The 72,089-nt window shown below is 40.6% G+C and overlaps 1 long non-coding RNA gene across 1 annotated transcript; it reads left to right on the top strand.

Annotated features, from left to right (window-relative positions):
- The first annotated feature begins 12,135 nt into the window (after positions 1-12,135).
- On the top strand, positions 12,136-69,849 carry LOC150065372 (uncharacterized). The gene is made up of 3 exons (XR_016534952.1): positions 12,136-12,242; positions 44,129-44,191; positions 69,284-69,849. It is a non-coding gene; the product is annotated as an uncharacterized LOC150065372 (long non-coding RNA).
- Positions 69,850-72,089: the final 2,240 nt, after the last annotated feature.

The raw sequence follows: 72,089 nt of genomic DNA, 5'->3' as shown, positions 1-72,089 counted from the left end.
TAACTGTATGTTTAAAGTCATATGTTCATAAGCTTAAATCTGGATATCAGAACTTAAACAATTATTAAAATGTATGAATGTCTCCTTAATATACTGAAAAAAAAGAAAATACTTTGTTACTTCCACTGTTGTGTTTCTATGTCACACCCCATACATTGACTCAAACCTTTCTTTTGATGCACAAACAACAGAGCATAGCTTCAAATTCCATGATGTACAGTAAGAAATTCTGCCGTCTGTTGTAATGGCAGGTCATTTCTTGAGAACCAGGTAAGGAAGCACAGTAAGAGGAATTGCAAATGCCACAGTCTTGTAAATGTTTCACAACATTAAAGTGATACATGTTTTCTAGCCAAATCTTTTCAAAAGAATGAATCAGACTTGCTTGTTAAATAACATTGTGGGATCTCTTAACTTTTCTGAGTGTGTGTGTGTGTGTGTGTGTGTGTCCTATAGTATCTGAGGAGGTGCATTTAGATTTCCTCAAAGATGTTGAACAGAAAATAAATGAGCTTTTGAAAAGTTAAGTCATGCTGGGCACTGGTGACTCATGTCTGTAATCCAAGCTTTGAGGGAGGCTCAGATCTTAGGAGCCCAGAAGCCAGTCTGGGCAAGAAAGTCTATGAGTCAATTAATCAGAGAAAAAGCTAGACGTGGTGCTACACCTTGAGTGCTATCCTTGAGCAAAAGTAGATTAGAGATAGTGCCTAGTCTCAGAATTCAAGGCCCAGGACCAGCAGAAAAATAAAATAAAATGTAAGTCACATGACACCATAGAAAACTTTACAGTCTTCCATTGGAAATGATGGCTAGTATTCACAAATTTCTTAAGTTTTATTATTTTTTTAAATCTTTTTTTCCAGTCCTGAACTTTGGCTCAGGGCCTGAGCACTGTCCTTGGGGTTTCTCAAGGCTAGAGCTCTACCACTTCAGCCACAGCACCACTTCTGGCTTTTTTCCCCTATGTATGTGGTACTGAGGAATCCAACCCGGGTCTTTGTGCATGCTAGGCAAGCACTCTACCACTAGGCCAAACTCCCAGCCCCAATGGTTTATTTTGGCCTATGAATTTTCTGAATGATTTTACTTATACAACTTAATTTATCTACATTCCATAAAATAATAGACTGTATTAAGTTAGGGAATTCAAAACAGTTTGCTGATTTTCTTTGCAACATTCAAAGCATACAGCAAGATATTGCTGTAGAACTCCTTCTCTTGAATTCCCTTATAAATTTTTATGAACTAAGCAAGCAGTTGAAACATTTTAAAAGTTAGTATTTTGCTATTTGACTTATTTTGCTAAAGAAACTAGCTCAATGGCCTTAGTGATAACTCAGGGAGTACAGACACAGAGTCAGCACTTTTAATTGGCTGAAAAAAGAGGAAAATTGTAATTGTCCAGTTCTTGATTCTAATATAGATAGGTTCTTAGAAGACCATCAGTGTTGAAGTTTATGGTATTAAAGTCTCAGAAAGATTTTTATCTCTTTTCACTCTTGATTTCATACTTCTCTATTCACAGATGCGGTCCTAGAAAAGTAGATTAAAAAGTCCTTTAAAAAAAAAAAAAGAAAAGATTGAAGAGATAGTATAAGTCTCACAATACTTTCCTGTCTGTTGGACTGTCCTGGCTTTCAAATTATGGAGATCTGGGATTCAATTCTGAAAGAGAAAAAAGTGGAAATTTTGATACTTTACCTTACTTTCCTTTTGTATATATGAATGTGCTTCATTTTGGGTTTTGATTTGTATAGCAATTTATCCTGAAGTCACATGACAACACACAGTATTGAGAATTTTCAGTTCCTCTTGCTACAGAACCACACTTGCAACTTTAGAAACCAGGGTAAAGGAGAACAAGAAGAGATATAAAGGCAAAACCCAAGCTGGAGTTTTGTAAGATGACAGTTTATTTCTCTGATGAATCTCTTTCATAATTCCAAAGTAAAACCCTAGAAAATTTTGACGGAGTGGTTAAGCATTTTGTACTTCTTTTCAAGAGTTATTTTAAATAGACTACTGTTTAACCCAGGCTAGCTCTGGCTTCTATTCCTTCTACTTCAGCCTCTGGAGTATTAAGATTTCAGAGATGCAATGCCACCTTGGGCTTCTGCACTTTCTTATTTTGTTTTAAAATCAACATCACTAACAGCTGTAAATTCCCTTCTGCATTTCAAAGAGCATCACACAGTCCCAGGTTGATACAAGTTGGCGAACTTCTAGGAGTTTTATTCTTATCAGAGATACATTCACCAGACATTCAACTGGACATTCTTATAAAGCAGATCAAATAATCTCCATTTCTGAGATTACGTTGAAGTGCTTATTCATTGGTGTTACATTCCTCTCAACAAAGCCAAGGATCTCATGAGCTGAGGGAGCCTCATTTATTATAACCCAACACTTTCTGTATGTTATTTCCAATTTCAACCTATATGAAAAATTGCATTATTCTATTCATAACACTTCCAATACTTCTAAAATATATGTTTTTCTTTCCACATTAACAACCAGTTTTCCAATTTGTAGATCCTAACTGAGTATCCAACAATTCAGTTTCCTTTTGGCTCTACTTAGTGTCAGACCCCTGACACTAATTCAAGCCTGCTGGGTACTAGTGGCTCACGATAGTAAATCGTGGAGGCTGAGATCTGAGAGTCTAGATTAGAAGCCAAGTGTGACAGAGAAGTCCATGAGCCACATTTATCTCCCCACCCCCAGCCCCTTCAGTTACAGGATTTGACCCCAGCGCCTGGGCTCTACCACTTTGAGTCACAACACTGCTTCCAGTTTTCTGAGGATTAATTAGAGATAAGAGCCTAAGAGGCTCATGAGCCTTCCTGCTTAGGCTGGCTTCAAACAGCAATCCTTAGATCCCAGCCTCCTGAGTAGCTTGGATTGCAGGCTAGAGCCCCCAGCACCTGACTTTCCCTGATAAACTTATCTCCAATTAACTACCAAAAAACTAGAAGTGCAGCTATTTTTCAAGTGGCAGAGTGTTAGCCTAGACCAAGAAAGGTCAGGGACAGTGCCCTAACTCACAGTTCAAGCCCCAGGACCAGAACACATACATACACACACACACACAGAGTTCAATGCCAATGCTAAATTCAGACCTACTTCAGTCTACAGGAGCTCATATGACTCTCTCCTTAGCTTCAAGAGTTTGCTGTAGTGCCTCAGAGAAATCATGGAAACACTCATATTCATTAGACTATTATAAGAATAAGGATTACAGTCTATTATACTAGTCTATTATAAGGCTACTGATGAACAATTAGAAATGCAAATACATAGGGAAGGTCTTAGAGAATCCTAAATATAGGAAGAGCTTCATCGCATTTTGTTGGGGTACATTGTCTTTTTGGCTTGTGAATATATTCATCAACTCAGAGCTTCCTAAATATCATAGTTTAGGGATTTTTTATGAAGACTTCATCATATAGGTATGACCGATTATTAACTGTATATCTAACCCCTCTGTCTTCCTCAGAAGTCAGGAGTTGGCTCAGAAAGTTTCAAGCTTCTGTCTTGGCTTGGTTTTCATTGACCAGTGCTCCATCCTGAAGCTTGCCAGGTGAACATAAAGAGTTGTCTCAGAATGGAAGATATTCTGATATTCTGGAAATACCAGGGTGTTTAGAAGTCTATAAGGAGTCCCTGTTACATCCTTCATTAGGGAATTACAATAATTTTAGGAGCTCTTGTCATGAGCTAAACCCACATACATGCTTCTTATGTCACACAGGTCCTCTAAATGATTAGCAAAATAATTGTTCATTTCTAACGAAGAAATTCATGGCATGGGGCCAGGAGTGTAGCCTAGTGTTAGGGTGCTTGCCTAGCATGCACAAAGCTGTGGGTTCAATTCCTCAGTACCACATACACAGAAAAAGTCAGACGTGATACTTTGGCTCAAGTGGTACAGTGCTAGCCTCAAGAAAGCTCACGGGTAGTGCCCAGGCCCTGAGTTCAAGCCCCAGGACTGGCATTGTCATAGCCACCTCTTCTTTTTCTCTGTATGTTTTCCCCCTGTAGAAGTGTCTTCTTTCAGTAGTCTAATTTTTTTTTTTCTGCACCAGTCCTGGGCTTGACCTCAGGGCTTGGGCACTGTCCTTGGATGTTTTTTGCTCAAGGCTAGCGCTCTATCACTTGAGCCACAGCATCACTAGATTCCCTCCCTCTGCCCCCCCCTCTCCATTTTTCTCTCTGTGTTTCTTTGTCTTCCTCTCTCACTATACTAAGGTTTTGAACTTATTTACACAGATAAATGTGATTAAGAAAAAAATTAAACACTCCAGATTCCAGTGGATCTTTAGTACGTGTAAAGTTGACTGAGGTACTAGCTTTGGCTTTGGTAGGTCACTGAGAACACAGCGCAGGTAGATCTCTAAGACCCATATCAACAAATTTTACTGCAAAGAATTGAAATTCCTCTGGAGGAGGAAGGAATGAAAGAGAAATAACACAATTACCCCCAAACGGTAATGACTGTTAACAGAGTCTGGGACATGTTCATAGAAAACCCTTGAGGCTATATCATCAACTGCTGATATAAAATAATGTTGCAAAAGAAAGAGATGACTAATGAAAAATAGAAAAGCATGTCTGGGTTTTAAAGTCAGATTCTATAATGAGATTACACAACTTAATTCAAATTCATACAAATTTAAATTATATTCAATTGAAGTTGGTTACTCTACTAATGTTTAGGTACTGTTTAGTACTTTCTCTAAAAGTGTGGCTGCAGAGCTGGAAAGGGGAAAATTAGGGAAGAAACATGCAAATATTCGATTGTACACTAGTGTCATCAGAAACTAATTTTTAATAGAATAAAAAAGTTATCATTTACACATTATAAGAGACAGTCTAGAGTTCCATCTCTTATTTCTTTATAGAATATCTTCACTGATTAAGGACTGCTTTAATCAGGTGTATGGATTGCTTGAGTTCAAAAGAAAAAGACAAGGTGGTGGCTCATGCCTGTAATCCTACTTACTCAGAAAGCTGTGATTGAGGGTTGCAGTTCAAAGCCAGCCAGCCAGGAAACTCTTATCTCCAATTAACCACCAAAAAACTGGAAGTGGTGCTGTGGCTCAAGGGGTAGAGCACTAGCCTGGAGCTGAAGAGACCTCAGGGACAGTATCCAGGCCCAGAGTTCAAGTCCCATAGCCCACAGAAAGAGAGAGAGAGAGAGAGCCCAGAGTTCAAGTCCCATAGCCCATAGAAAAAGAGAGAGAGAGAGAGAGAGAGAGAGAGAGAGAGAGAGAGAGAGAGAGAGAGAGAGAGAGAGAGAGAAAGAGAGAGAAAGAGGAGGAAGAAATAATTTGTTATTAATTGGTAGATGGAGACCACAATAGGGAAAAATGGTCAAGTTCCCCTTAGAAGGGAGAAGTTAATAGGAAGGCTGTTAAAACTGGAGATATAAAGCAATATCAGCTAATGTGCTCTATGTGTGATCAATACATCTTTGCCAGCGATAACTTACTGCTCTGTAAAGGTGTAAAGACAGAAACTGAGTATTCAGGAACTTTACAAGAAATTAGATAATAATTTTAGGTCCATTGATTCCAGAGAGAAAAGAAAATTTGTTTCTACTTGAGAACCCTTTGCTTGTTTTTGTTTTTTTGTTTTTATCATTTGGGGTTTTTTTTAATATAATTTTTTTGTTTGGTTTTGCCAGTCCTGGGCTTTGGACTCAGGGCCTGAGCACTGTCCTTGGGCTTTCTCAAGGCTAGAGTTCTGCCATTTGAACTATAGCACCACTTTTGGCTTTTTTCTATGTATGTGGTACCAAGGTACCCAGGTCTTTGTGCATGCTAGGCAAGCACTCTACCACTAGGCCAAACTCCTGACCCTCATGTCATTTCTCTACTAAATTATTGTCATTGTAGTATGAATCTTGACCTGTTACAATAGTGCATAGAATCTCATCATTCAGAAGTCTGAGCAGAAAGATTCAGAGTTTGCAGCCCGCCTATTCCCTACTCCCTCCTCCCCAAAGTGTTGATCTGTAAAGTATTCAAGACTTAAAAACCAAATGCATTTCTCTATCATTATCCATTTGAGAAGCACTGATCAAGATTGTGTTAATATTACTGTTGCTTTCTGTACTGTCACTGTATAACACCAGAGAATGGTATCCTCTGGTCAATAACCCTGATTTCTTTTTTTTTTAATTGAGATATTTTGTTAACACTGATTTTTTGCATCATATTTAAAATGTCGTGTTTAACAAACAAGTATTCAAGAAGGGAATCTTTATACGCAATCACTGACCCTGACTTCTTGACACGAGTAGTATGTCATAAGAGGGCCACAGATAGGCTTTTCTATGTAAAATAATGGTTTGGAATGTACAGAGGATACTTTGTACACTTTAATTACTAGGGCCAGAAGTATAAGTTGATGTGATTTTGAAAGCTCAGATTTGTATCAGCTATCCAGGTAACAAGATTCTCTAGGTTAGGTAGATAGAATCCCTGAATCTATCACCCAGATGGGTTTATCCAGTTTTGTCTCAACCAGGCTGAACCTGTCTTGGGCCATTTCTTCTCTTTCTTAAGTAGGGAAGGATTCTTTGTACCACGGGTACTTTTTGTTGTACCATGAAGTCAGTGCCGCCTGTCATTCAGTCATTTAACTTTGGTTTCAAACAGTAAGCATTTATCCCAATACTTTTCTTCTTAATCATATTTTTTGAGGAATTTTAAAATGCATTTTCTTTTGTAGGATAGCATAAAGGACTCTGGAGTTGAATAAACCTGTGAGGACCCAGGGCTGTCATCTACCTATTTGTTACCTATTTGCAATGTACTCTTAGCTTCCATTTCTTACAGTAAAATAGAGATAGTTCCACCTGTCTTGCCAAGTTGATTTAAGGAGTTGAAGAAACTACCTCATGGGACCAGGAGTTTGGCCTAGTAGTAGAGTGCTTGACTAGGATGCACGAAGACCCAGGTTTGATTCCTTGATATCACATACCTGGAAAAGCTGGAAGTGGTGCTGTAGCTCAAGTGATAGAGCACTACTAGCCTTGAGGAATAAACCCAAGGACAGTGGTCAGGCCCTAAGTTTAGTTCCCAGGACAAGCAAGCAAGCAAGCAAGAAAGAAAGAAACTCATGCTGAACACCACTTAGTAATTAGTAATTAGGATAGCACACTCCTTCACTTCATTCAGACAACAGAGTCCAAGAGGGAGTTTGACAGAAGGCTCATGGCAAAGAAAGGAGGCAAAGGCACACTTTGGATTGATCATCTTAGTCTTTTTAGGTCAGCTTGTTCTGGACATTGTAGCCCAGCATTTGAAGTCACTTGTATATGTAATTCCCAGTTGCCTGATGCTACAGGAATCTGCCCCCAGCTTTGTGAAAACCTTTCAAGGCCCAGAAGTGCTGTGGAGCTAGCCATGCCTCGAGGCCACCAGTTTTCAAGGGGCCACACCTGGAATGAATCTCTTGAGCTCTTCTCCAGGTGTAACTATGACACCATTTTCTGCCTTCTCCCTAAGGATTCTTGGGAATTTCTGAGGAATGCATGCTACCCGTCGCTAGGGACCACCCGTGACCACCACCGGAGGTCATATTGATGAGCCATCTTGTAATTTCCCCAGGGAACAGGAGATCCCATTTAACAGAGATTTTCCTGATGAAGACACAGGATTACTTGAAAGAATTAGCAATGGAGAAAACAAATACATCAAATATCAAACTGGGCCCTCCAAAATGTGCCCTACCTTTTCCTCATAGGAGGAATGTCTTCCCTTTAGCCCTGTCCTTCCTTCTATTATGTGGTAGGAATCACTTTTCCTACAGAAAAGAGTCCATTAAAAAAAGGAAGGAAAGAAAGAGAGAAAGAGATGAAGGAAGGAACGAAGGAAGAAGAAAAGAATCCATTGGACAAGCCTCCCATTCCCAGACCCATGAGGAAATGGCTTACAGGTCTACTCACAGACAGGACAACCTTTTCCCCCAGTCATTGTCTTTTTGTGTGGCGCTTTGTCTCATGAATACAGCAGGAACTCTGAATAAATGAATAAAGTCTCAATTTTCTCATCTCAGATTAAAACCCTGGGTTTATATTCATGTGACTTTTTAAAAAGGGTAGTTTTTTAGATTCTGCCAATTAATCTCAAATGTAAAAGGTAAATTTTCCTTTTATTGTATACTTAATAAAGAGAATTAAAAAGTTTCCCTCCTAGATAAATAATTTGTCAACTTGGAAATAACAACTTTTGTTTAACCTCATGTTTGACCCCAATCTAAATGGATATGCCTTATTACAAAGGATATTTACTGTTAAGAGTTATTTCTCAAAATCCCATAATTTCTATTTTTCCCCCAAACTGGCTGAGCAGACCCTATACAATACAATTTTATTACATAAACTATTTTTTTATTTTTATTTTTTGGTGCCAGTCCTGGGGCTTAACCTCAGGGCATGGGCACTGTCCTTGAACTTCATTTCGTTAACGGCTAGCACTCTACCACTAAGCCCCATTCTCAGTCCTTATTACACCAATTATTATATTAATGTCTAATCATTATATTAAGACCTGGCTACCTGGCTATATACTAACTCTGACAAGTTCTTTTAGTACATTATCTTTAATGCTTTCAGTAATGCTGCTGGATAAGGTGTTTTTTTTTTTAATTTTTGAATATGTTGAAATAAAGCTTGAAATGAGTGACCTGTCCATGATCTTGTAGCTGGCTAGTGGTAGGGTATAATTTAATCCAAACTGCACCTGGACATCTCAAGTCAGGTGGGAAAAGGTAATATTAGATTCAGTTAGGAAGCTTTATGAAATCACTCCACACTCCACACTTACATGACATTTTGATATGTACCTATAATAACTATAAATCTCTGCAAAGGACAGGAGATATTACTACCCAAAGAGTGTGAAATTATTCGGCAATGGTAAAATGTTACAAAATTTTACTTTGAATTGCCGCCTTCTCTCTAGATCCAAAAGAAGGTTCTGAGATTTCCTCTCCCCGTCCCATCAATATACTGTTTAATTTTGTAAATGTTTTCCAGAAAACACAGAACTCCTTAGCAAGAATTCATAGCTCTGGGCTAAAAGGTTTTATTTGACTTCCTTCCTTATGGAGTCATTTTCCGCGGTCTCAGCTTGGTTTCCTCATTGCCCTAACCAGTGTTCTAGTCACTTCCCTCAGGGACTAAAGATGTCAGCACTTTATCAGGATAAGAGCTCTGCTGTGGGCTGCCCCAACTTTACCCCAGTTTTTTTCCCAAGCTGGTCATCTGACAGCTCTCCTTTTTGTGTAAGGTATTCCCTATGTAAAAAGTTCACAGAGGAGACTTTTGTAATGTTAAATCAAAGTTTAAGACTAATATAGGTCTATGAAATAAAGAGGTTTATTGAGATGTTAGAGACGCTAGTAAAAATAAAAAGAAGTCTTGGGACTGTTTCCCTAAGCTACAAGTAGGATGGACAAGTTAACTCTTGGGAAAATATCCACCAGATGGAAGGAGCTGGTATGTTTTATAATAATGAAATTTTAGGGAGAAGAAACAAATTATTTACTGTACAATGATGGGAATGTCCTGAGATAATACAGAAAGAGAACATTTGCTCCTGCTTTTTTTGCCCTTGGGGGCGGGGGGGGGGCAGGAATGACCCCAGGACCTTAAATATGCTAGGTAAGTGGCCTTCCACTAAGTCACATCCCCAACCAGCTTTTTTAAAAAGTACCATCAATTAATTACACAAAGAGGACATGTCCATATATGCATACAGTATAGCTTGATGAGACTCATCCTTCTGATTCCCACCCCTCTCCTCCTTCCCCTCTCCCTAACAAACATCAACAGGCTTCTTTGTTCCATTTTCACATGTGTACATACAATATGTTGATTATGCTCACCTTTCTTTACCCACTCAGTTCCTTCTCCTCTTTCCGATTATTACCAAGATTACAGGCAGGACCTGTACTATCTTCCTGTTATTCATTTCTATAAATGTGTATGTGGTGGGGGAGAAGCAAAAGAAGGGGTGACATTATCTGAAAAAAGAAATGTATTAACACCTTAATATAACAGTAAAATTCGGTTTTAAAAGGTATATGTTAACTTTTAAAGTGTTTTCAGCATAACTATTTCATACATGCATATACTGTATGCTAATCTGACTCCCCCTTTACCCTTACTTTTCCTATCCCTACTAACTCTATTATTTTACAGCACTCAGTGAACTTCATTATGCCCTCTTCACTGTCCTTCTAACAGTCTCTATTCCACTTCTAGTCCTTTCAAACAGTCTCATAGTACAAACATGTTCTGTGTGTGTGTGTGTGTGTGTGTGTGTGTGTGTGTGAAAGAGAGAGGGAGAGATAGATCTGTGGGTAAGTATATGTTTATCTTTTGGGTCTAGCATCCCCATATGAGAGAAAACATGAAACCTTTGTCTTTCTGAACCTGATTTGCTTCACTTAATAGAACAAGAACTCGTTTGCTGCTTCTTGATTGGTCTGGTCTGTAAGCAGAATGGTCTTTATGGTTACTTTAGCATACAAAAAACCAAAAAGGAATATCAATTTTATCTTATTTTCTTCCTTGATTTAGCTTGAAGCACTTTCCTCTTCCCTGCATGCTCTGACTGAAACTTAATTCAGGACATCTCTGAATTATCTGACCAATGACCTTCCTGCAAATCTCTTGGGAACAGGGATGATGTTTGCTGTCTTTTACCCAGGGGGTCTAGTAGGATACATTGCATTGAATGAGTAAATGATGCTGGGAGGAGGGCCTAATTGTAGAGTGCTCACCTAGCATGCACAAAGCCCTGGATTCGATTCATGGGTGGATTTGATTCACGGGTACCACATACACAGAAAAAGCCAGAAGTGGTGCTGTAGCTCAAATGGCAGAGAGCTAGCCTTGAGCAAAAAGTGTCTAAGGACAGTGCTCAGGCTCTGAGTTCAAGCCCAGGACTGGCAAAAAAAAAAAAAAAAAAAAAAGAATGAGTAAATAAAAAATGACAGTAGGTGGTTTTCTCATGGTGGAATTATCCAGAATAGCCCCAGCTCTAGAAGTGGATCTTCAAATCCCAGTGCAATGTTCTGATAGAACTAATCAACATAGACATATCATATTCCCCACCCCCCCAAATTGGAAGAGATTTCTCCCTAGAATTCTTTTGTGGTTTCTTTGTTCATTTGTTAGTGCTGGTACTAGGGCTTGCATCCTAGGCCTGAGTACTGTTCCTTAGGTTTTGCTCAAGACTGGTACTCTACCATTTGTTATAGCTCCATTTCCAGCCTTTTTTTTTTTCTAGTTAATTGGAGCTAAAAGTCTCACAGATCTTCTACCTGTGCTAGCCTCAAATCTCCTGAATAGCTAGGATGATCATGTGTGAGCCACCAGTGCCCACTCCCAGTCCTTTTTAAAAGCTTGAGAAGAAATTTTAAAAACTCACATTCCCTCCTCCCCCTCCCTCCTCCTCCCCCTCCTCCTTCTCTCTTTCTCCCCTCCTCCTCCCCTCTTTCTCCCCCTCCCCCTCCTCTTCCTCCTCCCCTTCTTCTCCTCATCCCCCTCCCCCTCCCCCTCCTCCTCCTCCTCCTCTTCTTCTTCTTCTTCTTCTTCTTCTTCTTCTTCTTCTTCTTCTTCTTCTTCTTCTCTGCTTCCTCATTTTCAAATTAGAATGATAGTAAGCATCACTATCCTTGCAAGTGGCATGAGATTAGAAATCATTTTTCTTTTCTCTATATTTTTCCAATATTTTCCCTCTATTGAAAGGTATAAAAGCTGATTTGTTGGTTTCAGTCTAGAAACTTATACATCTAACATTTTTAACCTACAAAACGTTAAACACTGAGTAAAAAGTCAGAATTTTAGAATTTAGAGTTTCTACTGAAAGTCAAAAGGTCACACAGATAACAGATATAATGACTGTTTGGAAACAATTTTGATATGCACAACTTGGGTTTTTCCTTTTGTGCTAGGTGCAAAATTTCACCTATGCTTTTACAAGAATCTAAAGCAAAACGGAAAGAAAAGCTGACCTAGTGAAAATTTGAAGAAGCCCTGGGGTTGCCAGCATCCTGCCTGTCTCATCAGACATCACGGGGGCCTGTGTACACCACGCATGACTGGGCTGTGGCTGAGCATGTGAGGCACATGTGACTCATATGATGAGCTCGTATGATGAGCTGCGTTTGGCCTTTGCAATCAGTGTTCAGGGCAGTTGTCCTCGGAACCACCTTCTAAAATGGTAAGATTTGCCATCTGGGGAGTAGAAGGGGGTCTTCCCAACACACACACACACACACACACACACACACACGCACACACACACACACACACACACACACACTTTGCTGAGGGTTCTCAGAATAAAGGGAAGGGAAGAATAATTTCTATATGAATGCTTGATGGTGGAAGTGACATTTGAAAGAGCTGTGCTGTTCAGGAAAATTGCCAGTCTGATGCCATCTTCACCCCCTTCCAATCCCCCCTCAATCCAGGAGGAAAAAAAACAAAAACAAAAAGTTCAATCCAGATCAACCACGACCTCTCCATTCTGACATCATCAGTGAATTAGAGTGAGCCAATAGTGCCCTTTCTTTGCAGGGCAGGGAGAAGTATAGCTAATCCCAAGAGTCTATCATATTTTATCTTGGTATCTGAATGCCAGTTTGCTGTGTGTGTGAAGGAGACAACACATTGTACTCAATATATTCCACCTTGAACCATTTAACAAACTTGAGAAATGTATCACATAGGGGATATTGTTAAAAAAAAAAAAAGGCAAATGAGTCAGATGTAGTGGAGTATGTATGCCCTCTTATCCCAGCATTTAAGAGGCAGAAAAGGGAGGATGTGGAGTTTGGGGGCCAGCCTGGGTTATGAAGTAGTAACACCCTGTCTAGAATAAACTATGAAACTACCAAAGGCTACATGCAATGAAGTGTTTGATGAATGGATATAGAACAGTAGACCAAAAGGAATTCAGAATGATGGGAAATCCTTGTAGGAATGATTTTAATTTTGTTGTTGTTGTTGGTTGTGGGGCTTGAACTCTGGGCCTGGGCTCTGTCCCTGAGCTCTTTAGCTCAAGACTAGAGCTCTACCATTTGAGCCATAGCATCACTTCTGGGTTTCTGGTGATTAATTAGAGATAAGAGTCTCACAGATTTTTGTGCCCAGGCTGGCTTTGAGCTGCAATCCTCAGATCTCAGCCTCCTGAGTAGCCAGGATTATAGGTGTGAGTCAAAGGCACCCAGCTTGATTTTAATTTTAAATACGTTGATTAGTTAAGCATTTCAAGTTTTGAATCATAAAGAAAAGAGGAAACTGAATTCCCGGGAAGTTGTCTGACTTGACCAGCAGCCTTGTCTTTAAGCGCTAAAGTTCAATATTCTGGGCATTAGTTGCTTCCTCTGTTCTATTTGCAGCTGTTTAAATATGGAATTCTATTTTTATAAGACAAACAAAATTAAGCAGGAAACATGCTACTTTCTCTCTGGTAGTTTATATCTCTTAAAAGGATGGTGGGGGTTGGGAATGTAGAGTTCTAGATAAATGTGTTACAGGGGGCAGCTGAGTTCAACCATATTTCTGTAAAGGCCAGCAAAGTAGATTCTGACCTTGTGTTAGTTAACTTTCTCACCAGTGTAACAAAACACCTGATAAAAACATTATCAGGAAGGGGAGATTTATGTTGGCTTATGGCTTCGGAAATTTCTGTCCATCAGGGCAGCCGGAGTATGGCAGGGAGAGCAGCAAGCCTGCAACAGATTTCTTCTTTTCTCTCTTTTATCCCATTAGCTACCTCTTACTTTTTTTGTTGGTCATGGGGCTTGAACGCTGGGCCTGAGCACTGGCCCTAAGCTTCTTCTTTTCTTTTCTTTTCTTTTTTTGCTCAGGGCTAGCACTCTACCACTTGGAGCCACAGCACCACTTCTGGCCTTTTCTGTATATGTGGTACTGAGAAATTGAACCCAAGGCTTTATGCATGCTAGGCAAGCACCCTACCCTAGGCAAGGAACCTAAGCCAAATTCTCAGCTCTCAATTCCACATCTTTGAAGTGTCAGTCCTTGTATTGCGCTCTTAGGCAACAAAGCTGAACCAAAGCCTGATTTCTGCATCTAGTACCTCAGGCCATGAGAGAAACCCAGAGACATAGATTAATTCCAAAGTACTACATAGATAAGGGCTTGACTGTGTCACAGGACACCAGATCTCTTGTTCTTATGGCTGGTTTTCAGAATCTTTTTTTGGGGGGGAAAGGGGTCATGGGGCTGGAACTCAGCCTGGGTGTTGTCCCTGAGCTCTTCACCTCAAGGCCACCCCTCTACTCTAGAGCCAAGCCCCACTTCCCATTTTCTAGGGGTTAATTGGAGATAAGAGTCTCAGGTCTTTTTGTGCCTGGGCTGGCTTTGAACATTGATCCTCAGATCTCAGCCTTCTGAGTAGCTAGGATTACAGGTGTGAGCCACCACGCCCAGCTGGCTTTCAGAATCTTAAGATTTAGTTAATGGCCCTTACTAGTTAAATGTTATGAGTAACTTAACTTTCCTTGGTTTTGTTTGTTTGTTTGTTTGATTTTTTTTTAAAGAATAAGTTTCGGGGTGGGAGTTTGGCCTAGTGGTAACTTGCCTAGCATGCACGAAGACCTGGGTTTGATTCCTCAGTACCACATACATAGAAAAAAGCCGGAAGTGGTACTGAGGCTCAGGTGGTAGAGCTCTAGCCTTGAGAAAATCCAAAGACAGTGCTCAGGCCCTGAGCTCAAGCCCAAGACTGACAAAAAAAAAAAAAAAAGAAAAAAGAAAAAAAAAGAATAAGTTTCTAGCAGCAACGATACTCACTAGACTTCTTATGTTGAAAATGAACTATACAACTTGTAGGTGGGGACAGAAGGAAAAACTGGGAGAGAGGGAAGGGGTGACATCCAAAAAGAAATTTACTCATTATCTGACTTATTTAACTGTAACCACTTTGTATGTGACCTTTATAATAACAATAAAAATTAAAAATTAAAAAAGAATAGTTTCTAGCATTTTTTCTAACTATATTTTTTTTCTTGGTCTTTTCTTCTTTGGTACTAGGAATTGAGCCCAAGACACTGCTAGGCAAGCACTTAGCTACATCCCAGCCTAACATGTTTTTATTTTTTTTCATTAAAAGTCCACAGATGGGAACTTACACAATCTTAGCACAAACACTATTACTTTGGTCCCAATAACTAGCAGACAAAAGGACTGAATTGAACTTTGACTCAAAGAAGAATTAAGAATTATTTGAAGATAAAGACCATATATCAGCCATTTCAAACTTCCAGCATCATAGGCAATAAACTAATTTATAGTCAACTATAGAGGATTTTGGTATTTGCCTCTCCAGCATCAGTGCCTATTTGGAGATCTATCATAATCCTTATTTTCAGTTCACATGGTCTGGATAGAACTAGACAAAAGACCACCTCAAATACTCATCTAGTGATCTTTCTCCCAGTGGTTTCAAAGTGGATACATGATCATTTTCTGAAGAATGGGATGTTGGTATTCAGTTACATGCACTGGCACCATAATTGATTGCATTATCATCTTTTCTTGCTAGGGTTGAATGCCAATAGAAAGAAGCATTTTGGAGAAAAAGTAGTAGTTGCAATTGATCATCTTGGTAGTTAGAGCTGATTCTCAGGAATGTGAAGTAAGATGATGGCTTATGATTACACTAGCTTGCTTGCAAAAAGAAAACCTCATGATTCAAGATTTCACTTCAAATCAGTTGCAAAATGCCAGTGGCCTTCTAAATTGGCCCTGAAAGAATTCGTCTTTTTTTTTTTTTCCAGATAAAAGAATAAGTAGACGTGATTGGGGGGCCAGGGTAAATCCAGACCCAAATCAACTGCTTACAGAATGGCTAGGCTCCTCTGTGAACATCTGGACAATTCTTAAAAGGAATAGGATATTGAGTCTAGGACGTTTGGGTGGAAGTGGATGAAGCAAAGAATCTTGAGCCCCTCATGCATCCCTAGGCTTCCCTCCCTCATGGAAGAGGCCTCCCCTTTCCTGTTTACTGGCCATAGGCTTCTCTTGCTTGAAATTAACTGTAATAACCACAAATGAGACAATGGCCTTACAAGGAAGATCCTTATTCATTTTAAACCACAGGGCTCCCAGCCCTCATGGCCTTTAGGACTTTCCTAGAGTCAATTCCCACAATATTCAGGGGTCTTAGACCTCTGAATGAGGCCATAAAACCAGATGTCCTCTGATGAAACTTATAAGCTGGCTGCAAATGCATGAATGACACCCTGCAGTACAGAAATGAATCGCTTTCACTAAGCCCAGCTCAAAACTGCTAGCCTACAGCATGGTCTCCTTGGTATGTGGATATTAGATCCAAACAGTACAAGAGCGATGACTCAATATTCGGGTACCCAAGGTTATAGGGATGGTCTTGGAGATATAAATGTAACTACATAGATATAAAAATATATGATGGGATATATATACTATAGACATAATATTATATAGATTGATATGTATCTATGACATTCAAACCCTCAGCTTAATTTTAATTATGTTCTAAAATTTATGTGCCAGTGATTGCATATAGAGATTCTCTTCTTGAATACTTGTTTGTTAAACATGACATTTAAAATATGATGTAAAAAATCAGTGTTAATAAAAAATTTTAGTAAAAAATAGAAGAAAAGCTTCTCTCAATTAAAAAGCAAAACAAAAAATGCTAGCCTAAAAAATCATAATACCATGTCTAATTGTAATAAGCTATTACATTTCAGATAATGGATTACACAACAAAATTTTACTGGAACATGTTATACAAATATATTTGTATGAATAGTTGGAGCCTAATTTGCTAATTGATTAATGCTGGACTTGGCAGTAGACTATATTCTGGAATAGATACAGGAATGATTCTAAGGATTTAGTCTGATGGCAATATTTTAGCAATTAAACATGTGTAATTGTACATCTTTCCTCATCCCCTGAGCCCCAGAAGGGTCTAAGGAATACTTACTTCACTAAATCACCAAGGAATACATTTACTAAGAAAGAACCCAAGCAAGCTAGAACTTTTCCAGGTGCTATTACCTATAGGAAGAATGATATCAGGGAATGTCTGCATGGAGATGGAGTTCCTGATTTCCGTGGAAATTAGATCCCACAGGAATCTCTGTAGTTGCTAGGGCTAAGCATTAAATAGATGAGTCTGCCTGCCAAAGAATTATTTGACCCTCCCCCAAACAGAAAGCACATTTCACTTACCACAATAGAGAATCACAGCATCTTCCTCATTTACAAAATAGGTGTGAATTAGAGCACATTAAACTTTGCTATGTCACAACTAATACAAATTTTAAAATGCAAAGTTTGAAATACAAAGTTTGAAGATTTTACTCTAAAATTGTTAGGAATCTGAAGTCACATAATATAAAAGCAAGTTTAGATAGTCCAGATCACCCACGCCATTATTTTATGAAGGGTAAAAACGAAAATGTTTGTGATTGAATGAGATCAGAGGTGATTTTTGTTTGCTATCTCAATTCCTCAAATTCTCCCAAATGCTATTTTTGCTTTGATAATAGAAGGTACTTTTTTTGATTCTTGATAAGAGGCTTAGCTGGGAGTTTGGCGTAGTGATAGAGTGCTTGCCTAGCATGCATGAAGACCTAGGATGGATTCCTTGGTACCACTTACATAGAAAAGCTGAAAGTTATGCTGTGTCTCAAGTGGTAGAGTACTAGCTTTGAGGAAAGCCCAAGAACAGTGCTCAGGCCCTGAGTTCAGTCCCCAGGACTGGTGCCAATGACTCATGCCTGTAATCCTAGCTATTCAAGAGGCTGAGATTTGGTGATCGTGGTTCAAAGTCAGCCCAGGCAGGAAAGTCCATGTGATTCTTACCTCCAATTCCTTACCAGAAAACTGGAAGTAGAACGGTGGCTCAAGTAATAGAGTGCTAACCCTAAGTACAAAAGCTCAGGGGTAGCTCCCAGGCCCTGACTCCAAGCCCCAGGAAAGGAAAAAAGTCTTAGAGTGTGGGACTGTAGGTATAGATACATGTGTGTCATCACCAAAAGTGTTTTTTTTTTCCCCCAAATCTTTATATCTATTTAGGCCTGAATTTCAAATGTCTTTTTTTTCTTGCTGAGTAGCAAAGGACTTTTTTCCCCTCTTTCCTTTATACCTAAAAAGTATTAACACTGCATTTCAATGGACTTTTCATTGTGCACTCCTGCTGAAAACATTTCCTATATATACATTTGGTTGTAAACTAATAACATAGGACACCATATGTGTTTGATAGGAGTCATAAAATAAGGCTTAGGAATTGGAGTTGTCTCAGGAAACAGAGCACTAGCCAAAGAGTGAAAACTTCAAGTACTGAGTTTGAGTCCAAGTCTTAAACCTAAGAAAAAAAGTTTTAAAAGGTCAAAAGAATTGCTGTTATATAGATTTTAGTCAATTGTATGAAAGTGATAAAAGGTAAGTGTAGCTGTTCTCCTCAATATATAATGAAGTCTCAGAGGCAGTCATGTACAAAGCCCCTATCTTATACAATACTGGGGAACTGATTGGCTCTTACACTTCCACTCTGCCCTCTAGGAGTCCAAGGAGAAGATTCAGTACACGTTCCAATTTTGGGGACTTAAAATTGAGAAATATCACATAGTGAGACCAAAGGAGGATATTTCTTAGAAAAGGATCTCAAGGTCTCAATAGTTATATACACATGATCATTCAAAACATGCTTACCAAAATGAACTCCAAGAAATGGAAATAAGAGGTTTGGTGTGGGGGGAGGGAGGGAAATGGGTACCAAGACATGCGAAAGGGTATCAATGTATGTGAATTAATGCACCTTCTATCTGGCAAATATCATGTAACCCTTTTACTAATTACAATAAAAAAAAAAAGAAGAGGGATGGTAAAAACAAAAAACAAAAAAAAAAAAGAGGTTTGGTTTGTTTTTTTAATTTTTTTTGCCAGTCATGGGGACTGAATTCAGGGCCTGAGCACTGTCCTTGGACTTTCTCAAGGCTAGAACTCTACCACTTGAGCCACAGCACCACTTACAGCTTTTTTCTATGTATGTGGTACCAAGGAATCGAATCCGATCTTTGTGCATGCTAGGCAAGCACTCTTTACCACTAGGCCAAATTCCAGGCCTGACTTTTTTTTTTTAATTGAGAAATACAACTATTTTCCAAAGGGACAAGACAGTATTTCTGTACCTAAATGAAAAAGACTTCATATTCAATTAGAGTGAATCAGAAAGTATTCACTGACAGATACTGTCGCTAGGATAGACAAGGCTTTTCCAGAGAAAATGAGGTACCAATAAACATGGTGCCAGTATAAGTCAAAACAAGTGCCTTATGATTTAAACCTTAAAAAATAAGACTTGATGCCTTTACTCCACAGTTTGTACTGATGTGTACTTAAGTGTTCTCTTAGAATTTCATATATTATCGTTATTTAATATTGATAACTAGACAACATCATAAAAATACCAGTTATAGAATCAGAACAGTCAAAGTCCTGTCTGTGAGCTCCCAGCCTCTAGAGGAATGGATAAATATTTTTAAAAATTACCCTATTGGCAGTTTGTCTGTTTCTGTAACTGGAATTTTCCACACAGCTCTGGAACTCTGGAAAATTTAGAGAAACAAATTCCTTTGCTTTGAGTCTGGCGGTATGAAGGAGCCTCTGGACACTCCATGGAATCCAGTATCCTAAGGGTAGCATTCTAAAAGCAACAATATTTGTTCAGAAGCACAGAATGGCCAGAACCCAGAGAGCCGAGAAAGTGTGGCTGCTTGACCTTTAATGCCACCGTGGCCAGGCTTTGCCTAGAATCATTGCATAAACAGAGCTTGATTATATCAGCATGCAAGGCTGAGCCGAAAATGGTTCCTGGCCTGCTGTGCAGGCTAAGAATTCCTTGCTCAGAGTCCAGAAACTTCTTGAGGAGGTTCCATGAGGTCATCCCAGCTCTCAAAACACAGATTCAGATCTGGGGAAAAAGTCCACAGCAAACATGTTGGAGTAAGAAACTTTAGGGGAAATTAATCACATCTGGAACAAATGTGGTTCAAAACCTTCTTTGTTGTTGCTGTTTTTTCTCAAGGCTAGAGCTCTACCACTAGAACCACAGCACCACTTCCAGCTTTTTTCTATGTATGTGGTACCAAGGAATCGAACCCAGGTATTAGTGCATGCTAGGCAAGCACTCTACCACTAGGGCAAACTCCTGGCCCCGGTTCAAAACCATTTATTCCACTGACTCGTGCATTGCCCTAGTATACAGTCTTTCCAGAGCAATTGGATGAGAACTTACTTTCTCTGTTGTCTGGGCCACAGACAGCTCAGTAACATTGCAGCATGTTGCATGGGACTTTCCTATTGAAAATATTTTAATTTTTTTTGTAGGTCCTGGAACTTGAACTCTGGGCCTGGGTGTTGCCCCTGAGCTCTTCAGCTTCCTCCCTCCCTCTCTCTCTCTCTGTCTCTCTCTCTTTCCTCTCTCTGTCTCTCTCTGTCTCTGTCTCTCTCTGTCTCTCTGTCTCTCTCTCTCTCTCTCTCTCTCTCTCTCTCTCTCTCTCTCTCTCTCTCTCTCTCTCTCTCTCTCTCTCTCTCTCGACTCCTCCTCTGGCTCTTATTTGATCATTGTAGGGGAGAAAGAAATTACAGTTGGTACAAAGTGAGTTTGGGGTAGCCTCCATGACAGTTTGCAAGTTGATTTTGTCCCTCTAGTAAAGGTCACAGCTACTGTTAAGTGGCACTTACTTTCTTTCTTTCTTTCTTCCTTTCTTTCTTTTTGCCAGTCATGGGGCTTGAACTCTGGGCCTGGGCATTGTCCCTTAGCTCTTCAGCTCAAGGCTACTGCCCTACCCCTTGAACCATCCCACTTCCTGTTTTCTAGTGGTTAATTGGAAGTAAGAGCCTCACATTCTTTAGTGCCAGGGCTAGCTTTGAACCATGATCCTCAGATCTTAGCCTCCGAAGTAGCTAGGATTACAAGCAAGAGCAATTGGACCAGGCAAATTGGCCCTTTCTTATTGCTGATCCATGGCTCTGCTACCTGTATCCTTTGCTTCCCATTCAGACCATTGTTACTGTTATTTACCTGTTCTTGCTGGTCACAGGATTCTCATCATCTCTTGCTGAATGCCACACATACCTTTGTAAATAGTCTCTTACCTCAATTACTCATTATGGGCATGCCTTCTATTTTCTGTTAGGATCTGACTTACGCACTCTTGCCTAGTAAGTAAAATCTAACTGCCTCTGCCTGGAATTTATGGCCAGAGCTTGTATGTCTCCCAGCAGTCTTTCTCCATTATCTCACATATGGCTTCCTGTCCAAACATGGAAGTAGAGAATAGAATAGTAGTTGCCAGAGGCTGAAAAGAGAGGTAGGTAGAGACGGAAGATGATTAAATAATGTAGAATGAAATTTGAGCAGGAAGAATGGCTTCTAACACTCTGTAACACAAAGATCAGTGTACTTCTGATGTTCCTTTCCTTCTGCCTCTCTGCCTTTCCTCCTGGTGACCCCACTTATTAGAGTAGTCTGCCATTTCTGTTTCTGCCTAGTTCTTGTGTCAGTTTGTCCACAAGATTCTTTGTTCTCCTTGATCATTCTGAAGTGCTATTCTCACCACCTCTGAATGCTCATGCACTTTTAGCCCCCTGGCATAGCCATAGAAGAACGAGAAAAATATAAGTTTCTCATATTATTAAAAGTTTATAAAGTTGGCACTGATGGCTCATGCCTATAATCCTTATCTACGCAAGAGATCTGAGTGAGGATCGAGGCTCCAAGCTAGCCTGGGCAGGAAAGTCCACGAGACTCTGATCTCCAATAAAAAGCCAGAAGTGGTGCTGTGGCTCAAGTGGTAGAATGCTAGCCTTGAGCAAAAGTAACTCAGGGACAATGCCTAGACCCTGAGTTCAAGACCTAGGACCAGTACCAAAAAAGAAAGATAAGAAAATAAAATGAGCCCAAGTAAGTGTTAACAGCTCCTCCTCTACTTTTTCTCTTCTGTGTTCTGTGAGGAATAGAAAGGAAATCTGAATTCTCACATGAGGTAGGCATTTCTGGTTATTAGGAGGCTAGATACATACATAAAACTTAGGAATAGGAGCTGGGAGCATGGCCTAGTGCTAGAGGGCCTGCCTAGCATGCACAAAGCCCGGGGCTCGATTCCTTGATACCACATACACAGAAAAAGCCAGAAGTGGTGCTGTGGCTCAAATGGTAGAGCACTAGCTTGAGAAAGTCCAAGGATAATGCCCAGACCTGGAGTTCAAGCTCTAGGACTAGCAAAAAAGAAAAAAGAAAGAAAGAAAGAAAGAAAGAAAGAAAGAAAGAAAGAAAGAATGAAAGAAAGGAAGGAAGGAAGGAAGGAAGGAAGGAAGGAAGGAAGGAAGGAAGGAAGGAAGGAAGGAAAGAAAGAAAGAAAGAAAGAGAAAGCTTAGGAAAAAAGGTTATTTTGAGAACTACATGATTTTCTAAATATGTTATAGGAAACATAGGGTGACTTAGAAATCTTTGCAGGGACCTATAGTAGAGTGTTTGTCTATTTTTACACTTATTTTTTAGGTAATTTTTTTTTCAGCTGTGGGGCTTGAACTCTGGGCCTGGACACAACCTCTGAACTCTTCAGCTCAAGGCTACCTCCCTATTACTTAAGCCATAGGGCCACTTCCAGTTTTCTGGTGGTTAATTGGAGATAAGAGTCTCACAAACCAGGCACTGGTGGCCCATGCCTGTAATCCTAGCTACTCAGTAAGCTGAGATTTTTAGATCTCAGCCTAGGCCCAGTATTGAAGCCCCATGACCAACCAAAATGAAAAAAGAAAAGAATAAAGGGTCTCACAGACTTTTGTGCCTAGGCTGGCTTTGAAGTGCAATCCTCAGACCTCAGTCTCCTGCATAGCTAGAATTACAGGTATGAGCCACCAGCACCCAGCTTAAAATAATTATTTTAATAATTTTTCATTGACATTGTAGGAATTTATAGAAAACAGTGTCACATGTTAGTACTGTATGCAATGTGCAAAGATCAGAATGAGATAATTGTCCATCACAATTAGTATTTCAAAACCATCATTTCTTGGAGGAATATTAAAAATTCTTTTCATTAGCTACTTTGGAATACTTAATAAAGTGTTGTCAACCGTAGCTATCTCAATGTGTTATACAACAGAGTTATTCTTCTTGCCCAACATTCACTCTGTGTCTTTTTTTTTTTTTTTGCCAGTCCTGGGCTTGGGCTCAGGGCCTGAGTACTGTCCTTGGACTTTCTCAAGGCTAGAGCTCTACCACTTGAGCCTCAGCACCACTTCCGGCTTTTTTCTATGTGGTACCGAGGAATCGAACCCAGGTCTTCATGCATGCTAGGCAAGCACTCTACCACTAGGGCAAATTCCCGGCCCCACTCTGTGTCTTTTAATTGTCATCTTTCCATCTTTACCCACCACTCTTTTCAGTCTCTGGCAACCACAATTCTATTCTTTACTTCTTTGGGATTAGTTTTATGAGCTTCTACATGTGAGTACATGTGGTATTTGTGGTTATGATTTATTTGATTTACATAAAGTCCTTCAGTTTTATCTGTGTTGTCACAGCCACAGGATTAACTATTATGGTTGGTTGGTTAATATTCCACTCAGAGGTAAACAGATACATAGATTTTTTTTTTTTTTTGCCAGTTCTGGGCTTAAGCTCAGGGCCTGAGCACTGTCCTTGGATTTTTCTCAAGGCTAGAGCTCTACCACTTGAGCCTTAGCACCACTTCTAGCTTTTTCCAACTATGTGGTACCGAGGAATCGAACCCGGGTCTTCGTGCATGCTAGGCAAGCACTCTACCACTAGGCCAAACTCCCGGCCCCTCTATTTCTAGATTTTTAAGAAACTTCCATACTGTTTTTCATAAAGACAATACTAATATGATTCTCACAAGCAATATACAAGGTTTCTTTTCCTCCATATCCTATTATCACTTTTTTTTTGTATTTTTCTTGTAATAGTCTTTCTTACTAAAGTGAAACGATATCTCATCGTTGTTGTGACATATTTACCTGGTGATTAATGAGGATTAATTTTGATGATCAGATTGATTGGATTGAGAAGTACCCATTGTATTAGTGAATTATACTTCTAGGTATATCTTTAAGTTTGGCTAGGTTAAATCTAATGAATGGTTTTACCCATTTATGGGTTTAGAATTTCACTAGGCTATTAAGAAGTGGTAGAAGTGTGGATGGTGGAGCCTGGCTGGGGCAGTTAATTACTAAGGATGTGTCCTTACTCTTCCCTGTTGCTGTTCTGCCATGACCTTGCCATCCGATGGTCTGAAAATTCTGAAACCATGAGCCAGATAAACCTTTCCTGTTTAAGTTGCATATATCAAATTTTCTGTCACAGTGACCAGCCAACCAAGTAACAACAAAAACTTCCCCAAATCCAACTAACTAAATGGTGATGTTGATCATTTTTTTATATCCAGTTGACTATTTGTATATCTTTTTTTTTTTTTTGCTAGTCCTGGGGCTTGAACTCAGGCCCTGGGTACTGTCCTTGGGCTAGTGCTCTACCATTTAACAGCACCACTTCCCGCTTTTCTATGTATATAGTACCAAGGAATAGAACCCAGGCATGCATGCTAGGCAAGCACTCCACCACTAGGTCAAACTCTCAGCCCCTTGAATATCTTCTTTAGAGAAACAACTATCCAGATGATTTTCCATTTTTAGTCAGATTTTTTTTCCATTTGCTGAATTTCTTGTATACTCTCCTCATTATTTTAATCTGCTTTATATACAGGAGCTCTGTCTGCTATTTCCACCATAAAAGGTTAGAAATAACAAAAGAAAATGTTTGGGAACCAGTAGAAAAAGAAAGAAGAAAGGAAATAAACTCATGGTGGAATGTTAAGGTTGTAAGGTCAGTTCTTAAGTAAAAGTTCTTAGAATTCAGGATACTCATGAAAACAAACTAAATAAAACAAAAAATGCAGGGATTGGATCTATGACAAGAGAGTGTATGGAAGTCTACTTCTTTTTGACAAGACTGGAATTTGAACTCAGTTTTTTTTAGGCAGTTACTTTATCAGTTTAGTTGCACCACTTAGCTTAAAAGATGAATTCTTTCATTTGATGTTTAACACAAAGCATGCCTATATGAATAAGATATTTAGGTGCCTTATATCTAATATATGATAAGAATTTTGGATGACTGAAATTATGATTAATTCATCCTCATATTTTCTATTATGCCTTCCCTCCTGACACAGAGCCTTGCAAACGGCAGACACAAAATGGGTTGTGAATGGATAAATTAAAGAATCTGTCTAAGTTCAGATAAGGCAGAGCCTGAGTCCACAGCTGTCATTTTTCTATTATTATTTTTATATTATTCTATTATTTCACTCAAGAAATTAATCTCTTATTCCCAATATCATCATCTCTAAAGTGTAGAAGCACAGGAAAATCGACATGACAAATATATAATATCTGAGAGCTATTAACATCTCTCATTTCAAGACATTGACCAAGTAGATATAAAATATAGAACATGGACGCACACTGAATATAATGTCATAATCATATAATTAAAAGTGACATGTGTGTATAATTCCAAAATGTATATATAATTACACATGTAAGTGTGTATATAAACGAGAAGGATGAGCTCAGAGAGAGTCCTACAGATTAAGTAACATAATCTGTGTCATGGAGTGCTGACTCTAGACTTAAATAACTGTGTCATTTTACTGGACCTTGTATTTACAAGCCATAGGACACTGTGTTAGTTATTTAACCTCCTTTGGTTTAGATTTGATTTTACAGAATGGGGTGGAAGTAGTGGAAAATACTTCCTTGAGGGGGTTACTGAAAGAGTTAGAATCTCTAAAATATTTATAATTGTAGCCTGGCATTAAAATAGTCAAGTTAATTATTGCTGTGGCTTAGTGTGGACGGTTCAAGGAGCTTGACCTCAGGCAAGCAAGAAAAAAATGGGGGAAGGCATCTCAGGAAGAACCAAGACCAGCCAAAGCACACATGGGAAGGAGTATGGCATAGGAAGGGTGAGATAGTGATGGTTGGGAGCTTGGTTTGAGGAAAGTTTTTGTTTTAGGGATGAACTAACATATCAGCTGGGCTAGGTAAACAGTGTCCAGTTGTTAAGAAAAAAAAACTGAAAAACCTTGGTAAGAAATTTAGTTCTGGAAAATAGAGACACCAGACTTGCATGATGAAGAAAAGAGTATAGGGAATTAGAGTTGGCTGACTCCAGTCTATGAATTCCTTCTTGAGAGTTATGAAAGAAAGTAAGATATGAACTATGTCAAATCTACTTCAAGTGTTCATTGTCAAAACTTGTTTGATTTTCTCAAGTCTTTTTGGCTACAGTTTTCTTCCCTGCTCTATTTACTCAGATGCTCATTATTTCAAAATATGTATAATACTACAAATGTCCTTTTGTTACGCAAATGTTTAGTAGTGAGGGGAAACTAACTGCAAACTATGCCAAAGCCCCTGTCTGAATGCAAATTAGAGTGGTGGATTCATGCATGAGCAGGTATTAGGCAAAAGTCTGCCCTATTAGACAACTTCTGTGGCCATACAATAGATAGCTACTTACTTCTATTTTTAAAGACTCAGGCAAATCTGACAAGTTGACATATTTTAGCCAAGTGTATGGCCAAACTTGACTCCCTTGTCTCTTGGTTAATTTTTTTGTGTTGCTGTAGTTAGGCCACAATGTCAGTAGGCTTAGTTGTTCTTTTTCAAAGTCTGTAAATGTGATTAACATGAATTATTAATCTTCAAAAAAGCACATTACGGAACTAGGAATGTGGCTTAGCGGTAGAGTGCTTTCCAAGCATGCACGAAGCCCTAGGTTTGATTCCTCAGTACCACATAAACAAAAAAGGCCAGAAATGGCACTGTGGATCAAGGGATAGAGCTCAATGATAGCACCCAGGGCCCGAGTTCAAGCCCCAGGATCAGCAAAAATAAAGAAAAGCAGATTACATTTCTTAGAATGTAATTAGGATTCTTTAGAATCATAATTTTAGATTTGCCAGCTCTACAGTTCTGTGAGCCAAAACTTCATCATTTCTTTCTTGCTCATCTTCCCTCCCTTTTCTATCACTTCTTTTCTTTTCTCCCTTCTGCTCCCAACCCCACTCTGTTTTACTTTTCCACACCGATGACCCCTGTTTCCCCTACCACTGGCTGTATTTCTGTGGAGAACTATTGACTCCCAACAATAGGCATCAGCTTTTCTGGCTTTCCCACTTCCTTAATTTGACTTTTAATCAAGATAATTATTTCAGTTTGAATTGCAGATAAAAATAAAAGTTGTGGGTCATGGGACTTGAACTCTTCTGAGCACTGTCCCTGAGCTCTTCAGCTCAAGGCTACTGCCCTATCCTTGAGTCAAGCCCCACTTCTCATTTTCTAGAGGTTAATTGGAGATAAGAGTCTCAGGTCCTTTTGTGCCTGGGCTGGCTTTGAACTGTGATCCTCAGATCTCAGCCTCCTGAGTAGCTAGGATTACAGGTGTGAACCACTGCACCCAGCCTACATGGAAAGTATTTTAAAAATTCATTTGAAATGTTTGTGATACATTTAACTCATAAAAGCCACTCTCAGGCTGGGAGTTTGGCCTAGTGGTAAAGAGCTTGCCTAGCATGCTCAAAGACCCAGGTTTGATTCCTGGGTACCAATTACATAGAAAAAGCCTGAGGCTTTCTATGTGCTATGGCTCATGAAGTAGGCCAATAGTCTTGAGAAAGCCCAAGGGCGGTGCTCAGGCCCTGAGTTCAAGCCCCAGAACTAGCAAAAAAAAAAAAAAAAAAGGACCTCCAGGATATAGAAACAAAAGCCATATAATGAGTGATTGTTATCCTCAATGTACTATGTTATCTCTCATCTCTTTTGCTATCCCTTGGTTATCTCATATTGTTACAGTATTTTACTTTGTTATCTGATATATTGGACATATGCATATTTGGTGATTTGAAATCGGATAGATAAGGGGGGAAAACAAGATGAGGGGTGGGGGTGGGGGGAGGGAAATGGGGACCAAGACATGAGAAAGGGTTTCAATATATATGAACTAATGCACCCTCTATCTGGTGAATATAATGTAACCCTTCTACTAATTACAATAAAAATGTATGGAAAAAAAGCCACTGTCTCTGGTATGATGTTCTGTTTATGTGTTGGCCTATGAACAAGATTTTGGACACTTAAGTTTTTGTTGCTCAGCTCCTCAAATTGATGTGTTTTTCCTAATTATTTAGATATGAATCTCTTTCTGATAGGTTTTTTTTTCCCTCTGAGATAGATGTTACAAACTAATCACCCATTCGCCTACTAACTTATGGCTACTTTAACTTGGCATGTCTGGTATTTAAAATATTTTCATCCCACATTTAATAACTGGGAGGCTGTAAAGAAGCATCTGCATTCCACTGTCACAACAGTGATAGGTTAGTTGACTTCAGTTATGCCCTGGTCACATGAGGCCCTTTTGCTAATCTCACTTCTTACCTGGTTCCAGGGGAATCAGAATTTGTCTTGTCTGATCTCTGGCTTTCTTTTCAATATTTCTTCCCTAGACTGAGGAGTTGAAGGAGTCACTTGTTCTTGAGCTCATGTATGGTCGCTTTTCCTTTGTGTCATTTTGACTAAATACCCAAGATTTTTTTTTTCCATTCCTCTACTAAGGAATGGAACCTGGGTCTTCATGCATGCTAGGCAAGCACTCGACCACTAGGCCAAACTCCTGGCCCTGGGATGCCTTTTCAAGAATGGCATTCAGAGCAGATGGAGGACATGGAGTGTGAGCTCATGCCCATGCTATTGCTTTCTATTACATTCTTTTTTTTTTTTTTATGACTGCCATCTTTTATATACAAATTTGACAAGCCCTGAAATTTAAAGGAAATTTGTTTTCTAGGAATTATGGTGCTATACTCAGCAGAATTTTAAAATTGGAGTTTGGAATAATCTGAGTGACTAAGGCAAAATTATTTAGAAATTTCTCTGACGTGCCATTTTGGTCAGATCAAAAATTCATGTGCCACACCATGTGATTCCTAAGTCATAAGAGGAAAGGCTGGAGTTAGGGGCCAGTGGCTCATGCCTGTCATCCTAGCTACTCAGGAGACTGAGATCTGAGGATCTAGGTTCAAAGCCAGCCCCAGCACAAAAGTCTGAGACTCTTGTCTCCAATTAACTACCAGAAACCCGGAAGTGGCTCTTGTGGCTAAAGTGGTAGAGCACTGGCCTTGAGCTGAAGAGCTTAGGGACAGGGCCCAGTGTCAGAGTTCAAGCCCTAAAACACGCGCGCACACACACACACACACACACAAAAGGAGGAAAGGCAGGGTTTCTAAAGAAAACTAGAAGTACCTAATCATTCTGACCCCCAATGCAGTATGATTCAGCATTTATGCTTTCCAGTCAACCAAACTTCATGATTACAGCAATTTCACATCTTTTGTTCTCCAAATCATTGTGCCCTCCCTCCCTCCCTCCCTCCCTCCCTCCCTCCCTCCCTCCCTCCCTCCCTCTCTCTCTCTCTCTCTCTCTCTCTCTCTCTCTGTCTGTCTGCCAGTCCTTGGGCTTGAACTCAGGCCTTGGACACTGTCCTTAGGCTTTCTCAAGGCTAGTGCTTTACCACTTGAGCCATAGCACCACTCTGACTTTTTCTGTGTATGTGGTACTAGAATCGAACCCAGGGCTTCATGAATGCTAGGCAAGCACTCTACCACTAGGCCACATTGCCAGCCCACACCCTTTCTTTCCCACAAATTCCATCTCCATACCTATCAATATTATGAAGAGAACCCAAAATTGCTCTTGAAGCATAGATATCAGTAATATACTTTGTAATCATTGTTGTGAAAGCACAAGCTATTAGTCAGGCGCTAATTGCTCACACTTGTAATTCTAGCTACTCAGGAAGCTGAGATCTGAGGATCCAGGTTCAAAGCCAGCCCGGCACTAAAGTCCATGAAACTTTTATCTCCAATTAACCACCAGAAAACTGGAAGTAGTGCTGTGGCTCAAAGTGGTAGAGCACTAGCCTTGAGCTGTCCCTTGAGCCTTGAGCTCAGGGACAGCACCCATACCCAGAGTTTAAACCCACAAACACCACTAGCAACAACAAATCACAAGCTATTGACTGCATTAAAGTTGACTATCTCTACCTGGCTGGTGAATATTAACCACATTTCCCAACTGTAAATACAGATGTTAGTTACAAAGAGTTAAGGAATATAGATATAACCAAAGACAGATGATTGTTTCTGCGCTGAAGAGCAGATACCATCTTTCTGTCCAACAAAAGCACTTAGGAAGCCAGGGATCATGAGTTTAAGGCTAGTCTGAACTACATAGGGAATTTGAGGCCAGTCTAGACTACATAATGAGACCTTATTTAACACACACACACACACACACACACACACACACACCCGCGCTCACACACACACACACACACACACACACAGAGCAGGGGGAGGGGAAGAGAAGAGGAAGAGGGAAAAAGGAAGAATAAAATCATATCGTTGGCAGAAAAAACGGTTATTTGTTATTTCATGTTAAATGAAATAAGCCTTTTGCAGCAGAACAAACACCACATATTTTCTCCATAAAGAATACAGATTTGTATGTTTAAATAAAAGACACGAGACAGAAGATGGACTATTTGGGGAAAAGAAAGGGTTTGTGAGGAATAAGAAAGGATAGCAAAAGAATGACTATGATCAAAGTACATTATATACATGCACAAAAACATCACAATAAAACTCATTACTTTGTAAACTTTATAAATAAAGAAAAGTCATCTAAAAGGAAGTTAACTGATTTGTGCAAGATCATGGAGCCAAATAAATGGCTGTCTCAGGTCCAGACCTAGCCTTCTGGCTCTGGTTTGAAGTTCTGTCTATAATTCAAGAGGCATTCAAGGTTATGAACATGGCAGATACGTTTCTCCACATGCAACCTTGTATCTCCCATGTAGGAAAGTAGATCTGAGTTCAAGTGAGTCCAAGAGGTAGGTTATTATATGAGCAACTGTGATTTCCTTCTGGCTCATTAAAAACAAAAATGCAATGTCAAATGGATTCAGTGAGCCATTATTAGTAAAACAAACACAAAAACCACTTTCTTACCCAGAGTTGGGACCTGAGCCACACATACCCGCTTCAAGTAATTGATATTTCATTCACTCTAGAGGTTGGGGAGAGTAACAAGGGAGAACATTTTTTGGTGGCTATTTATTTATTGCCAGTCCTGGGGCTTGGCCCCAGGGCCTGGGCACTGTCTTTGGGTTTTCTCAAGGCTAGCTCTCTACCACTAGAGCCACAGCATCACTTCCAGCTTTTTTTGTGTGTATGTGGTACCAAAGAATCGAACCCAAGGCTTCATGCATGCTAGGCAAGCAGTCTACCACTATGCCATGCTCCTGGTCCTGGCTATTTCTTTATAAGTTAACTAAGAAGTCCTTAAGCCCTGGGCCTACAATCTTATATGTTAGAATTAAAAGAATGACAGAGGACATGACCTTGCTGAGTTCCATTTCCATCTTCACAGCTCTGAGAAGCCATAGATTTGCAGATGTGTTTTTACTTATAAGTCAAAGTTCTATTTAAAATAATATTTATTGAACTCCCGGAAATAGAAACATGGCTCTTTTTGATTTGTTATTGTTATTGGTGGTGGTGTTTGTTTTTTATTTGTTTCCTTTTGTTTTGCTCTTGGGGGCAGTGTTGTGGAAGAGAGGCATGGAAAGGGAGGGAGGAGGGGTGAACCAATGCAATCATACTATTTAGTATACATTATGTGGAAAATGATCTATATAATTTGTGGGCAGCGGGAGAGGAAACTGGGGAAGGAGAAGACTGACATTGTCCAAAACCAGAAATGAACCCATTACCTGACTTCTAAAATGGTAGCCCCTCTGCTACAACACCTTAATAATAACAAGGAAACTCTTTTTTAGAAGTCAAAATTCTGTTGAACACACCCTGTAATTCCACTCCTTCACTGTGATGCTCACTCTTGTCAACCTTTGTCTTTTACTTTTCCATCCTTGCTCTCTGTTCCTTCTTTATCTCTATTTATTCTGCTCTGCGTTTCTCTCTTCTTTCCTTCCTGCTGTCTTCCCTTTTCCCCTCTTCTTTCTCTGCCTCCTTCTCCTTGTTCCTGTCTTTCTTCCTTCCTCTCTCTCTTTCAACAAGAGTCCCTTCAACGCCTAACCGTAGTTACTTCCAAACTGAGGCGCATAAATAGGGCACTCAGATGAGAATACAGAAGTTATGGCTGTAAATGTAGGATAACAACCACCCACTACTTTTCACTAATGCTGCCTCAAACATCACTGAATTAATCACAGATACCATTTCCTTTTCTACAAACAAGGGCGACATAGATTTGGGGGAAAGTTTACTAGATGCTGGCAAAGGGGCAGTTAAGGAAAGCACCAGACAAACCTACATGCATCCTGGGGATTTTATAGGCAGGACACTAAGGATGGACAGAAGCAATTCAATACTATGTTCCGACATCCAGACAACAGACATGCCCTGATGCAGCTGGCACAGTGAATGGGAGCGGCTGGTGAAGGGACTTGCCTAGTAGACACTCTGAAGGAACTGAGACCTCCCCGTCCCCAAGCAGCTCCTTTTCTCCTTTTCTCCCCCAAACTGGGGACTCAGATTCCTAGGAAACAAGAAGTCAGTCTTAATCTGGCTCATGCCCACAATAAGGAAGAGAAGGATGGAACAGAAACAATCCTCAGAAAGGTTCCTGGCAACCTCTCACCAATAAATTCTGAAAACATAATTTCTGGTCACCAAGAAGACATCAGTTACTGTCATGAGACTGATGAGAGTCCTTGGCTGAAAGAACAAGGCAAAGAAGCCACAAGAAAAAGCGAGTGTAAAATCATCACGATGAACTCAAAGCCGCCCTGAAGGCCCAAGCAACATTAATGTGAACATGGGAGTCCACAGTCTGTGGTGTGAAGCAGACGTTCATGCAATAGGGCTTCCATTTGCTCTGATGACCATAAATAAAACTCACTTACCTTTTCTTGAACACAGCCTCTGGCAGAACTCCTCTTTCTCAAAACTCTCATCCTAACTATGAAAATTAAAGCAAGGATACAGGAAAGGATGAAGATGTAAAGCAGTGAAGTTGTAGAGACCTCAGATTCCAGTGGACCTGGAGGAGAGAAAGAACCAGGCTCCCTTCCACTTCTGCTCAGTGACAGACAACCACAATGGCCACCAGAGTGGGGTGCTTAACATGATGGGACCACTGTGTGAGATTTTAACTATTTCACAGAACTGCTGAGAGTGTTCTGTGCACACTCGATTGTTTCTTTTCACATACACCCCTTTCCCAATGAGGCTGCTCTAGTATCATCTCCATTTTACTGGTGGAGAAAATGAGGCACAGAGTGGACTAGAGGAAGCCTGAAAGATGCTAGATAATTCAGCCATGGATCTCACTTCCAAGTAATGACAAAGCCAGGGTTTCAAATCCAGAGCTGCCTCACCCAGAGTTTGAGGCCCCCTTGTTACCGTCTCCATCCTAAAGAGGGTAGTGAACATTAAAGAAGAAAAAAAAATAGCAAGCCTGCTGGGATAGGTGATATCAGATAACTCGTAGTAATTACAGTCTGCTTCTTCACTTTCGGTAGTGCTTTCTAAGTACTTGCTACATGTAGCATTGTGAGAAGGCAGATTAGGTCCCCTTTTCCCCCACAAGGGAAAAGCTCCCTGCTTCAGTGTCTTTAGGAAAATCCTTGTCCTTGCAGGCTTCCTTGTAGTCCTATACACATACAGATGCTCTACCCATTCTTAAAGACTTCCTAAGTTAAATATCCACAGTATTTGAAGGATAAAATTCTCCTCTTCGAATTTTCTATAGAGCCCAGTACCAGTTACATGATGTTACCAGTTAAAGATGTTAGGCCGAGTTGTCTATCTAAGCTGTCCTTTTAAACCACTTACCTTTTAATCCCTATGATTAGGGTGTTAGCTGGATACATAACTTTTCAGAGAATACATTTATAGCCCTTTTGTAGTTAGGTGTGGCCATTCATGTAAGTTCAGGTAAAAATCCTGGGTCTTCTGGATCCTGACCTTAACATGTTGGATGTCAAATGTTAATAGTAGCTATTTTCAGGAGGTTGAGATCTGAGGATCACAATTTGAAGCCAGCCTGGGCAGGAAATGTAGGACTCTTACCTCCAATTAACTACCAAAAACTAAAAGGCAGGAAGAGCTGTGGCTCAAGTGGTAGAGCACAAGCCTTGAGCAAAAAAAGCTAAGGCACAGCACCCAGGGCCTGAGTTCAAGCCCCAGGACTGACACAACGTGCATGGGCACGTATATACAACCCCCCACACACACACACCAATTTACTTTTCTGAGAACAGAAATCTATGATTTAGCAGTAGCCTGTCTTTGACTATTCAATGAGGAAAACCTTCTGGAGAATAGCAGAACAGAATGGAAATAACCTCTATCATTGAATGACTTTATAGAATATGTTTCTTCGCCTTCTCTGACCCATCTTTTATTTCTTAATATTATATAGAGGTAAATTATGCTTTAAACTTTGGTTGAGCTACCGTATTTTTGGACTATTCCATTATGGTAGCTTATCTTATACCCTTATACATATTTCTTCAAACTTTTTTTTTTTTTTTTGGCCCCCTTCTCTTTCTGGCCCCGCTCGCTCTGGTCAGGCTCGCTCCCTCACGCTCCTGGCCCCGCTCGCTCCGGGGCCCCTTCTCGCTCTGGCCCCGCTCGCTCAGGGGCCCCTTCTCGCTCTGGCCCCGCTCGCTCAGGGGCCCCTTCTCGCTCTGGCCCCGCTCGCTCCGGCCTCGCTGGCTCTGGCTCGGCTGGCTCCCGCAAGCTCCGGCCCTGCTCGCTCCGGTCCCGCTCGCTCCGGTTGGGCTCCGCTTGCTTGCTTTCGCTCTCTGTCGCTTGTTGCAGTCTCGTCTCTGCCACTTCCGGCTTGGTTGTGTATGTGGGATACCGAGGAATCGAACCTGGGTCCTTGTGCATGCTAGGCAAGCACTTTAACCGCTAGGCCAAACTCCCGGGCCCTTCTTCAAACTTTTTTTAAACATTTTTCTTAGTGTAATTAATAAAAGGGTCACATGATATTTGCCAGATAGAAGGTGCATTAATTAACATACATTGATACCCTTTCACATGTCTTGGTCCCCATTACCCTGACCCCCACTTTTAAATCATAATCACTGGTATTTGACAATGATATGATGACCATGGAAAAATGTCTGCCATATCCCTTGTTAGAGGGGATGTATGCTTTCTCATTCTCATCATTTTAAGTGCCAAATGAAATACAAGAATACTTCATTTGATTATCCCAATAACATTTACTGTATTTACACAAGTATTTCCATCCATTTTGTACCTGAGAGACTAACTTCCACTGTGGCTAAGTAGTGTACCCAAGTTTTTTCAAAGTGAGTACAAAGAGCATCTGCAATTCAAGTCATCTGATTTTATAGCTTGTCTTCTTGACCACTTCCTGGAGTCACCTCCAGGTGTTTGTGAGGGCTTTCCTTTCATGCCTGCCTCTCCCTAAGGACTTGTTATAGTTATTTCCAGTTCTCTAGTCCAGTTATATTTCATAATGAAACAGCAAGAACTGGATGATCCTAAGATACCCTGTTTCTAAAGAAAAATGATCTGGTTGCTCTCAAACTTCTGAGCAAAAGTTAAAATGTTCAATCTTTCTTTCTACATCCCTTGTGCACTGTCTACACCCTGTGCTCTCAATTCTGTGTTCGTTTTATTCACCGACTTCTGGAGAAGCTCACACTTCACAGAAGTCAGCAGTGAGCAGCTCAATTTATGAGAATGATTAAAAGAGACAGTCATATGACAACTTCAAAATGCCTTTGACAAACCGAAGCAAGAAACCAGTGGGAGGATGTGTGGCTTTAGTTATTTTGACGCTGATATTTGTGTCACAAACCAGGACATCATTTGATTGCTCTATTCTGAATGTTCATAGTCTGGCAGCTGTGATGATAGGATTTGGGTTATCTAAGACTAAGATTTCAACCCCAAAATCCAACTTTTGCTAAGCAGCTATAGGCAAAGCACTGCCATTTCTTTGATCTGGATATAAAGAAGAATCACTTGAGTTTTGAAAACACATGAAATATAGAGTAGCAATAAAAGAAAAGACATGCAGTCATTGAAATTTACAAGCAAATAGTATAGACTAAAAGTCTTAAGATACCAAATTGGAAAAAAAACTTTCTTGAGCTCTGAAATTGCATTCACTGCCTTGGAGAGACAGTGGATTTGGGACCTGAATAGACAGAGAATAATCATATATGGATGAAATAGCACAAAGAAGGAAGTGGGAAAGTTGTGAGCAAGTTCAGAGTATATGGTGAGAAAGGGATCCAGAATGTAGAAGAGAGTAGATCAAGTTGTGGAATAGGAGGCTAAGTACAAAGCTGGGAAGGATGTGTGACATTGTTTTCAACACCTCTAAATGCACAAATGTTTCTCCATCTTCCTATTGGTTGCATTTATAGATGGTACTCTCTAGGAGACCTTCAGTTCTTCTGCAGACCTCTACAGACCACCCCATAATTGTTAGCTATTTAATCAGCCATGTTGTCTTTTGTTGAAAGAACAGCTGTTTTCCTCTATTCTTAACTCTTCAAAGCATAAAGACATACACAGGCATGACCAATTGCCTTTATACTTCTCTACCAGGTAGAAAAAAAAAAGAAAAATCTAAACACTGATGTAATCAGGGAAACTCCAGTTTTGCCCATATCCCTCATATACGGGTCCTATTTTTCTACTGACAAAAAAAAGGTGGAATATCCCCCTAGAGTATATGTAATACTGTCAACACAGTGACTTGAATCCAGTGAAATCTAATTCAGACTTTTGAACTACTTACATAGGTAGGTATAAGGTAAAAACTTTGTGTTGTCTTTTGACAAGTTTGGGGCAATTTGATATAGGAGCAACTAGAAACATAATTCGATACAGGAACAACCACAAATTATATGCTTGGTGATAAAATTACCTGTCTCTTACGAAATATATATTTCTCTATGTGATAGTTGGTTTCCGTTGATACATAAGTATTGTTGCATTGCAATAGGAGTTTGTGACCTCTCTAAATTATTTGAAAATTTGATGGTGTATGAAGTTCAAAAGTATGCAATTCACTTCAAAAAAAAATATAACATAGCCAGTCAAAGCCCTGAAGGATTTTTTGGGAGACCAAATGTCTCAGAAATACTCAATAACCAGATGACTGTCAGCAAAGTCTACAAAGTAGCTTTCATCCTAGTCACTTATGGGCATTATAGATGAGGCAGAGCAATTAGTCATTGCTGAGGATATTTTCTGTACTGCAATACTTACTCTGAGCCTGGGACATTGACCTTTATCTGTATGACATTAGTGGGCTGCTTGTTCTCTGACTTCTAACTGGGTTCATCAAACTACAAAGTAACAGAGGAAATGGAAAAGTGGAAGGAGACTGAAATTGGTATAATTTACCCCCTCTCCACCCTTCAGAGTTGTTGCAGGTGGTAGCTTCTTTCTTCTGAAGGTCACAGCTCCCAAATGGTACTGTCACCACAGCTACTTTCTCCTGGTTCCAGTAGACTCTCCAACAGTAGTAATTGTTCCCTGAATGTTAAAGCTCCATGTCCTGCACTATTGTAATCCCTCTAAATTATTACCAAACCTGCATCATCAGCATCTTTATTATGGCTTTCTCAAATGACTGACAGAGCAGAGCTAGGACATGGAGACTGCGCTTACCTTGAGGATCGATGATGGCTGAAATAAGTTCTTCCACATTAGAATTCCAGAACATGCAACTGATATTTATGCCAGGCTGTGGCTTTAAATGTAAATATCAGAAACCCATAAATCCCTAGATAGTCTATATATGATATCTTATTCAGTACCTTCAGTAGAAACGTTACTTGCTCATTTGTTTTCTTTACTCTGCTCTCTTTCAGATTAGGAAGAGAAAAAATAAGGATCTAGACAATGTCTATAAATAGTCAAGAATTGGATATTATGTTCTCCTGAACACATATACATACATACAAGTTCATGCTTACATGTCTGTGTAGTACAAGCTGGATAGATTAGTTATGTATGATCCTGTATAGTCTAGAAAACTAAGATCTAAAACTGATGATGGTGATATTGAGAGGGCCAGAAACTGTCTAATAATCACAGATAATAACTTAAAATAACAACACCTGAGTACATTTATTTTTGAACAATGACCAGGATATTCTTTCAAGCAGCAACTCATTGTTGCTTATCTGGCCTAGTTAAATAACATATGGTAAGCACAAAAACAAAGGATATGGGCTTTAGAATCTGAAAAGTTTGGCTAGGCTTTTAGCCAAGGGCGGGTTACATAGTATTACAAGCCCTCAGATTTTGATCTTTAGTTCCCTTTGCAGGCCTACAGTGTTTTGCTGAGTGTCAGATGTCTTTCTATCTCAAGAGTTTCACTAATCTTGACTACCTTCCTACCTTGTGGTAGCTTTGGCTAGGTGCTGATTTGTTTCCTTGTTCTCTTGTGAGTTTTTCAGTCGCATACAAGTATTCCTATTTTCTGCTTTGGATTTCTTCTGATTAAAGAGTTTCTGTTTCCTTTGTTGACTTTGTCTATCAGAGGTATTATGATACTAGGAATTATCATTTCTGAAATAAAAGTATAATATGTACATGGTATTATCTCCCTTATTATCATAATGACTGTAAATAAGATAGGGGAAAAGTGCTTTAATAAGACCTTGGTCATAGAGAATCCAGGCATTTTTTTTTGTTTGGTTGTTTTTGTTTTTGCCAGTCGTGGTCTTGACCTCAGGGCCTGAGCACTGTCCTTGGGCTGTCTCAAATTGTGCTCTATTACTTGAGCCATAGCACCACTTCCAGCCTTTTCTGTATATGTAGTTCTGAGGAATTGAATCCAGGGCTTTGTGCCTGTTAGGCAAGCACTCTATCACTAGGCCACATTCCTGGCCATAGGCGGGGTTTTAATAATTCCTGAAACTAATCTTTGAGGATTGTTTTTAGAAGCAGCTAGAAGAAGAACGAACATCAGGTTGGCATTTATAGTTCCCAGAGCTTTTCCTTCTTTGAAAGTCAAGACAGTGTTTCTTTTATTCTTTATTTGATTCTTTCTCCAAAATCGGCTTCTTTCTCCAAAGAAAAATAAAGAGATCAGAGATGAAGCTCCATCAGTAAGCTACTTTAACAAATGCTTCCCCTGGCACTCATAGATATCCACAACTTTTCACTTCCTCCTTTTTTTTTTCTACTCTTCACCGTGCCCTTATCTTCCTCTTCTATGGTGAAGGTCATTTCAGTGCATCCTTCCTCCACTTAGTGAAGTTGAACTCTTGACTGTTCCAGACTTTTTTAGGGGGAGATGGCAGAGGAGAGGTTCTGAAAGCTTAAATGAGAACTAATCTCTATAAATCTATGGAGAATTTATTATCGCCCTGGGAGGGCAATGGACAGAATTAATGTTCACTAATTAATTGAGAGAACGATAATCTTTAGGAGGATGGAGAGTAAATAGTAATAGTAAAAGAGGAAGTATTGCCCAGTTGGTGGCTTACACCTAATCACAGCTACTCAGGAGGCTGAGATCTGAGGATAGTGATTCAAAGCCAGCTGGGAAAGGAAAGTCCCTGAAACTCTTATCTCCAATTAACCAACAGAAAACTGGAAGTGGTGTTGTGGCTCAGCATGGTAGAGCACCAGCCTTGAGCAAAACCACTCAGAGACAGTGTCCAGGCTCTGAGTTCAAGCTAGCAACAACAACAACAAAAAAGAGGAAGTATTTTTGGGGAACTCCTAGAGTCTTGCCTGAGAGGCATTCTCAGTTTATCAGCTTTGGGAAAGAGTACTTGGGGAGGATGAAGATCTAGAAACGTAGCTCTTAAAATTGCCAACTTCTTACGTGTGGCTCAGGAGGTCTTTGTTATCCTCAGGGCTGCCCCAGTGCGACGAGCATTACTTTAAGGATCACGTCTTTCCACATTTGACAAATCCTGGGTTTGGCTGAGGGAGTAAGTAGTCTGTCTTCTAAGAATAAGATGTAATCTCAGCCTGGAAGACTGGGACAAAGATGACCTCCGATTGCCCAAAGACTCTAGAAACACTACAGAATTCAAATAGGAATCAATACCCTTAAGGATGGTGATTTAGGGGTACAAATTCTCTAGTCCATTAGAGGATCTTAGGAACATACAGCTTTCTTTCCTCATAATAGTTGAGCCTAGACATCAATGTTTAAAAGTTCTTCCTTGTCAATGCCAGGATGAAAGAACTGCAAGAAAGTTATAAATTCCTTCTTAGCCAATAGCTCTCTTGGTGACTGATTAATGGTTGAAATGTGGGATGGTCACTGGGTCTTCAGAGGTGTGGCTCAGTTGGTAGAGCACTAGCCAATGAGCAAAAGAGAGACAGATAGACAGACACAGATACCTCTATGTCAAGAATCATGCTTAGTTCTTTACTTCTTTTCATATCGACAATGATCCTGTGTGTTAACAGCTACTACCATTTCACAAGAAAATGAGATTATGAAAGGTTAAATAGCCATTCAAGGACACAGATGAAATGAACATTTACCATCCCATCTCGACCTTCTCATATGTCCTTCTTCATACCTGATCATAGTCATGTCACTGCTGCCAAAATCAATGATCTTGTGGCTCAAGGGGTAGAGGGGTAGCCTTGAGCTGATGAGCTCAGGGACAGTGCTGAAGCGCAGAGTCCAAGCCCCACGATTAACAACAACAACAAACCCCTGTGGACTCCAGGAATAAGCAACTAGAAGAGAGTAGCTTACTTGTGGAATCATTTTGGGGAGTGAACTGTGAATTTGTCTCCTCTCACCTTTCAAGGCCTCATATTACTTTTGTTGTTGTTATTGATACTGTTGTTGCTGTTGTTGCCAGTTCTGGGGCTTGAACTCAAGGCCTGGACACTGTCCCTGAGTTTCATTTTTTGCTGAAAGCTAGCACTCTACCACTTGAACCACAGCACCACTTCTGGACTTTTCTATTTATGTGGTACTGAGGAATCTAACCCAGAGATTCAGGCATGCTAGGCAAATACTCTACCACTATGCCACATTCCAAGCCCTCATATTTCTGACTTAATATCTAACCTGACCTAATTTGTATCACTCCTACCACTACTTAACCATACTCCAGCTGCACCATACTCAGATTTTTAAAAAAAAAAAAAGTAATTATGAGCAGGTGTTTTTAACCACTCTGAAAGACCTGTGTCCTTAGAAAACATTTTCTGGGTTCTGCTTGAGATGCTGTTCTGCTAATTGCAGCATATGCAAGTCCTCTGTTGGAGTGATACCTCCATGGATTGTAGTCCTGGCAACCACTAACCTTTGATCTTCACAGTGAGGTACTTGTTGGTCCAGGCAACCTCACAGATAACCAGACAATGGTACTGCCCCACCTCTCTCACTAGATCTGAGAACTATGAAATCAAGCCTTCCCCACAGGCAGTCTGCCCTGCCCCTCCACCCACTCCTTAGAGACTCTCCCTCTCTCTCTCTCTCTCTCTCTCTCTCTCTCTCTCTCTCTCTCTCTCTCTCTCTCTCTCTCTCTCTCTCTCCCCCCCCCACTCTCTCTCCCCCCCCCCTCTCTCTCCCTCCCTCCCTCCCTCCCTCCCTCCCTCCCTCCCTCCCTCCCTCCCTCCCTCCCTCCCTCTCTCTCTCTCTCTCTCTCTCTCTCTCTCTCTCTCTCTCTCTCTCTCTCTCTCTCTCTCTCTTCCTCTCTCTCTCCTCTTCCTCCCTCCCCTCCCCTCTCCTTTGCACAATTTGATGCTGGACTCTACTGTGAGGCTTCCTTAGAGATTATCACTGAATAATGCTGGAAAGGAAAGACATTTTTACTGTTGTCTGCTTTTATGTTACATCTCAGTTGTTTTTGTTTTTTTTTTTCCCCACATGAGAGCTGAGACCCATTCCACCCTCATCTCCCAGGAGACCCCTGTCATTCTCTGAACATCCTCTTGAGCTCCTCTATCTCCTCCACCCCTCCCTTCACTGGGAAAGGGGGTAGTGCTCTTAATCCACTGCCTTAAGGTGCTCTCTCCTCTGCTTCTCCTTGGGACGTCTCAGCGGGAGCCTCTGATGAACAGCACGATGCCTCCCCATCATTCTCCATGTCAGCATAAAATCTCCCTCTGACTCCTTAGATCATCAAGATCCAAGTCCATTTTATCTCACTATCTTCACATCAGGCTCATTTTCTCTTGGTATTGTGGGAGAAATGGCAAAGTAAAGCATACACAGTAACCAGGCATTTGGTAAACATTTTTGCACCATCTTTTAGTTCTTGGAGAAGTATGAAATATGCATAGCCCTCCTTTATTAGACAGAATATTTTTTTTTGCCAGTCCTGGGCTTGAACTCAGGCCTGAGCACTGTCCTTGGACTTTTTCAAGGTTAGCGCTCCACCGCTTGAGCCACAGAACCACTTCCAGCTTTTTTCTATGTATGTGGTATGGAGGAATCGAACCCTGGTCTTTGTGCATGCTAGGCAAGCACTCTACCACTAGGCCAAACTCCCAGCTTAGATAGAATATTTTGCTAACTAAGATAGCCAATTCCATAACCCCACAGTATAAGCCATTTATGTTTGCAAATTTTGCATTATTGTGACCTAATATCTGAGAAAGCAGTGTAAACAAAGGAAGGATTTACTTTGGTTCATGGTTTCAGAAGGTTCAGTTCCTGGTTAGCTGGCCTCAAGTGTTCAGGCAGATATCATAGCAGCAAGAGCCCGTGGAGGAGAAGGCTGTTCACTTATAACAGACAGGAAGCAGAGGACAGAAGGGAACCTGGGACCAGTTAATAACCTTGAAAGACACACCCCAGGACTTCTTCTTCCTCCTGCTAAAATAGTTTGATTGGGAATCAGGCATTCAGAACAAGAGTCTGTATAAATGGGCGCCTGGCAAGGCTAACAATTTTTACTATCACTAAAATGTCCTTGGCCAGAGATTGCCACGCAGCCCACTGGACAGTGTGATATGTATAAATGAGCTGTATCTAAATAAATAAATAATAGATAGATAGATAGCAAAGCCAAATGCTCATGCCTGTAATCCTAGCTACTCAGGAGGCTGAGATATGAGAATTGAGGTTCAAAGTCAGCCCAGGCACAAAAAGTCCATGAGACTGTTATCTCCAATTAACCACCTAAAAACCAGAAGTGGTGCTGTGGTTCAAGTGATAGCCTTGAGCTGAAGATCTCAAGGACAGTGCCCAGGCCCAGATTTCAAGTCCCATGACCAAAAATAAATAAATAAAGTAAGTAAGTAAGTAAGCAAAGCCGAATGCCAGTGGCTCATGCCTGAAATTCTAACTACCGAGGAGGCTGAAATCTGAGGATCCCAGTTCCAAACCAGTCCTTGGTAGAAAAGTTCATGGGATCCTTATCTTCAATAAACCACGAAGAAAAAGCTGGAAGTGGCAGTGTGTCTCAAGTGCTGGCCTAGAGCACAAGTAGAGTGTTAGCCTTGAGCACAAAGATGTTCAGGGGTAGTGCCCAGATTCTGAGTTCAAGCCCCAGCACTAGCAAAAGTAATATTAATAAAACCCTAGCAAATATTTATCTTGTCTCCTCTTAGCTAGCCACACTACCTGTTTGACAGCAATCTATAATTCAAAGCAAAGATTATGTAAGTGCAAGATTATTTATTTGTGCAAGTGGGGGCCAGAAATCATATATCTAAAATATATAAAGGGATGTTGTGGTTCAGGATTTTATGTTATAGAATCCACTACATACTGTGATTGCATAGTCTCATATGCTGGGACCAAGATCCTTTTGTGATCAGAACCATTTCAAAACAAGGTATGAAATCCTTGAGAGACTCATAATTAATTGTTTATTCATGAAAAGTGTATTAACTAGCTCCTGTATGCTAAATCTAGAAGCTTTCTCCTATTTTTAGCCTTATCTGAGCTTGTCCTATTTTATTGCAGATGCTGAGCAGGAAATGGGAAAGGAGCTAGGACATGCCAGGAAGGCGAGTTGGCTGTGTCCAAGTAAGGAGAAGAATGGGATAGACTTGGGTGTACACTGTACGTTATGTGTTTAGCAAATGTATTTACCACACTGCAGTTTCTTCTCATGAGGTGGGAACATCTGTAACTTCCTCTGGAACTCCCCTTAGCATACAGCAGAACTTCCCTCTTCACTGCCCAGATTTTTTAAAAGCATGTGTTTTCATTTTTCTCTTCATTTTTCCCCCTTTGCCTTGGACAAAATACATGCTAGGGATTGTAAGTTTAAAGTATGTTACCTTTCTGACAGATGACATTTTTTTTGGCTGATATCCAGAGCAATCAGAGAACATAAATCATGCTTCTTGAGTAACTCGGAATAACTGAAGATTATTATGTGGTTTAATGTTGCTTCCAATTAAAGCTTCTGAGATATGCAAAGCTTTGAGCTTGATTAACCTAGACAAAATAAGGGGTTTAGGGACTGCAACACATTTCTGAACTCTCCAAACACTTTTACTTTTTGTAAATTAGAGGGGAAATGAAAAGACTCATGTAAACAATTCTGTCACAGGTTTTCTCTAGGCTGGTTGCTCATTAGACACGTCAAGCAGAGAACTTTTACCTTGCTGACATTGGAATCTCCTGTTTAGTGGTGCTTTAATAGCAATACCTATGGATATGTACTTTATAAACAGGCTCGTGATTGGTGGATATTGGGTCAGAGCAACTTGGCACTAATATTTAAATAATAGCCCTTTAGCTATGTCTCAGTGAATAAGCAGAAAAGAAAGAGGTCACCTTCAAAAGAAACTGAGTGCTCAGATAGTTTTGTTTTTAATAATCTATTCTTCTGGTACAATTCTAATTCTAAAGGGGGGAGTGCCTTGGACCTGTGATTGACTTCTACCAGGCTTTACCTCTTCTTAGCTTTTTTGTTTCCCCGAGAGCTGAGGACCAAACTCAATTGCTTTTACTAAACTAAATGGCTAAACCCTAGATTCCATCTCTTAAAGGTCCAGTCATCTCAGTATTACCACAATGGGGGAAAAAAATCCTCTTAGAAAATGAACCTTTGAGGGTCACGCCTTCACCAAATCACAGCAGAAAACTTCTGAAAGTACTAGTGCTCAGGCCCCCTTTATTTCCCTTTTTTTTTGGCTTCTTTAAGTTAAATTCTTTCAGGAATGATTCTAGCATCTAGCTAAGAACCATTTTCCTTGGAGTTTCTCATGTACTGAGAAGGTACTGAGAAGCATTAGTGAGTCTTAGACAAATAAAGTACCTGCACTTACAAACGCCTTCTACCATCTTGTTATTTGAAGTCCTTACCTTCACCTAAGAGCTACTTAGAAATGAAGAGTCTCAAGTTTGCCTCAAAATCCACATTTTAACAAATCTGGGGAGATTCACATGCCCACTAATATTTGAGAAGCAGAATTACAATGTGTGTTTGTATTTAGACTATTAGTGGCCTTTGAAAGCGCATTTGGAAATTCTAACTGAGGAGCACAGCCACTCATTCGCCCTGCAGGGATGCACATGAAGAAATGAGGAAGAAAGGGGACATTGGCCTCGCCACTCATATCAGCCAAAGTAGTACTGGCAGTCAATGAGGTGACAGTTGTCACAGCCAAATTACCCTCACATTCTGCACTGTTAGTGAGAAGTAATTAGCATTTCATGAATATTTATAATGGGTCAGACACTAAGCCTGTATACCATTATTTTTTTTTTGCCAGTCCTGGGCTTGAGCTCAGGGCCTGAGCACTGTCCTTGGACTTTCTCAAGGCTAGAGCTCTACCACTTGAGCCTCAGCACCATTTCTGGCTTTTTTCTATGTATGTGGTACCGAGGAATTGAACCCAGGTCCTCATGCATGCTAGGCAAGCACTCTACCACTAGTCCAAACTCCCAGCCCCTGCATACCATTATTTTATTTGATCTGAAAGATAGGAGTTACTACTTTTTTATTTTACAGATGCAAACAAACCTTAACAAGTGACATAATTTGCTGAAGATCAAATAGTAGTCAAAGAAATGAAATCCAAATTTCTCCCTCTCTTCAGTGTACAGTCATCTGTACAGATATAACTTATATTTCTACTGTCATATTTCTACTACATCTATGAGACAGATGTATGTATGTATGTACTAGCATTATATTAAGGAAAAGATATTTTATATTCTATTTTATATGCTACAGAGTTATTATATTAACCTTCAATTTACTATTGGCCTTCTGAAGTTATCAAACAAAGGTATCTGAAGTTTTCAGACAAAGGTGAACACTCGAAAATTTCCACAACTATGAATGTAGGCAGATGGTATGGGTTTCTTTATTTACTTAAGGCCCTTAACTCAGCTAAGGGGCAAAGAAATTGGTAAACACATGAAAAATTATACAAGCTTGAGTTTTAGCCTGAACTTGGATAATGCCAGAGTGTTTTTGAAGATTCTGGGGGCAGATAGTGGAGACATCAATTCCTGAACACTGATTTGCTTTTTATTTGTAACCAGGAAATAGCAAGAGTAAGCATCTGACACATTTTCAGAAAACCCAAAACAAATCATTTGCATCATCTCCCAAGATAGTTTCCTCTTAAAGCTAATTTTATACTTTTTTTTCCATTTAACAACAGAACTTGAATTTTCTCAGACTTCCTATACAGCATACTTGAACGGTGAGAGGGAGCTAGAGGGCTGATTTCCATAGCCATAGATTTCAGGCAACTCTGAAGGACATGGTTTAGGACAAAATCCTGTTCTGAGTATCTGACTCTTGCTCTGTTCTATGGGTGAGAAATTTCTTATCTTAGAAATTCTTTCTCCATCTGATTCTTCTCTTTTGTATCTATCAGCATTGATCAGAAGTAGTGGAATGAGGCCAAGTAAAATAATGATGCCGATTGTCATCTCTCTTCAGAATGACCTCAAACATCAGCATAGTCATGATCTCATCTGGGTTTTCACTTTTCTCTGCAGGATAAAGAATAGAGGAGGAAACATCAGTGAGAAAAGAATGGTTGCTCTTCATTCACTCTAAGTCATGATAAACCATAAAAATAAACATGCCTGGGTTAGAAAATATTCTTAGAGGGGCCAGGAGTTTGGCCCAGTGGTTAAAGTGCTTGCTTAGCATGCATGAAGACCCAGGTTCGATTCCTTGGTACCACATACATAGAAAAAAGCCGGAACTGGTGCTGAGGCTCAAGCGGTAGAGCTCTAACCTTGAGAAAGTCCAAGGACAGTGCTCAGGCCCTGAGCGCAAGCCCAGGACTGGCAAAAAAAAAAGAAAACAAAAAAAGAAAATATTCTTAGAGCTGTGCACTGGTGGCTCATACCTGTAATTCTACTCAGGAGGCTGAGATCTGAGGATCTTGCTTCAAAGCCAGCCCGGGCACATAAGTCTGTGAGACTTTTATGTCCAGTTAACCACAACAAAACCAGAAGTGGCTCTGTGGCTCAAGAGGTGGAGGGTAGCCTTGAGCTGAAGAGCTCAGTGACACAGAGCCCAGGCCCCATGACCAACCAAAAAAGAAAGAAAGGAAAAAAGTTCATCTGAATTCTAGCCTCAGTATTGGCACCAAGGGAAAAAAAATAACTAGCAACTACAATGCACACTGTATGATATATGGAAATCTCAAGTGAATTCCATTAATCTATATACTTTATATATTAAGAAAAATGACTTTAAAATTATGTATCATAAATGATCTCGTTTACTTAACAACTGGTTCAGTTAAAACAACTTTCTGAATCATGTTCTAAGCTAGGTTTGACCACTATTTTTAGGAGGTTTGTTTGGATTTTTGTTTTTGTGTGTGGGTGTGGTTGTTGTTATTTTTGTCAATTGTGGGGCTTGAACTCGGAGCCTGGGCATTGCACATGAGCTCTTTTGCTCAAGGCTAGCAGTCTACCACTTTGAGCCACAGATCTACTTCCAGTGTTCTGGTGGTCCTGGACTTTCCTACCTGGGTTGGTTTTGAACCTCAATCCTCAGATCTCAGCCTCCTGAGTAGCTATGATTAGAGGCAAGAACTACCAGCACCTAGCAAGTATGTATTTTTTTCGAACATTAGAACAGGAAAACAAATAGAAATAAAACTGCAATGTTTACCAATAGGGGACTGATTAAATTATGCCATGTCCAATAAAATACGTAGTCATTTAAAATGTTGGTCCATCTACATTTGCTGATTTGAAAACTATAAGAAATGTGCATGCTTAACGTTTAGTAAAATTTCTTTTCGGGTGCTACTGAAGTTTGAACTTAGGGCCTTAGGTTCAATCATCTTACTTGCTAGAGTAGTGCTCTACCACCTGAGCCATGCCTCTAGCCCAGCTATTTGCTAATTATTTTGGAGATGGAGTCCAGCAAAATTTTCTGCCTAAGCTGATATCCAATTGTGAGCCGCTAGATCTCAGCCTCCTGAGCAAGTAGGATTATAGGCTTGAGGCATTGGTGCCTAAACTCTTTTAGTAATTTTTTTTGGTCAGTTGTGGGGCTTGAACTCTGGGCTGTCCGAGCTCTTCAGCTCAACTCTACCACCCTACCCCTTGAGCCACAGTGCCACTTCCAGTTTTCTAGTAGTTAATTGAGATAAAAGTCTTATGGTCTTTAGTGCCCAGACTGGCTTTGAACCACAATCCTCAGATCTCAGCCTCCTGAGTAGCTAGGATGGCAGGCATGAGTCATGAACCTGGCTTTCTTTTAGTAATCTTTATTTTATAGAAAAATATCTGTTTTGGGGGAAAGTAAGTTGGGCTGGGTAGGTGAAGATTTTGGCGGAAAGTTGGCAATCCTCTACTTAATCTGGACAGGGACTACAAAAGTGTTCAGAAATGTTAGGCTTTGCTGGGTGAGGTGGCTCACACCTGTAATCCTAGCTGCTCAGGAGGCTGAGATCTGAGGATCACAGTTCAAAGCCAGCCCAGGCACTAAAGTCCATAAGACTCTTATCTCCAATTAACCACTAGAAAACCAGAAGTGGAGCTGTGGCTCAAGTGGTAGCATGGTAGCCTTTAGCTGAAGAGCTTAGGGACAGCACCCAAGCCCAGAGTTCAAACCCCACAACTTACAAAAAGAAGTGTTAGACTTTATTTTATGTGATTTTTTTTTTTGCATTTGTGACATATTTTAGAAAGGAAGGAAGGAAGGAGGAAGGAAGGAAGGAAGGAAAGAAGGAAGGAAGGAAGGAAGGAAGAAAGGAAGGAAGGAAGGAAGGAAGAGAAAGAAAGGTTATAAGTTAATAAATGGGCCTGGCACTGGTGGCTTATACCTGTAATCACAGTTAGTCAGAAGGCTGAGATCTGAGGATCATGGTTCAAAGCTAGCCCAGGCAGAAAAATCCCCATGAGACTCTTACCTTTAACAGACTACTCTGAAAAAGCCAGAAGTGGTGCTGTGGCTCAAGTGATAGAGCATTAGTCTTGAGCACAAAGAGGCTCAGGGACAGTGCCAATGTCCTGAGTTCAAGTCCCAAAACTGGCAAAATAAAAAAAAGGTTAATAAATCAACGGGGGTTAGAGGTGTCATCAGCTGGTAGAGAACCAGCCAGTGAGTGAAAGGGGCAGATAATGAGTTAAGTCCCAGTCTTAAACAGAAAAGAAAAAAAAAAAGAGTGAAGTGAGTATCTCTGAACCCACCACTCACCCTAATAATACACATCTGCTGCCTGCACTGAAGTAACTGATGGTTGAATCTGTGCTTCTCATCACTTGCCCTTATTTTAGCTTTTTTAATCTGATAAAGTAAATATGATTGACCAATGGATATTGTACTTATATCATCTTTGTGAGCTGGTCTTATTTTTTTCCTTCAACATTATGCTATTGAATTTATAAATAAAGTAGTATTTTTGTATAACTAATTTGCATGCTGTGTATGTTCTATTTGATTTGCTTTTTGCTATTTTTAAAAGAAATATTTTTAAGATATAAAAATAACAATGACTGGTATAAGAAAAGCTTTCTTGGGCCAGGATTTTGGCCTAGTGGTAGAGTGCTTGCCTAGCATGCATGAAGACCCGAGTTTGATTCCTTGGTACCACACACACAGAGAAAGCTGGAAATGGTGCTGTGGCTCAAGTGGCAGAGCTCTAGCCTTGAGATAGCCCAAGAACAGTGCTCAGTCCCTGAGTTTAAGCCCCAGGACTCGGGGAAAATAATTAATGTGCGTTGCTTAAAAGTTCCTGCTTCAGCCTGGTGGCTTGGCTGTGTTTGATTATTCTGCTAAGACTATTATCAGAAAGTAGCAGAGGATGTGCGTAATTAAGATATCCTACCCTAACTTGTTTGTTAAACATGTCATTTGAAATATGATGTAAAAATCAATGTTAATACATTCTTTAAATTAAAAAAAAAAGATACCATACCCTCTTCAAATAAACCTGAGTTCAGCCAATTAGAGCAGAGGGGCAGGACCTGCTACTGTGTTAGGAATTAAAAAAGAGAAAAGTCCACCTGCTCTTTTGGCCATTGATTGATGGTGCATCCTTCTATAGAAGTAAACTTTTCCTTGCTGAGTTCCTTTTGAGTTGACTTCCTAATTCCTGCAACGTATCAATATCTGAGCTCTTTCTAACACTGGCCAAGGAGGCAAATTTCTGTAATCCCATAGTCCTATCAAGAAACAGTGATCAGGAGCCAGGAGCATAGCCTAGTAGTAGAGTGCTTGCCTTGCATGCAAAAAGACCCAGGTTCGATTCCTCAGTACCACATACATAGAAAAGACCGGAAGTAGTGCTGTGGCTCAAGCTGTAGAATTCTAGCCTTGAGAAAGCCCAAGGACAGTGCTCAGGCCCTGAGGTTAAGCCCCAGGACTGACCCCCCCCCCAAAAAAAAAGCAAGACTATCATGGAGCTGGGAGTGTAGCCCAGTTGTAGAATGCTTACCTAGCTTACATAAAGCCCTGGGTTTGATTCCTCGGTACCACATACACAGAAAAAGCTGGAAGTGGTAAAGTGTGGCTCGAGTAGTAGAGCACTAACCATGAGAAAGCTCAAAGACAATGAGTGCCCAGTGGTAGAATGCTTGCCTAGCATGCACGAAGTCCTGGGTTCAACTCCTCAGTACCACATACATAGAAAAAGTGGAAGTAGTGCTGTGGCTCAAGTGGTAGAGCACTAGCCTTGAGAAAGCCCAAAGACAGTGTCCAGGCCCTGAGTTCAAGCCCCAGGACTGGCAAAAAAAAAAGACTATCCTGTTCTCCTGTTCTACAGGATCATTTCTTAATCAGAGGCAGAATTTCTATGATTTGATATAAAGGAAGATCTAATCCCCTGTGCTTGCTGCTGTCTTCTTTTCTCTTTCTGGTGTTCACCTGAGAGGCCATTCATGGTCCCAACTCCAGCAGCCTGAGCTAGCTTCCCCAAGAAAACAACTCATTCTCAGAGAGTTTCCTTTCCTCTTCAAACACATCCCCCACTAGATGTCTCTTCTTTAAGTTGTGTGCTGTAGCCTTTGGGTTTGTGGCTCACTGGGGCTTAGAAAGACTTAAATAAGTCACACGAAGGTATGAATAACCAATGGATACTGTGTGTGTGTGTGTGAGAGTGTGTGTGTGTGCGTGCACGTGTGTGCGTGCACGTGTGTGCGTGCACGTGTGTGCGTGCACGTGTGTGCGTGCTGGAGCTTGAACTCAAGGCCTTTGCACTGTCCCTGAACTTTTGGGGCTTTCGTTGCTAGTACTTTTACCACTTGGGCCACATCTCTACTTCTGCCTTTTGTGGTGGTTCATTGGAGATAAGATACTCACAGACTTTCTTGTCTAGTCTGGCTTCAAACTGTGATCGTAGCCTCCTAACTAGCTGGGATTATAGGCATGAGCCACTGGTGCTGGCCTCCTATTGCTTTTTAAAAGAGGAACACACAGGAATGTGTAATAATTGGAAGGATTATTATCTAATAATAAGATACTCTTTAGATTAACAATGTCTTCTAGGTATTTCACTGAACATTGTCTATTCTGTCTCTATGACAGAAGAGGAGAAAATTGCTTGCGTTTAACCTTTGAGGAAGTTAGACCATCACTATCTTGTATCAGTTGACCTCAAGAGATCTGACTGCCCATATTTCCTTTCGTTACTCTCCTTGGAGCAAGTGGAGCGTGGAGATGGATGGATCACCAGTATCAGTTTCTGTTTCTAGAAGATAAGAATTTTTTTTTGCCAATCCTGGGCTTGAGCTCAGGGCCTGAGCACTGTCCTTGGACTTTCTCAAGGCTAGAGCTCTACCATTTGAGCCCAGCACTATTTCCAGCTTTTTCTATGTGTGTGGTACCGAGGAATTGAACCTGGGTCTTCATGCATGCTAGGCAAGCAAGCACTAGGCCAAACTCCTGGCCCCTTACACAAATCTTTTAAGAGAGGTGGTTGATGATGAAGGAATACATAGGGAAAGATTCAGAGACTATCAGTGTAGAGTCAGAAGTGAGGAATTCATTCTCAATCCAAAGGAGAAACTCTTCTTTCTTCGCTAAGGACCTTTTGTGAAGATGAAGACGGTGTTATCCCCTGGTGAGTATCTGCAATTCTTTGTGTTTCTAATGAAACACAAATTTCTTCAACCCTGTTCCAATGAAGAATGTCCACCATTTTATCTAGTTAGCCTGCAAGTCAGAGACTCAGACCTTTGTGAGTACACTCAGTAGAGCAGAGCTGCGATCTGGAATTACTACTTACTAGTTGACTCATCTACAAAGTGGCCAGGCTCTCTTGGGTACTGAGATTGAATGTGTCCAGCAGTTGACTTTTCTCTTACTAAGAGGTTTTTGATAAGAGAATCAGAGCCCTGGCTCTGATGGAGTGTAGCTCACCCTCTGCCATTCTATATCCCCTGTTTTAAGTTTGATCCCAGGCTTTCTCATCCACAGAATGCTTGTAGCTGAAAGCAAAAAGGGCAAGAGTCACCACTCCAAGTTATTTTGTCTTTCAAGTTTTCATTAACCATGCAGTCATTTCTTCAGGGAGAGCTCTTGGAGCCATACCTCGAAGTCAGGTAAAAAGCAGAGTTGTGTTGGAGAGCCAGTAAAGGATTGGTGTAGGAGCATGGCATGACTCCTTTTGTATCTTTCAACAAGGATGATATTTTGGTTCAGACTACTGTTGGGAGGGCAAGTCCATTGGCAAGGCAACTAGAAGCAGAAACGTTATTTAGGAATATCTTTGCAGAAATGGTACTAGCTTGGCTGAGGATGCTTTGACTAGAGGTGGTGAGAAGTAGTCTGATGGATGTTTTTATATATTTTTGTTTGTTCTTCAAATTTATAATTAAATCTTAAGAAAAAGCAGCTTTATTGAAATATTCTTAGCCCCCAGCAGAGTTCCCCCCCTCACTGTTTTCTTTCTCTCTCTGCATTTAACAAACTTTTAGAAAAGCATATGTTATAGTTCAGTGGTTTTTAGTACATTCACAGCGTTGTGCAACATATACCAGTTTCTAATTCTGGAGCGTTTTCACTACACTGGACAGGAACTATACCCATCCAAAAAACTCCCTATTTCCCCTTCCCCCTCTCCCTCCTGCCACTAGCACTTAGCAACCACTAGTCTGCTTTCTGTTTCTATCAATTGCTTATGCTGGACAACTCATATAGATGGTACCACTTAATGCTTTATCTTTGTGGCTGGCTTCTTTCAATGAGAACAATGTTGGCAAGGTTCACCTGTATTTTAGCGCCTATCAGTACTCCATTCCTTTTAAGGAGTAAGTAATATCCCCTTGTACAATGTACCACAGTTTATTTATCTGTTTATTACTTGAGGGATATTTGAGTTGTATTGATTAGCTATTACAGAAAAGGCTACTATGAACATTCTTTTACATTTTTATATAGATATGCTTTCATTTCTCGTGAGTACATATGTAGGAATAGAACTCTTGCCTCAAATAACCATGTTTAATTCTTTCGGGAATTGCCAAATTGTTTATTGGATATATGATTTTCAAAAATTTCTCCTGTTGTGCAATTTTTCCTTCTAGTTTTCTGACAATGTTCTTTAAGGTACAAATTAGTTTAAATTTGGAAGCACAAACTAATTTAATTTTTATGGAGTCCAAATTACGTATTTTTATCTTCTCTTTTTGTCTACCTTAATAAATATTCCTTAGTCTGAAGTTGTGAAGATTTATATCTATATTATATTATATCTTTGATCCACTCTGAGTTAAGTTTTGTATATCATATGAAGTAGGGCTCCAAAATCATTTTTTGTACATGGACATACAGTTTTTCCTATGCAATTTATTGAAAAAAATAAACTTTTACTCTCTGAGTTGTGGTGGCACATTTGCATATAAATCACCATAGATATGTGGATTTATTTCTGACTTTCATTATTTCATCAAATTCTATATCTGTCCTATGTCAGTATCAAACAGTACTGATTACTGTAGCTTTGTGGTAAATCTTGAAGTCAGAATGTTTGAGGGCTTCTACTTTATACTTATTTCTCAAGATTTATTTTTCTATTCTGGCTGTCTTTTATTTCCTCTTATGTTTTTGGATAGGCATGTCTATATCTGCAAAATAATACAAATTGGAATTTTGACAGAGATTACACAGAATCTGTGGATCCATTTGGGAAAGATAGCCGTCTAAGGATTAGTGCCTTCTACCTTGTGAAGGCCGTATGTCTTCCATTTGCTTAGACCTCTTTTTGCTACTTATTTTTTTTGTTGTTGGTGGTCATGGGGCTTGAACTCTGGGCCTGGGCATCTCCCTGAGCTCTTCAGCTCAAGGCTACTGCTCTACCAGGGTGACCACAGCAGCACTTCTCATTTTCTGGTGTTTAATTGGAGATAAGAGTGTCACAGTCTTTCCTGCTTGGGCTGGCTTTGAACCTCAATCCTCAGATCTCAGCCTCCTGAATAGCTAGGATTACAAGCATGAGCCACTGGTGCCCAGCTTGATTTAAACTTTATTTATTTTTTTTGTGCTAGTCCTAGGGCTTGAACTCAGAGTCTGGCACTGTCTTTGAGCTTTCTCAAGGCTAGCACTCTACCACTTGAGCTATAGCACCATTTCTGACTTTTTTTTTTTGCCCGTCCTGGGCTTGAGTTCAGGGTCTGAGCACTGTCCTTGGACTTTCTCATGGCTAGAGCTCCACCACTTGAGCCTCAGCACCATTTCCGGCTTTTTTCTATGCACCCGGGTCTTAGTGCATGCTAGGCTAGCACTCTACCACTAAGCCAAACTCCTGGCCCATTTCTGACTTTTTCTATATGTGATACTGAGGAATTGAACCAAGGGCTTCATTCATACTATGCAAGTACTCTACCACTAGGCCACATTCCTGGTCCAAGATTAAACTTTTATTCTTGCTCCTGACCACCTCTCAAGTTAATCTCACAAAACGGCTTTTTTTTTCTTTGCAAAAACAATGTCACTGTATTGGCTTCTACATGAGGTGGACTAAATTTCTGGCTTTATTCAATCTCTGATCCCTTGGCTTCACCATGCCTATATAATAACCAAACCTGTACCTTAAAACATAGTGCTACAGGGGGAAAGAAATCAGTAGAAGTAGATGCTTCTGAGAGTTGGATTTAGTAGTGTGGTGGAGGCCATTGACAACTCTCAGGGAACCTGAAGGAAAGGATGTGGACACAACAAAATATCAGCATATCATGGAGAAGAGTTATAAAAGGGAGGAGAGAGATGTGACAGTAGCTAGAAGGAAATCCAAAGCAGTACACTCTATTGTTTTCATTTTAGGAAAGGCACTATTACAGCAAGTTAACAACAGGGTGCTTTCCAAAAGAAATGTTCATGATGCACCTCAGCTGAATATGATAGTGCTTTTCCTTATCAGAATACAAAAATACCTTGAAAATGAGTATGTTTACCAGAAGGTTTGGAACTTTACAGAATTCTTCCTTAGAGGGCATGAGTGAATGATATCCAACAGATAGTGACTCACACCTGTAATCTTAGCTACATGGAAGGCATAATATGGAAGGATGGAGGTTTGAAACCAGACCAGGGGAAAACAAGGTTGATAAACTCTATCTCAAAATACTGGGCAAGATAATCTGTGTATCTGTCATCTCAACTACCGCAGGAAAGGTAGTTAGAAGAATCCCAGTCAAGGCCAGCCAAACCAAAAGAAAAGACCAAAAAATAATCCGAGCAAAAAAGGCTGAAGTGAGAATCAAGCAACAGACTGCCTCCTAGCAAGTAGAAAAACCCCCCAGTTTAAACATAGAACTTAAAAAAAAAAAAAGATTACTTACCACTTTGCCCATCCAAGGAGACTGTTGGCACAGTGTCTCCATGAGCAAACTGAGGTTCTCTGTTACGAAGGTACTTTTTAATAGGCAAACTTCTGTCCTATTGTTTTCTAGGGGAAAAATGCATCTCCACAATTGTTAAAAGATCAGGCTCTAAGCTGGGCACTGATGACTCATGCTTCATGCCTGTAATTTTTGCTGCTGGGGGCGGGGGCAGGAGGCTGAGATCTGAGGGTCACAGTTCAAAACCAGCCTGGACATTACTTAAGGTACATTACTTAACAATCATTGCTACCCTTTCTCATGTTTTTGTCCCCATTTCTCTCCCCCACCCCCCAGCTTGTTTTCCCCCCTTCCCTATCCTATTTCAAATAAACAAATAAACATATATACAATATATCAGATAACAAGGCAAGATACTGTAATGATATGAGACAACCAAGGAACAACAAAAGAGATGAGAAATAACATAGTACATTAAGAACAAGGACAGAAGACTCTTTTTTTTTTTCTGCCAGTCCTGGGGCTTGAACTCAGGGCCTGGGCACTCTCCTTGGACATTTTTGCTCAAGGCTAGTGCTCTGCCACTTGAGCCACAATGCCACTTTCAGTTTTTTGTGTGTATGTGGTACCCAGAATTGAACCCAGGGCTTCATGAATGCTAGGCAAGCACTCTACAACTAGGCTATGCTCCTGGCGTGAGACTTTAAATTTTTTTTTTTACTGTAAAGGTGATGTACAAAGGGGTTACAGTTACATGTCAAGTATTGAGTATATTTCTTTATTTCTTTTTTTTTCTTTCTTTTTTTTGGGGGGTAGGCAGTCGTGGCACTTGAACTCTGGGCCTGGGCACTGTTCCTGAGCTCTTCAGCTCAAGGCTACCACCCTACTTCTTGAGCAACAGCACTACTTCCAGTTTTCTGGTGATTAATTGGAGATGAGTCTCACAGACTTTAGTGCTCGGGCTGGCTTTGAACCTTACCCTCAGATCTCAGCCTCCTAAGTAGCTAGGATTACAGGCGTGAGCCACTGTGCCCAGCTTTGAGTACATTTCTTTTTGAACACTGTCATGCCCTCCCTCATTTTCTCCCAGTGTTTTCCCTCCCTTTCTCCTACCCCTTTCCTCCAAGTTGTATAGTTCATTTCCAACATATTGCCTAGTGAGTATCACTGCTGAATTCATTCACTGTCGGGAGCAAGAGTGGAATCAAACTGTACTTTGATTTGCATCAGATAATTGCTTGATTGTCTTATTGTTTTTTGGCCTTCTCCTGTTCAATTGATCAACAGTGTAAGGCAGGTTCTTAGACCCATTTGTTTCAATTTTAGCCCGACACTGTGCAGTGAACTCTGTCTCCCATAATAAGTACTCTCCTGCACTAAGGCATGCTCTGGCAAGCCGCTTCCAGTCATTTGGGCATACAATACCAGCACACGCGGCCTCCAATATTACTTGAGTAAAAGGGGCAGTTGGCCCATATTGGGAGCAGGCACTTTTTTAATCCTGTAATAGTTTAACAGGAACAGGTTGATGGTATACTTGTTCATCATGATCAACTAAACTAGGGAAGCATCGAGGCCCTGAAGTATCTTCCCTCTCTCTAGCAGCCTGAGTCAGGTTTAATTGCGATGCACTGTGCCTGGTTGTGGTGCCTGTTAAGAGGGACTTGTTGCTAGGGCCTTTAGGCTTGCCTAAAGGTTGAAAAAGGGATTGAGGCCGTAAGGCTGCAGCCGGGTGGGTGTGAGGGGTAAGGTTTAGAATCAGACATCATAGTGGCCTGAGGGTCATCTTTCTTTCCTACTTCTGGGGGGGCTCTCTGCTCCATCCCCATTTTCGATAGAAAATGTAGCATTTCTTCTAACTTCTTCTCTATCGTAGCCACCCGGCCCTCCATTGACTCATCATAACTTTCCTCCTTGATATTCAAACCTGAATTCTGATACTCAATATCTACTGGTTGTTGTTCCCTTTTCAAGATCTCACTTAGACTCTCTTGGGCTGCTACATATGGCTCAGCCTCAGGTTTTTCAGAAGGGTCCTTTAACTCATAAATTTCCCTTAATTCAAGATTAAGTTCAGCATTCTCATGTTGAGGATCTATGCATTCATTTACTAGATTCCATACATCAATAGCCTCTACTGGGGTCTTTTCGGGGCCATATACATTATAATATTCTTGAATTCTTTTTCCTATCTGCTGCCAGGTTTTTTGGAATTTCTCCTCTAAAAACCTCGGGCATGCCTCCTCGACAAACTGTAGGAAGCTCTGAAGCACCCCTTTTTCCACCCACGTTCCGTGGGCTTCAAGTAGGTCTGTTAAGATCGGTACAAATGACCTATGGCTATTAACTTGACCCATAATTTTTACTCCTGACTATACACTCTCTTAAGATCCTCTCTTAATAGTCCTACGATGTGTTACTCACCACAGTGGGGTCCTCCACCGTCGTCCCAGATTTTCAAGGTCCCTGTTCGGGCGCCAGTTGCCGGGGCCTACCGGCAGCAAATTGGGGTTCCTGAAATAGGGGGCAGGGACTGGAAAAATTAGAAGAGAGACAAACACATCGGGTCCGGGAGGTCTGCAGCTCAGGCAAAAACTGCAGCCCCCATTTATTCTCAACTCAAAGTTTATATCCCTTCTTGAGACCAGGGCACTGCCAGGTGTTACATCCAGATGGTTAATCAGGGAACTGTTGGGGGTTACATTCATATGGTAAATCTCAGATCAATTGAACAGGAGAAGGCCAAAAAACAATAAGACAATCAAGCAATTATCTGATGCAAATCAAAGTACAGTTTGATTCCACTCTTGCTCCCGACAATTCACCCTTGGTCCCACTGGTCCTTTGTTTCCCTTTCTCCTCTCCAAATCAGAAAAACTATTATATAAATCAAAAACAGTAACAAAAAGGGGGGAAGACCTAGAAATGAACCCACAAACCTATAGCCACCTAATATTTGCTAATGGAGCCAAAAACACAAGGTGGAAAAAGACAGCCTCTTCAACAAATGATGCTAACAGAATTGACTATGTATGTGCAGAAAATTGAAGCTAGATCTTTATATATCATTCTATACCATAATCAGCTCCAAATGTATCAAAGCTCTAAATATAAGACCAGATACTCTGAAAAATACATTCGGAAGGAATAGGGGAAGCACGAGGTCTCCTTGGCACAGGTTGAAATTTCTTAAGTAAAACTCAGCAATCCAACTAATCAAAGAAAGACTGGATAAATGGGATTGCATCAAACTGAAAAGTTTCTGCATGACAAAGAACATAGTTAGCAAGATAAATAGAAAGAAAGCTCACAGAATGGGAGATCTTTACTATCTATGCATCAGATAAGGGCATCATATCTAAAATATACTTAGAGCTCCAAAAATTAAACACTGCAAAAACGAGTACTCAAAGAAACAACAGCCCAATTAGTAAATGGGTTAAAGACCTTAAGAAAGATTTCTCAGAAGAAGTAAGACTATTAAGACTTTACCTCACCCCAATTAGAATTGCCAGTATCAAGAAAATTAACAATAGCAGATGCTGGCAGAACAGTGGTGTGAATGTAATTCATTCAGTCCCTCAAAAGACTAAACATAGAGCTCTCTTATGACTCAGCAGTCCCACTCCCTTAAGACTTTTATCTCCAGTTAACCACCAGAAAGCTGGAAGTGGCACTATGAATCAGTGCTAGAATACTAGCCTTGAGCACATCCGCTCAGGGACAGTGCCCAGGCCCTGAGTTCAAGCCCCTGACCAATTAAAAAAAAAACAAAACAAAAAACAAAAACCTTTCAGACTCTGAGAACCAAAAAATAAAGCAAGATACATTAAAATAAAAGGAAGTGCTCTGGCTTTACAACCAGACACATCTGAATTCAAATTCTGGATTTACAAATTCTTAGCCTCTAATATGTTAGACAACTTGTGAAAACTTTGCACTTGATTTTTCTGTAATGTCAATAATAATAATGGATAGGTTATCTTACACCTGCTTGTTACTCATCTTGCATATTTAGGCTCTTCATTCAATAACTGTCTTTTTATTTTGCCTATCCTGGGGCTTGAACTCAGGGCCTGAGCACTGTCTTTGGGCATTCTCAAGGCTAGCTCAAGGCCAGCCACAGCACCACTTTTGGCTTTTTCTTTGCATGTGGTACCGAGGAATTGAACCTATGGCTACATACATGCTAGGCAATCAATCTACCACTAAACCACATTCCCAGCCCTTAACTTCTATATTCTGTGTATTTAGATACTATGTCTCCTTTCTTCCCCACCATTGTTCAGGCCATGTCTTTTCTCCTTAGCGCTTATTAGAACTTCCTCCTGCTGTTCATCCTAATATTGCTTCTCTCCACTTTTGAGATAAAGGACACAAACCTTGGAGTCATTTTTGCTCCTTTCTTCTCTCAGCAACATGCACTTTAGGCCCTTCCTTAATGTATATCCAGAATCTGACCACTCTAGCCAGCTCTTCAGCTTCTATATCAGTTGAAACCATGATTATCTCTTGTGGTAGTTTCTGTACCAGTTTCTCACCTGGGCCCTGATTCTAATCTTATCTTCCTACAGCGGAATCTCAACACAGCAGCCAAAATAACTCTTCAAAAATATGTCTTTTTCCTAACTACTCAGAAGGCTAAGATCTGAGGATTGTAGTTCGGAGCCATCCCGGGCACTAAAGTCCAAGAGTCCACGACTCTTATCTCCAATTAATCACTAGAAATCAGGAAGTGCGCTGAAGCTCAGAGGGTTGGGTGGTGGCCTTGAGCTGACAAGCTCGAGGATGGTGCCCAAGCCCGGAGTTCAAGGCCCATGACCCACCAAAACAAAAACAAAAACAAAACTTTTAAACATTCAACGTTTCTCTGAGAGAAAAATTCAAAAATCTTCCAGTAGCTTAGGTAAGAGGTGCCTCCGTTTCAGGCCCTGGCTTTAGAGGACATGCAGTCATGCCCCTCCCTTCAATGTGAGGTGCCATCTGGAACCTTTAATCATCATCCTACCTCATCTGTCAAAATCTAAAGTCCTTAGGTCATTGGAATCCCCTGTCTTAATGACAACCACTCCTAGGTTAATTTAGGGGGTTTCCTTAGATCCAACCCTCAAAGACAAATCTCATGACCAGTGTGTATATTCGTATGTCTTGACACTTTAATATTCTTTCTGGTAAGCTGACCTTATGTACAATGGCACAGTACTGCTGAACCTAGTGACACCTTCTCAACTCTTTCCTTCTCTTTACATTTGAAGACTTTGCTTTCTTTTAAAATTTTTTATTTAATTGTAAAAGTGATATACAGAGGGGTTACAGTTACATAAAGGTAATGAGTACATTTGTTTGTTGGGGGTGAGGGGGTTGTGGGGCTTGAACTCGGCCTGGGCACTGTCCCTGAGCTCTTCAGCTCAAGGCCGCCTCCCTATCCTTGAGCCAAGCTCCACTTCCCATTTTCTAGGGGTTAATTGGAGATAAGAGTCTCAGGTCCTTTTGTGCCCAGGCTGGCTTTGAACCTTGATCCTCAGATCTCAGCCTCCCTAGGATTACAGGCATGAGCCACCACGCCTGGCTAATGAGTACATTTTCTGTCGAACAGTGTTACTCCCTCCCTCACTTTCTTTCCTCCTCCCCTCAACTCTCTTTACCCATCTCATTTCCCCAAAACAGTGATTACTATCTAATGTAGTATCATATAATTGACTCCGTATATTGTTATTTATCATTTCCCATCAGAATGTAAGTACTAAGCCAGGCGTGGGGCTCACGCAGGTAATCCTAGCTACTCAGGAGGCTAAGATCTGAGGATCAAGGTTCAAAGCCAGCCCAGGCACAAAAGGACCTGAGACTCCTATCTCCAATTAACCTCTAGAAAATGGGAAGTGGGGCTTGGCTCAAGAGTAGGGTGGTAGCCTTGAGTTGAAGAACTCAGGGACAACACTCAGGCCCAGGGGTAGGGCGGTAGCCTTGAGCTGAAGAGCTCAGGGACAGCCTCCAGGTTGAGTTCAAGCTCCATGACCCACCCAAAAAAACAAAAGAATGTAAGTACTAAGATGAGAGGGATCTTTGTTTTGCTCACTTGTGGTTTTAACTTCTAAACAGTACGTAGGCACTCCGTACTCATTGAATGAATTCCCCTTTTACATAGGAAGCAGAATATTTCCAGAATGACCAAATGTGATTATGTCACTCCTACTTGAAAGATTCGAGTAGCTCTCATTATTCACCAAAGTTAAGTTATTCTTAGTGCAGCCTGCAAAACTCTCTCTGATCTTGCCTCTCTTGCCTCACTCATACAGAAACACACACATATACCCACTTTCCATGTGGGCTTCATCACTGCTTAAAGACCTCAAATCTCATTTTATTTTTTCAGATACTCTTTTTCCTCACCTCAGTTTCTTTATGAGCCTGAGGAAATTGTATTGCATCATGAGAAGGCTTTCATTCAGCTACCTTCCACACAAGCTTTTCCTACTTGCCTTTCCTTAGGCTGTCCTATGCCTCAGTTGTAGCCTACTCATTTGATATAGTAGCATTTAACATGCCAACACATATTAACTTGTTATGCTCTGTCTGCTAAAACAAGAGCCCTTTGTACTTAATAGAATCCCTTATAACTTCACTGAACAAATAAGTGTTTTCATGTGTGATCATTTAGCAACTTGGCTCAGAAGACTAAGACTACTGCCTCTCATTGTCTTCTCTCCCTTTTGGAGAGATGTCATAATTTGTTTATTTGGGCCCAATCTAAGGAGGAAAAAAAAAACCCTTTCCCTCAGTCAGAGCCATTCACAGATGAATAGGGTACAGAGATGATTATGCTTTGCCACTTTAAGATGTGGTGTGTTCAGAAGAAACCTTGGGCTCTACTAGCAGAGATCTGCAATAGAGCAAAACCTTGATACATAAGGCCATATAGTATGAAGCTAATTGAAAGGATCTCCAGGATATTGAAACAAAAGCTATATAATGAATGATTGTTGTCCTTAATGTACTATGTTATCTCTCATCTCCTTTGCTGTCCCTTGGGTATCTCATATTGTTACAGTACCTCACTCTGTTATCTGATATATTGAATTTATTTGTATTTGGTTATTTGAAATTTGATAGGGAAGGGGGGAAAACCAAGACGGGGGGGGGGAGGAGGGTAAAAGGTACCAAGACATGTGAAAGGGTATCAATGTATGTGAAATAATGCACCTTCTATATGGCAAATATCATGTAACCCTTTTATTAATTACAATAAAAAATGAAAAAAAAAGATGTGGTGTGTTAAGATGTGGCATTTAGGCATTGTCATGGAATAATAATGATGAACAGCAAAATGGCTCCCTGTCCAGTGCACTGCAAAGCTAGTCAGGTGTAAAGCTAAACATCACAAGCCCTAATGTGATAGAGGCCACTTCCACCATATTATTTTTGAAATCAAAATCAAACCACCCCTTGTATATTACCAAACATTTCATTTCTGGTGATTTACTTGCCATGTTAAATACGTTAATGAAACAATTCAACAACAAGCATCCAGGGAACATCCATGATCTTGCTAAGTACTTGGGCTCCTAAACCTTAAAGGTATAGTCCTGGCCTACAAGGAACTTCCCTTCAGTACAAGGGTGCCCAGGTAGGAGAAAACTGATGGAAAGACACCAAGATGCAGCAAAGGAGGAGCCTGATAATGAGGAGAGCCCAGGTAAAAGACCAGGGTTTCCATGACAAGAGTGGGGAAAGCTATGTTGTCTGTCCATTTCTACAACTTCAGACTTAGAAGACTGCTGAGGACATCTAGGCCAATCAGTTGTTTTGGTTTTTTGGTTGGTTGTGGGGCTTTAACTCTGGGTGTGGACGCTGTCCCTAAGCTCTTCAGCTCAGGCTAGTACTCTCTGAGCCACTGCATCACTTCTAGTTTTCTACTGGTTAGTTGGAGATAAGAGTCTCATGGACTTTCAGACTTCCATGCCTGGGCTGGCTTTGAACCCCAATCCTCAGATCTCAGCCTCCTGAGTAGCTAGGATTATAGGTGTGAGCCACCATGCCCAGCTGAGATTTTGACTCTGATATGCCTATCTGATCCAAGTAGCTCTCTCTTGAATGTTTTTACTCTGCATTTTGGCCATTTGTGACTATCATTCACATCCACAAAGCCATAGAACTTTTAGTTTAGAAACAGTCCTGATCCATAGGCCATCTTACTCAAGCTTTACCTCTCCACATCTAAAGTTACATAAATCCATAACCCACTCCTTCTACTGTGTATTCTAGATAATGAGCAGTAATGGTTGTCTTTGGTTTTATTCTCTTCTAATCATTTTATGTGGAATAATAAGCCATTTAGTAGGCCCCCAAGTCATGCTTTTGTTAAATAATAATTACTTATATAAGTTACTAAAATAATAACTTTCTCTCTGACAAATATACTTTTTTCAGCATTGTTTATAAATGCAGGCCAGCCTGTGCTACACCCAGTCCAGTGGAGTCTGTGCAGCATGGAGCAGAAAGAGCTTGAATGGCTGCCAGTCCTGAGGTTCGCACCAATGGTGATCAGGCCTCCTGGAGGTCCCTGGCAGAGACCGGGACATATGCGTGGAATGCTCATAATGCTGGGTGCTGGGATTCTTTTAACACTCTTTTCATTTCTGATAGTTGATGGTATGGCAGTAATATTCTGTGCCAGCTACTGGCCTAAACAATTGATTGAGTGACTAGATGCTCCAGGAACTAAAAGTGCATGCCCGGCTACTCTGGCGCAAGACACATCCACAGCAGCCTTAATGACCTCAATGCATTCTATTAATAATAAAACAGAATTAGAGAAACTAAAACAGAAAATATGATCTTTGAATTAGTAATAAATGTTAGTTTGCCTGAATATGCCTTTGATGCGTGTGCATTACTTGTGTAAATGTTGCAAGTACATAAGGAATCACATGGGAAAGGATTAGAAGGGCTAGAGCACCATGGTGTGCTCTAACTGAACAGCAACAATGGACTCTTAGGTTTAAGGTTTTACAATTCCTGGCACAGGGTAATAATTACTGACTCAGAAACAAAATCATAGGAAGAATTAGAATGGAACAGATGGTAAACAAAACTAATATTGATTAATGCCAAGGCGGATGACGCCTAACCACAATGTCTGACATATTAACCATAACTCCTTAGAAGGGAGGGAGAAGTTTCTTTTCTACTTAGAAAATGTACCCTGTAACCATTCTTAAACATGATTGTAATCTTTTGACCTTATGCCAACTGAAAGAAAATACTCCTGCTTTGACTGTATATAATCTCACATTCAACAAGTAAAACTTCGCAGCAGACTTCAAACCTCCCTTGCGTTTGTGTCTGTCTGTCATCGCCGAATCCATTCCTGACCTGTGAATCCAGACTTGATCTCCCCGCACTCCCGCTGAGTCGGTCTGCTGCAAGCCTGATATGTTGAATGCCAAGCAAAACAATAATCACAAGCAGATGTCAGTTGTGGGAAAATAGATTTTTTAAAATATTCTCAGCATTACCCTAAAAAGTCAAGTAGAGAGACAGAATAGTTTAAGTTTTCTACAGCATACATTTTTTTGGTTGTAGTTCTTTTTTATTTATTTATCTTTTGTCAGTCCTGGGGCTTGAACTCAGGGCCTGAGCACTGTCCTTGGGTTTTCTCAAAGCTAGAGCTCTACCACTTCCAGCTTTTTCTGTGTTTGTGGTACTGAGGAATCGAGCCCAGGTCTTCGTGCATGCTAGGCAAGCACTCTACCACTAGGCCAAACTCCTGGCCCTACAGCATACATTTTTGGTGCTGAAAACAGTTTCACTCCAAAAAACTGCCCGAAAAGAACGATAAGCATCAGGACAAGTGACAGAAATTTTACTGTTGGAGAATCGAGAGGGTATTACCTTGTTTGTAATCCTAAATGTAATTTCTGAGGCAGAAGAAATTTTACCTCAAGTAATGCAAAGAAAATGGGTGGCCACACCTCCCCCACCAAGGTCTACGATACAAACTCAGAAAGTACAAGAAAATTTCAACCCGTTTGATATTCACATCAGGCCAACATCAAGAACCTCCAAACCATCATGGAGCAATAGCAGCAGCCTAGGATTCTCTCTGCTTGGAGCATAGGAGCCTCACAGGCTCACAGGCTCTTCAGGAGGCTGAGACCTGAAAGCTGGCAGGAAAGAAGAAGAGAAAGAAAGAAAAGTCAGAGGGAGGGGCAGAGAGAGAGGAAAGGAGGAAAAAAGGAAGGAAGGGAGGGAGGGAGGGAGAGAGAGAGAGACAGAGACAGAGACAGAGAGAGACAGAGAGAGAATGGAGCCAGGAGCATGGCCTAGTGGTAAGAGCTTGCCTAGCATGCATGAAGCCCTGGCTTCAATTCTTTGGTACCACCTACACAGAAAAATCCAGAAGTGGTGCTGTGACTCAAGTGGTAGAGCGCTAGCCTTGAGAAAGGCTCAGACCCTGAGTTCAAGCCCTAGGACTAGGGCGGAGGGGAGAAGGAAGAGAGAGAAAGACAGAGACAGAGAAAGATAGAAAGAGACAGAGAGATAGAAAGAGAGATATCTGTCCAAATTTGGTGTTAAACAAGAGAAGTAAATATGTGGTTGTCCAGTTCAGCTTTCCCGTAACAGTAGGTAATGACGTCTGAGGAATCTGGAGGAAGCCCAGATCCAGTGCCGAGTTTTGGTTTTGCTTTCAGCATTACTGCTCTGCATGAAGTCCGGGAAGCTGTGGCCTTTGAGAAGCTGGCACATGTTTATCCAGGGGGGAAATGGAAACAAACACAAATACCAGAGCCTGGAGCTGATGGCTCACACCTGCAATCCTACTCAAATGTGAAGATTGCAAATCAAAGCCAGCTGGGCCAAGAAAGTCCAGGAGACTCTGATCTCCAACTTACCACTAGAAAACCAGAAGTGGACACAAGAAGTGGAGCTGTGGCTCAAGTGATAGAGCACTAAGAGCTCAGGGATAGCACCCAGGCCCAAGTTCAAGCCCCATGACAGAAGAAGGAGAAGGAGAAGGAGGAGGAGGAGGAGGAGAAGGAAGAAGGAAGAAGGAAGAAGGAGGAGGAGGAGGAGGAAAAGGAGAAGAAGGAGAAGAAGGAGAAGAAGGAGAAGAAGAAGAAGAAGAAGAAGAAGAAGAAGAAGAAGAAGAAGAAGAAGAAGAAGAAGAAGAAGAAGAAGAAGAAGAAGAAGAAGAAGAAGAAATACAACAACAACGACATTCCAAAGTTCCAAGTGACCATAAATGTGCTGGGGTTTAGGGAGACCCAGTTCAACCCAGGTCCCTCAATTTCCTTCTCAGAACAACTTGGGGTTGGGGGTCTAGATTCTGTCAGATCTACATGTGAGAACACAGTGAAAATCCTTAACTGCATGGCTGGATTTGAACTCAAGTCCCTAACATAAAGCTCAAAGGCCACAACATAAAGCTGATCAGAGGTGAGATTCAAACCAGATGGTAATAAAAGGCCAACATGAATGCTAGTCTGGATGGCCAATCCCCCTCCTGAGACAGAATCATGTAGGACAGGGATGAGAATAAGAGCAAATCAAATTCCAGGACGTGAAAAAAACCCAAAGTGAGATAAGAATAAGCACTTACTAATAGGTAACTTGAAATCGAATCATATGGTAACCTTCCTCTATCTCTTGAGTAAGAAGGACTACCTACAAATGAGAGTGGCTCTCCTAAGCACAAGAAAAGAGCCTTTCAGTGGAAGCCAATCTTCCTCTAGGGACTGCTCCTCCACCCACAGTTTCAGACATGTAATTTCCATGGGAGCTTCCATGTCCTCAATTGACCTTCCTTGAGGAGCAAATGTATATCCCCTGAGAAGCTCTGAGCAATTAGTATCTATGGACCCCACCCCCAAACCCTGTCCCTAGTTTCTGTCCTTCTTTGTGAAGTACACATGAACCACCTTTGTTCCCCCATCTCCTAGGCTTCCTTCCACTTGACCCATTTTTCTCAACCAGTTTTCCCTCTGGGTACCTCAGCTCTGTTTCTCCACAAGCTTATGTTTAGGGAAATAGACTCAGTTCTGAGAAAGGGAAGGCTCAGGTGTTTTCACAACAAAGTCAAACATAACTCGAGGTAATATTGCAGCCCAGTGGCACATCGTAAATCTGTGTGGCTAGGAAATCTGCTAGAACAACAGATACCAACCTGTAAATGGAATTTCTAGAGGGCAGATGTATAGGTGATTTTGCCATTTCCTTTTGTTTTTTGTATTTTCTGTATCTTCTGCTTCTAACAAATACAAACTATTTTTTTAATTTTATACAAATAAAATTTAAATAGAGTCTAGTTAAATTGCTGAACAACAAGAAAAAAAACAATTAAGAACTTACCCAGGGTTCATATGCTTCTAATTATTTAATAAAAACCATACAGGCCCTTAGCTAAGTGTTTGAATTTGAAACTCAATAGACAAACTCTTTGTTTTTTTTTCTTTTTGTAATTGAATATCTCTGAAAAGCAGAGCATGTCGTGTGTGTGTGTGTGTGTGTGTGTGTGTGTGTGATCTGTCCTTCATTGACACTTGGTAATGGAAAAGTAGAATTTAGAACATAAAATATTGCAATATAATACATGTAGTAATGTTCTTCTCCTGGGCACAATCAGTTTCCTATGTCCTTCCGTTTCACACAGGATGAAGTTGAGTCATGATCAGATAATAGAGCTTAAGTTTATTCTGTTATACTCATTCTGTTTTTCTTTCCAAGCTGTTTTCTTCTAAATGCAATGTAAACACAAAGTAACATATAAGTCCTGTGATGCAAATGTTCACTTAAATCCCTAGACCACTACTTGCTATTTAGCAGATTCAAAATTAATGTTAATGATGTCAAATCTAACAAAATAGAAGTCCAGTCTTTTTTACCTGCTTTGTCTTGCAGGAAATGAAATCACATAGTCTGAAGATGAAAAGCAAGGGACTTGTACCTGTGAGAAAGAGACAAAGAACAAGAGCTAAGACAGGAATGAGAACTGCTGAGGACCAGCGATCCCTCTTGAACTACCCTGAGAAACTTTTTACAAAGTTCTAAGGCTCCACTGTGGGTTTTCCTAGAATGTGATGAAATGGAGTGAGACTAACCTCTCTTGTCAGTGACCACAGGTATTTCATGGATGGGGAAAAGGTCATAAGTCACTAATTCATCTTGCTTGTCCGTTTCAATTAGGACTAATTCCTCCCAAGTGTCTCTTAGGTTCAGAGGTGAGACAGGAAGTGAGGACACAGGCGAGAGAGTGATGGGAGTGGTGGGAGTTCTTCATTGGCCTTTAACGATGAAAAATAGAAAAGAGGGGCTCACAAGACAGGGAAAAGGTTCAAGGAGCCTAGGAAGAATACATACTATGCTCTTCCTCCTCCTTGAAGAGAGAAAAGATACTGGACACATATCACTCAAGTTTGAGGGTGCCTTGGAAAGATATTAATACCAGCTTTTTTCTAAACATGTTAAAGGAGAAGGTCACTGGCTCTGCCATGCTTGGAACTGGAAAGTAATGACAGGATGTAGGTCATAAAGCAAGACGATTGGAACATCCTCATTCCAAGTCCCTGAGTCTTCGTGGATGAAAAATACATCCAGCAATCATGCAGCACTGGGTAATTCAGAAGAGAAGTCAGAGGTGCAGGAAGCCTGGGCTTTCATTATGGAGAATAAACAATAAAATGAATAAGGCTGAGATGGCCATTTTTCTTTTCTACTTCAAGACGCTTAGAGATTTGACCAAGGTATGGGATTGGCATTTTAAAATGAGACTGACTCTGTGAGTTCCTCAAAATGTTACATATAGAGTTCCAGTATGACCCATTGCGATAGCACTCTTTGGTATATATGCCCAAGAGAAGTGAAAATATATGTGCACGCACAAAAAATGTTTACACAAATGTTTATAACTGCATTATTCAGAATAGTCCCAAAGTGGAAACAACCTAAATGTCCAGACATCAAAATACAATGCAGTATATACATACAACAGAATACAATTCAGTCTGAAAAAAGAATAAATGGCTGGTATTGTATGGATGAACCTTGAAAAATCAAGCTATGCAAAAGAAGCTAGTCACAAAAAAATCATGTATTATATGTTTATTTGAAATATCCAGATTAGATAAATCCATAGAGATAGAAAACAACAAAGGACTGCTTGGAATATAAAAGTATGAAGGACAGTAGGAGGATACAAGGTTTCATTTTCAGGATAAAAAATATGGCCCAGCACTGGTGGCTCACACCTGTAATCCTAGCTACTCAGGAGGCTGGGATCTGAGGGTTAAAATTCAAAACCAGCTCTGGCAGGAATGTCTGTGAGACTCTTTTTTGTTTTGTTTTGTTTTTTGTGCCTCATAGGGCTTGAACTCAGCCTGGGCATTGTCCCTGAGCTCTTCAGCTCAAGAGTACTACCCTATCCTAGAGCCAAGCCCTACTTCCCATTTTCTAGAGGTTAATTGGAGGTAAGAGTCTCAGGTCCTTTTGTGTCCGGGCTAGCTTTGATCCTCAGATCAAGTAACTAGGATTACAGGCGTGAGCCACCTCACTCAGCTGTCTGTGAGACTCTTATCTCCAGTTAACCACCAGAAAACTGAATGTGGCACTGTGGTTCAATGGGGTAGAGCACTGCTCTTGTACAAAAGAGCTCAAGGACAGTGCCCAGGTCCTGAGTTCAAGCCCACAGCCAACAACAAAAAAATTGAAAGTAGGTTATAGTATTGGTTGCACACCTCTGTACATACACTAAAAACTATGCAAAGGGGCAAATTGTATAATGTGTAACTGATATTCCCAAAGCTGTTAGAGAAGATGGAAGTAGACTAATTCATAATACGAAACTGCAAATTTTGCATTCGGACTGAGATGAAGGTCCCTCACTATGTTATGCCCAAGTCTCAGGACGACCACCAAGAGACCACCGAGAGTCAGACATTCGGAAATGCAAAAGCAAGGCTTTATTCAGGCGGGCTAGCTCTGGACCTCTGTACTACACTCCCATACAGTGGGAGCCTCGGAGGAAGCCCCGAACAGCTTTTCTACAGGGCTTTTAAAGGCAAAGACTACAGATTTACATTAACACAGCAAACAGCTATTGGAATGAGATAAGGTAGGGGTTAGGGACAGTTCAGGGCAGATGGAGCTAAGGGGGATTCCTATGCCAGTAGAGGCCTAATTAGCTGTCTAAGGGTAGTTTTATGGTTTTAGAAAACAAATGCCATCCCCTGAATGTACACGAGTTCTGGTTAATTTTCACACAGACAGGTCAGTTCCTGGGACTTAATGGCACCACAATTCTGTTTCTTTAATTTATGTGCACTTTTGGGTCACTCACAGTTTACATAAACAACAAGACAGTTGCTGCTTCAGAATGGGGGCGCTTTTTTAGCTCTTCAACTACTCAACAGATAGGAACATTTGATCAACTGCTACTGCAAATCACTATTAGAAAAATAAATTTTAAGCCGGGCACCAGTGGCTCACGCCTATAATCCTAGCTACTGAAAAAGCTGAGATCTGAAGATCGAGGTTCAAAGCCAGTCTGGGCATGAAAGTCCATGAGACTCTCATCTCCATTAACCACCAGAAAACCAGAAGCGGCACTGTGGCTCAAAGTGGTAGAGCACTAGCCTTAAGCTGAAGCGCTCAGGTACAGCGCCCAGGCCCTGATTTCAAGCCCCACCACTGACCAAGAAAAGAAAAATAC

This window comes from Megascapheus bottae, chromosome 3 (genome assembly GCF_031878675.1).
Source record: "Megascapheus bottae isolate mThoBot1 chromosome 3, mThoBot2.hap1, whole genome shotgun sequence".
Taxonomy (NCBI): domain Eukaryota; kingdom Metazoa; phylum Chordata; class Mammalia; order Rodentia; family Geomyidae; genus Megascapheus; species Megascapheus bottae.
The sequence above is the reverse complement of the archived record's forward strand: the minus strand, read 5'-3'. Positions and strand labels throughout refer to the sequence as shown.